Source organism: Anoplopoma fimbria, chromosome 19 (genome assembly GCF_027596085.1).
Source record: "Anoplopoma fimbria isolate UVic2021 breed Golden Eagle Sablefish chromosome 19, Afim_UVic_2022, whole genome shotgun sequence".
Taxonomy (NCBI): Eukaryota; Metazoa; Chordata; class Actinopteri; order Perciformes; family Anoplopomatidae; genus Anoplopoma; species Anoplopoma fimbria.
The window spans coordinates 25457797-25529885 of NC_072467.1; the positions used below are offsets into that span (position 1 = coordinate 25457797).

General features: G+C 39.1%; 1 protein-coding gene across 1 annotated transcript; it reads right to left on the reverse strand.

Moving 5' to 3' along the window:
• Positions 1–13247: 13247 nt before the first annotated feature.
• si:dkey-106n21.1 (solute carrier family 23 member 2) lies at positions 13248–54312 on the reverse strand. Its single transcript, XM_054619871.1, has 12 exons — positions 54035–54312; positions 45579–45731; positions 41492–41649; positions 38891–39074; positions 36646–36827; positions 33296–33413; positions 30572–30728; positions 27912–28165; positions 23839–24003; positions 21619–21727; positions 14157–14252; positions 13248–14078 (listed from the first exon to the last, which is right to left on the reverse strand). Exons 1-12 carry the CDS (start codon positions 54104–54106, stop codon positions 13894–13896), a joined length of 1833 nt encoding a protein of 610 aa, XP_054475846.1. The 5' UTR covers positions 54107–54312; the 3' UTR covers positions 13248–13893.
• Between the last annotated feature and the right edge of the window lie 17777 nt (positions 54313–72089).

Below are 72089 nucleotides of genomic sequence, written 5' to 3' on the forward strand. Positions count from 1 at the left end.
GCTTTTGCAAGAAAAAAAAGTCTCCTTTGTGCATCTTGGTGCAGACATGCTGGGCTGCCAAATTTAATAGATTTAATCTATGGAACGGCTCAGTTTGCATATATGTGAAATTATTCCAAGCTCGGTATGTAAACCCTGTTAAGCTTATGCATGAGCATGAAAGGTCTCCATCCCCCAAACATTTTCTATGCATTGTATTTTTAAATGCATTATTCTGTCATTTGAGTTACATTATTTCAGCCGTAGTGCTTCAAATCTAAAATAAGTAGACATGACAGCTAACACTCATTGTTTATGTCTAAAAGTTACTTTTAGAAACTTTAACATGAAACAGTCTCAATTTCAAACGGATGTTTCTATATGACTTAAATAAGTACACATGGTAATCAACAAGAAGATTGTCTATTGTCTATATAGTTATACTTAATGCTTGTCATCGTAGCCACCGACCTAGCAGAATCAGAGGAAATCATGCAGGTTCTGCAGAAATTCCTTCAGCTCAGACTCAAGCGGGGCCTTGACTTGTCTGCCTTGGACAGACAAAGATCTGGCTTCGCTGCTGCCTTTGACCTGCAGTCGGAGCTTTGTCCTCCTGTCCCCGCTGGAAGTCAACACCGACACCAGGCTTCTGGAGACCCAGGCTGAATTCTATGCCGTTAAACTTTAACTAGCTGCAGAGTGAGTGTCAAACTTTGATTGGTGTGCACGCATTTTAATAGTCAACTCTTTGTTATGGGAAAGTTTACTCCAGGGTGCTGGAAAGGAGGCTCCGTCCGATTGTCGAACCTCGGATTCAGGAGGAGCAATGCGGATTCCGTCCTGGACGTGGAACAGTGGACCAGCTCTTCACCCTTGCAGGTCTGTTGGAGGGTGCATGGGAGTTTGCTCATCCAGTCTACATGTGTTTTGTGGACTTGGAGAAGGCCTTCGACCGTGTCCCTCGGGGAGTCCTGTGGGGGGTACTGCGGGAATATGGGGTACCTGGTTCGTTACTACGAGCCATTCGGTCCATGTATGACCAAAGTGAGAGCTGTGTCCGGATACTCGGCACAAAGTCGAGCTTGTTCCCAGTGCGTGTTGGCCTCCGCCAGGGCTGCCCATTGTCACCAATCCTGTTTGTGATTTTCATGGACAGGATTTCAAGGCGCAGTCGGGGGGAGGAGAGTTTCCGGTTTGGGGACCTCAGAATCACATCCCTGCTTTTTGCAGATGATGTGGTTCTGTTGGCTTCTTCAGAACGTGACCTTCAGCACGCACTGGGGCGGTTCACAGCCGAGTGTGAAGCGGTCGGGATGAGAGTCAGTACCTCCAAGTCTGAGGCCATGGTTCTCTTCCGGAAAACGGTGGATTGCACCCTCTGGGTTGGGAGTGAGTCACTGCCCCAAGCGAGGGAGTTCAAGTATCTCGGGATCTTATTCACGAGTGAGGGTAAAATGGAGCGGGAGATGGACAGGCGGTCCGATGCAGCGTCAGGGCGTTGTACCGGACTGTTTTGGTGAAGAAGGAGCTGAGCCGTAAGGCAAAGCTCTCGATTTACCAGAATACAAGCGGCCGAAATGAGCTTCCTTCGTAGGGTGGCTGGGCTCAGCCTTAGAGATAGGGTGAGGAGCTCAGACATCCGGAGGGAGCTCGGAGTAGAGCCGCTGCTCCTTCGCGTCGAAAGGGCCAAGCTGAGGTGGCTCGGGCATCTGATCAGGATGCCCCCTGGACGCCTCCCTTTAGAGGTTTTCCAGGCACGTCCAACTGGTAAGAGGCCCCGGGGTAGACCCAGAACACGCTGGAGAGACTATATATCTCGTCTGGCCTGGAGCTGGAAAGTGTTGCTGGGGAGAAGGACGTCTGGAGGACCCTCCTTAGCTTGCTGCCCCCGCGACCCGGCCCCGGATAAGCGGAAGGAGATGGATGGATGGATGGAACTCTTTGTTATCTATACAGCCCAATAAACTCGCCTCATGGGGCTTTACTATCTGCAAAGACTAAGATAACCTCTGTTATTAGAGTTCCTCAATTCAAAGAAAAAAATAACCCCCCCTACCCCAAAAAAACCCAATACTCATGGCCTCGCACATGTTTTCATGTTTTCTACTGGGCCTCATAACCATCACGCCATGGTTCTGGGTCAGAAGATTTTGAAGTGCAGTGGCTTGTTTTTACAGCCAACCACATTGTGTGTCCTTGTGACACCGGGCAGCTTATTAACCGCAGATGTACTGTAGTCCAACATAATATTAAAGTTTCAGCTGCAAGCTCAAAAATAGGGGAATTGTGACACTGGCAGGATGAAAGGGGAGAAAAACAACAGGTCCATTAATTAGGGAAGGGAGACCATCTCTATTCAAACCGTTTTACTTACTGCCCTTGGGCAAAGTCCAGCATCGGTCTGGAAAAACACTTTAGGACGAGAAGATTTCATTACAACGGAGGCCACTGTGCACGTTCAAACACTATATACTGTGGCTCTCCTCTAACTCAAGGGCAACAGTGATGCAACATTTTTTATTTTCATGTCTTCCAAAGGCACAATAGGACACAGATGTTTCTCAAACTGGCCACACATGCACACTGACACAGAGCATAGTAGAGAGCATATGGTGAGCGCTGATATCTGACAATGTTCCAATGCATGAACGCCCAGGACACAGATTTGAAGATGTCCTTGACAACAGGGCATGGACTTAATGCAGACAAACAGGAGGAGCAGAAGGATTATAAACAGTGTTTTCAATAAAGAAACGTCCAAAACAAAACCTTCGTGGCAGCTGAGTTGAAAAGAGAGTAAGTGAAATCGAAAGACTGGAAACAGGCAAAATGACAAACGAGAGGTTTTCAGGAATTTGGGTCTATTGGGCAAGATTTAATTGTTCTTTCATGTCAGCTACTGTCAGCCATGTTTTTAAGTTGTCCGGAGACGAAGACAGGCATTCACAAGTTATGGAAATATCTAAGACAGTGACAGCAGAAACAGCTGATCATTCATGTGAGTTAAATGTTCACTATGTCGGAATATATTTGGCAAAGGCGATTCCGTATCATATTTAGCCCATCAACTCTTTTTGGCAAAAAACACCTCAAGCGAACATAGTTGATGAAGTTATACCAACTTTTGCAAATAAAAATATGTGACCTGAAACACAACGTCTCAATATTTCTATGGAAGATGTTTAAATGAGATTCAAGAGGGCAAAGTAATGGATGCAACAAGGATTAAGAGCAAATGGGATGGTTCATTGAAGAAAACCCCTTCGCTGGTAGTTCTGTTTGAGAAAACTCTGTAAATCCGTGCAAAGGCTGCATGAACTACAGCGTGGGGAAAACATTCCCATCCCATCAGGTGTTATGCGTTCCAAAGAACAAACCTGCACAGCCATGTAAAGGAAAGCTAAGGTGTGCAGGATGTGGAGGCCAACATGTGTTTAGTGTGAAAAAGGATGCCAAGGTTAAATGCTGCCACTGCGGAGGAGTGCTTTGTATTTGGAGGCTGTGTAGTACTGGGACAGAAGCACACAGAGCTAAGACTCTTACACAGAAGCACTGAAGAAACTAAGGGGGCTTTAACAAACACATTACAGTGGAATTGGCCAAAGAATTGCATTCCAAAGTGACAGTAATGCACCAAAAACATCTGGCCCGAATCCAGAAAGATTCCTTGAGATGAGAGACGTGAAAGCAGACCAGACGCCCACTTTGCTGGATGCACCTGAAGTTGGCCAAAATGAAGTTCCAGAGGAGGGTTAAGTCTTTTATTTTTCTACAGTGGAAGCAAGAAAGCCGCACAACTAACGGCCAAGAAATGAAAAAGTATGTATATGAAGTAGTTCCAGATGCAGCATACGTGCAAGACATTTTGTTATGACAGAGTTTGGTGTTTTGGATCACAGGGTTTTAGTCTTATTGGACAAGACAGAGCTAATAATCAAAATGATGGAGGGTGTTTTCTTTTCTCAGAGATGGGTCGGCCTACCGGGAGTTCCTCTCTCTGTGTATAAAATGGGTCAATGTTAAGATTTATAGCTCGATGCAGGAAACATTTAGTTGTGGATCTTTTACATCTGTAAAGCTGTTGACATGTTCACAGTAATGTACAGAAAAGGAAATGAGGCGTGGAGATTTTAAAGCACACAGAATGCTTATAGGGAGGCGATCAGTTAGACAGAAATATGAATAAAGGAGGATGAACGATCAATTTACTGCTTTAAGGATGGACATGGAGCGGAAGTAGAAGTGAGTCGGGGGATGATGTCATGCTTTGATCTGACATTGGTGTCAAATACTTCTTACTAATAAGAATGAATCACATCAAAGTGAATGTTGGGAATAACTCAGAGTGGGTTAAAGGTGCGTCATAAGTGAGACAACACAAAGTTTAAGAGTCTCCATTGTTTTACAAATTTAACAGACACCCAATTATTACACATCACAGGTATACAGTATAGGTCGTATTACTAGGTAGTGTAAGTAAACAGATATAGGGCGCTGTTCTGAAAGCCTGCAGATAAGAAGAAGAGCTTAAATATTATATCTGTTAATTATTGCATGTTCTTGCTGTGTAGTTTATGTGTTATTTTTAATTGTTGACTATGGTCATGTATTTGTTTTTTTGGGAGCACTTAACAGAAGTTTTAAAAGATACTATATAAAAAAAAGTTATTATTATTATTATTATTATTATTATTATTAGCAGTGCTACGTTTGTTTGAATGACAGGTGGTTGTTGCTTGCTTTATCTACTGGATTCCTCCAGTTTAAACAAAGTGGGATTTTCTGCTTGCACTGAATTCCAACAATGGGCCAAAGCCATGACAGATTTTTACAGAAACCAGACTTGACATCAAACACGAACTATGTCTATCAAGCTAAGCCATACATGATGGGCTTCATCCAGTTTTAAGAAAATAATAAAAAAAATGTGGTCAAAAGGATGAATCCAAAAAAAAAAGGCCTTTTCAGTTACAGTGGGAATTTAGTTTGGGACTAATGCAATGGAATGATGTAATCCACACTGTCTGACTTGATTTAACTGGAAATGGTAACATGAGCAGCACAAACGCTCATGGTGATGTCATTGTGTATTTAAGGAGAAAAACTGGTGTCATTTTTCTTGAGGTCCAATCATACGAACAACATGGAACATATTGGACCAAAAACAACTTCCCAGAGCTCTACCACTAATCTGTGTGGGACAGTTCTTCTACATTTCACTCTTTGGCGTATCAAGACTTTTTCTTTTGCACCATCACTTCTCTTAAGCTGCAGAAACGCTTTTCCTCTCTCCTCTGAATATATCGGGTTCTCTGGACAACTCGTATTAGCAGGTTTTTCTGGTGAGAATGAGGCTGCTGTCATTTATCGATGCAAAGTTCACATCCTTTATGCAAAATAACTGTTTGTTATAGCGTTTCTTATTTTTTTTAACAAATATAGTAAATGAAAAAAGTGTTCTTAATCTGCTCTTTTGATTTACACAATTGGATTTTACAGGGCAAACATTGCCAGACGAATGAATGTTCAGACGAAGGCAAAATAAATAATTTAATTTAATAATGTAAAATTTGAATAAATATTTTAAAAAAACGCAACTTTTCTCTTTTTGCATGTTATCTAAAGTAATAATAAAGGTCAAATAATGTTAAATTGTTTGGTTTTAGGTTAAAAACTTCGAATTTATTTTGGGTGAAGACCTTCAAAGCCAATATCTCCTGGTATCTTTTATTCACTGTAGAAACAAAGACACATCCTCATATTCATGATATTGTATATGTAATGGTGTGAGAAACATTCTGCTTTTGAGCCGCTCCTTGTACATTTATGTGGGTGACGTTACTACAAAGCGAGGGTCAGTCTTTTCAGAGCAGAAAGATTAAACTGACATCGGATGCCTGAGATACAACATCTGTAATACTTTGCAATAAAGACACCTTTATCTTAGACTCAGTTCTGATCCACAGGATCTTAAAACTGGATTAGAGTTAATGTCTAAATATAAATGTCCACATTCTGTATCACTATCAGTCTGTCCATCCTGACGTGATAAGGATGAATCTGAAGATTTGGTCCGTGAGCCAAGGGATTGGTCATGCCAATTTGGAGGGACCATGTCTCATGGTGGTTTTATTAAAAGGTTTATGTCTCCAGTGTTGTAAAAGGCAGGATAACATGGCATCAAAGGTGGATTTATTAGTGCTATCAAACACTTCTTCAAAAGCGTTTCAAAGAGGGTAACCTACACGGAATATCATGAACATATAGATCTTTATAAAGCTTATACAATCCATCCATCAGTCACATTTTCATGACACTGACAACAAGATAATTAGATCTTTGACCTGTAACTCTGCAATAGGGTACTTTCTGAATTCCACTGCAAATGGCCGTTATAACTCACATCACATTGATTCGATGTGCCACACATAGCACATCAAATCTGGGAGTGATACTCATGAACCATAATCAAGTTGTTGCATCACAGCCTTCATACTAGATCATTGTTCTCCCTCAGAGATTCTTCCTGGCCACTTTTATCTAATCACTACTGGCTCCAGAGGACTGCAACGTTGTGATGCCTCCGATAATGGTTTAATGTTTCACCTGCCTGTTTCCTGCGACTCACATGCTGATGTGTCTGGCAGACTGACGACCAGACATCAGATATGGATCTGGTTCCTGGAATTCATTTTTGCTGTGGATTCCTTGAGAATCAGCGTATGTTTCGTCTCTTTGTGTTTAGTTAACTGCCTGAACTCTTCTGCAGATTTCAAATCGATAACAAATACAGTAACGCTTGAGTTTCGGTCACTTGGTTTCCTTATATTTTTTCAAAAAGTTTGATGAAACTAGTTATTTGTTATTGTTTTCTGGACAGCACCGCTATTAACAGTAGAAATGTAACATTTAATATAACAGAGCGATGAATATGCTATGCAAAAATAGGGTATAAATTAACTTTACCAAATAAAGCATGTTTCAAATCGAACAATTGGTACCAAATGACTGGAGTGGATCCTGCAATAGCCATTAAATATATTTACCCTCATTGATTATCTCTTTATAAAAGTTGTTTAATCGTCAGTGGCAGAGTCCGCCATTCCCATGCTGGAGTCAAATGATGCCCACCAGCACAAGGGATTAAACAACGCATACATGCATTAGAAAATATTCAAATACATGAGCCAGCACAGGGGCTCACTGTACACTATATGTTTTACAGGATGCAGAAATACAAAAAACAAAAGCATCAATTAATCAAACAATATAAAATGGTTAACGCCAATGTCACCCATCACCATCTTGGGAGAGCCACAAGAAGCAGGATTTGTACTTTTTTCTAGAGATCGTCATTTTGTTTGAGAGAAAGTTGTCTGCCATTGCAACAGTAACTTAACTCTGCCTTAATCTAAAATGAAAATGAATTCCCTCCCACATCACTAATCTAAACTCAATGCACCATAATCACAACCCAAATCTTCCCATTTTCAACTGGGTTCAAGTCTGGAGGGACTCTTTGCTCTGTTTAGCTTGGAACCGAACCCTTAACCAGCTCCTCAGAAAAATCAACACCCCACAGCATGATGCTGCCAGCACCATGCTTCACCATTGGGGGGGGTGGCGTTATAGAGGTGATGAGTGGTGCCTGGTTTCCTGCAGGTTCTGCAGAACAATTCGGAGAATCTCACAGTCTGAGAGTCCTTTAGCTGTTTATTTTTCACACCCCAGGCAGGCTTTCATGTGTCTGTCACTGAGGAGAGGCTGTCTGGCCACTTTGCCATAAATCAGTGGAGTTATGCAGTAATGGTCGTAAGGTTGCTCCCGTCTCCAAACAAGATCTCCGCTCTTTGAAGAGTCATGGCCGTCTTAAATTTCTTGCATTTTAGAAATTTGGAGGCCATTGTGCTCTTGTGGAACTTCAATGAATCATATTTTTTTTTTTAGCCTTTGCAAGATTGGTGTCTCAACACAAGCTTTCTCTATGAGCTCTTCAGGAAGCTCCTCCACCTCACAGCTCAGTTTATGCTCTGATAAGCGTCCTTAGCAGAGAGACCTCACATAGACAGGTGTGACCCTTTCAAAATCACGTCCAATCAATTATATGCACCACAGGTGGACTCCAATCAAGGGGAAGAGACATCTCAAACATGATCAAGAGAAATGGGAGGCACCTGAGCTACATGTTAGGCTTCACAGCAAAGGGTCTGAATACTTACATGTCTATGTGATAATTTACTTTTTATCTTTTAATGAAATTGCAAATATCTTAAATGCTGTTTCAGCATTGTCATTCAGGGATGTTGAGAGTAGATTGATGAAGTTCTGAATACTTTTTTATTCATTGCATGTGGAAGCGGTTTGTGGATGCTTGAATCTCCAGTTATAAACTGAGCTTTTGAAATGCAGTCAGGCAGCCTGGTCTCCTAAAAATGTACAACAAAACTACACTGTCAATTTCTTTTCAAGGGAAACATATTTCCTCCCGGATTAAGTTGTTTTTTTCATCACACAGTCAACGGAAGTCTGTGTCGGGAAGAAGACGGCTTAAACCAGATTTTTTGACCAACAAACCATGATGTTTCACTCAAACGTAACAAAGAAGTCTTGTTGCTTTTATGTAACCAAGTAGTTGTGTTTTTTGCTTTAAATTTAACAATAACCATGTGTATAAAACTGCAACCGAAATCTGTGAGAAAATACTGCAGTTTAGTTTGATGGATATGTGATATTGTAGGAGACGGGATTGAGTCTGACTCAACTGTGCACCAAATATGTAACATGTTACATCAACAGCTATCACGGGCACCAGCTGTGGAAAAATATCTATGTAATCCAACAGAAAGTGTAAGGTGGCAGTCTGATCTACATTTTATACAATTCAGCAAAAAAAGTTCTGAGAGTTTACACAACGGTCAGGAGCACATATGTTTTTTGTCAAAATGGCACCACTGAATGCTTTGCCCAATTAATGTGATTACGCACTGGCAAATGTATACATGTCACATGGGCTACACATAATTGGATTACTGTCTGGTGCCACTGTGCTTGCGATGGCCAGTATTGATTCGCTGAGAGATTAATGCTGAATGGTGACATTTCCTTGACAAAGCACTTTTTTGAATCTCAGTATTGGGTCATTTAACCATTCATGTATGTTTATGTTTTGTTTTATTTGACAAATATTACATGAAATTAATTTCTGCAGACCCTTCTGGAGCTATGACCAGGCCAAAATAAAACAGCCTGACCCTACATAGTTGCAAAGTTTCTTTCTAAGCTTGAACCATGGCAGCAAACCAGATTTAAAAACTGAATTACCTTGAATAAAAAATGCTTAAAAAATTAAATATTTAAAAAAAGTTAACTGAAGTCATTTCAGTAATGCACCTTCTTCTACTGGCCCAAAAACTAACATAATACAGACTATACGGATGCAGTTAAAAAAACAAACAAACAAACAAAAAGATAAATAAACATTAAATTACAAATATAGATATATTCAATACATTTGCCAAATACTCCAGATGGTGTAAGGTAATATAAAGAAATAAGAACAAAATTGGTAACTGATTACTAAAATTTAATCTGCCATATTTTATGTTGAAATATCATTAAACACACAGCCCAGCACACTTTCGATGACATCCTTTTTAGCGCAGATTTGAGTTTGTAATATAAATGACATTAAGAAAACTTATGTAAAGCCCCAATAGGGCCCTGTCCATGGTGCTGAGAGTCAGTGTGTCGTCAACAGTGCATTTTTTTGACAATACAATACAAACTCAGTGTTTAAATCTAACATAAATGTAGAATGATATTTTGTCTGCTCACCAAAAAACAACTCTTGACTATACGTTTACTTTGGCGGAAGAGAAGACAATCTGCTCTCAAAGTATTTTAGTGATTTAGTGGCGCAAAGTGCATGGGTGAAAAGCAAAAGCATTTTCTTATCTTAATCTCTCCGACATCCTTTCCATACGGTGGGCTCATGCTAGTCAGATTCCTCAACTGTGCTAACTTTAGATACATTTAGAAGATTACAAATTTGGATAGTCATGCTTTATTAGAAAAAAATACAAACCATTCATTGGTGAAACATTTTGGTTTCAATAACAGCAGACTAATTGCATATGCCAAGACAGATGTGGACTGATCATAAATTATGATTGTTCCTCAGAGAAAATTCAAAATACGAGAACATTTGTGAATGCTTCAAGTTCTCCTAAATTACTCGTATAAGCCAATTAAAAACAAATCCAGTCGTACCAGTGGTTATTCCATGAGGTCCAATCTCACCCCAAAAGTTCCATACCCTTTCTCATAGTGACCAACTTGGACACTTTCCAGGACCAGCATGACCCTATGAAATCTTATAAATGGCGGCTTAGACTTCTGAGCCCCATGGATTAATTCAATATGGTGTACCTTGGAGTAAAGCTGCATAAAGTAGCTTATGCAAGAGTAAACAAACCCACACCATTGTTTGCTCTAACTCCTGATCTATTGGTCTTGGTTGCATGTGGAGATTAACATTTTTTAACTACTCGATTTTCTTGCAACTTCAAATGGTGCAAGAAAATCTGAATATTTGAATTGTCTTCCACCTCAATGACTGTTTTAAAAGTAAACTGTGAACTTTGTAATATGCAAATAAATTTTGTGTATCTGGAGTGCCTGGAGTCCAAGATCAGAAAAGATGTGATTCAACAAGACAATCAGAACCGGCTCCCATTCATATGTCACATGCAGACTCATTAGAATCGATTCTTAATATCTCCATCCACAGATTGCCAACTTTGCAGAGGTGCAACATATTTTTCTCTCAAGCCAATCAGAGCAGATTGGGCTTTTTCTGGGGGAGGGCTTTAATAAACAGGCGCTAAAACGGAGCGTTTCAGACCGAGGGTGTATATAGGTATTTTCAGACGGATTGTGTGAGAAAAATAAAGTGTTTTTTGAACATTAAAGCATGTAAAAATGCTCTAGAGAAACCCCAAATACTAGTATGAACCATTAAAATAGTAAAAAAAAAAGTTTCTTGTTTTTAACAGATTTTTGGGGCTTGGCTGTGCATTAAACAAATGCCAGATTACTAGCAGCCCCTCATCTATGACTCAATGTGCAGCGAGGGTTTCTCTTTAACAAGTAGACTTGTTAATCGGTGTCTCTCGGCCAAATGTGCAGTGGTTGCACACGGATCGATTGCTCGTTAAACCACAACAATGGCGCATTGCATAGAGGAACAGAGGCCTACTTTCCACTAGCTGCATTTAATGTAAGTTAAGATATAAAAAAGAATCATGGCAAAACAAAGCAGTTGGCTTAAGAGGAGATGGAGGAAGAGAGTTCAGCTCAAGTCCAGCCATCATTCTCAACCAAGACCTCCTCCTACGCCAGTTTCTCATCAACAAGTGCCAACTCCTAACGACACGTATGTGGCCCCTCGTCACCTTACCTATAAAATACTATAACATACTGATTAAGACTGATGTTCAACTGTCAGTCGGAGAAAAACTGGCATCAGGGCCTAACACAGACTGAACTGTTTTCCCCTTCCCCTTTGAAAGAGACTATAATGAAATAATTTCGGTGTTCAACACAAAGCACAGTTGTCTCCTCCTGTAATCATCAAAAGTAAGCCAATTTATAATTGTGGACTGTAGTGGCCGAGTTCAGTACGATAGTTTATTGGGTATTGTTTTTGTTGGGTGTACAACTGGAGTTCAGAGTTTCAGAGTGAAAGTAAGTAGCCTATGATTGGTCTCACGTGCTAGGCCCACCTGATTTTCTCTTTGCCCACCCACAATTTGATTTGTGCATACACCACTGCACTGACTATAAGGATGGATATATACTGAATACGTATCATGCAGAAACCTGGGTCAGATCATGTGGGAAAAAGGTTTTAGAAGGGATTGGGAAAATGGCATTCAGACATAATTCAGATCCGTGTATATGATGGAATAGTGACATTAGAATGTGCAAAAGGCCACCAAATTTGGGCTTTTACATTTTTCTTTTCTCAAGTAAGCTTTTGGTTTAAAAGGGGTTATTGTAGCATTAATCATCTTAGAAATGCAGCTAATGATGCGGACAAACAGAAACACTGACCAATCAGAGCAGACTGGGCTTTACGGGCTAAAAGAGACAGGTACTAAAACCAGGGAGCAACTTCTGGTTCTGCAGAGTGAAGCCAATGTAGAAGTGTTTTAACACCTTCATTCTCTCTAATGGCCAGCAGTCTGAGAGAGTCTATGAGAAAATAACTCTACTTCTCTCTTGATTTATTCCCTCAGTAAACATTGTGAACATGAGTTTATGGTCTCAATCTCTAGTTTCAAGTCTTCTTCAATACAGCATGATGTTCATTTAGTAAATTATGCTCCATTTAGTGTCAAAAAGACCATAAAGCAAATATGTTTTGGGCTTGCTGTGATTGACAGGTTGCTGCCACTACCAGGGTTACATACAGCATCTCTAGGTCACTCCTCTGACTCCATGTATGCCACCCAAGATGGCAACGGAGGTATCACCAAACTCAAGACTTAAAAAGCAACAGACGTCAGGATAGATGCAACAAATTGTTTTGTTGCTACCGTTAACGTTTCTCCTGATGCAAGTTCAAAACATGGAGTAATGTACTACTTTTTTGTCATGATTTTCTTCTGTAGCTAAATAAATGATCTCCAAAGACTAATACATGACATTTTGTAGAAATATTCATGGTCCCCAGAGGATTAAGCCCGCTGCCTTTGATGATTTTTACGATTTTTCTTGAAATTTGTGAACTCTCAGATAGTTCACCATGAAATTTGGACAGACATTCACTTTCCCCTCAGGGACTCGTTGACTTTTAGTCTTGTTTGAAAAAGATTTACACCCTGTGGAGTAAGTGCACCAAGCATACTGTGCTTTTGAACTTCATGGCTTTGTGGAGCTGCTTTTATTCTCAAATCTCAAGATCTCTGTAGAGTTTATTACTTGTCAAAAACTAATCCAACATCTCAAGTTGAACATGTTACACATTTATTTAACAACAACCCATCACAGTTTAGGACTTTCTGAAAATTATGGTACAAAAATTAGTAAAATTATATATATATTCTAAAATGCAAAAACATGATGTACTTCTACACAGTGACAAATCACAGAGAATGTATGATCAGTAACCTTAATAATGTTAATGAAAAACAACAGACATTTTATACATATATATATATATATATAAAATGAAAAAGATTTCCAATAATCATCTGTTTCTCTGGGTTACTGTTCTTGCTGAGGTAGTAATGATCCTACTGAAAATGTTACTACACATTGGTAACACCTGAACAGTGGCTACTGACCAGCTTCATGACACATTAATTACACCTAAGTCTGAATTGGAACAGTGCATACATTTATTCATTTATTCAATTGGCTGTAGTTAAAAAAAAAAGATGACTGAAACATGGGTAATGCAATGTCTTTGTGCATGCTGAGGGTCTGAAAAAAAGCTTTGCTCAACGGAGAGATGTGAAAAAAACCATCTCTTGACACTCTAAAGGCCTGTCTTATTAATGTCTATGCAAGTTCTCGTTAGGACTGATGATTCCTCCTTGATGTATCATGCTGCTCTTTGCTTGTTCAGGCACTACAGATGTTTTACTAACCTAGACATCAAGGTTTCTGTTTTGAATTCCAACTGTAAGGAGACATAATACCTCAACTTTGTTGTAGAAACTCAATAGTGTTTAAGTCAATGTTTTAGTCCATACAAGGACGGAGGTGTTGAACTTGGGAGTCCCTAACAAGATATATGGTTTAGATTTAGGTATATATATTTTAACAGAACCTCAACTACTGTCTACTGATTGATTTTTATGGGGCTGATAGGCCAGCATCAATACTACCATGTAAGCTAACACGTCGTTACAAGGATGTCCCCTGTTGGGTAGTCTTATAAGAAGGGAGGAAGGGCAGGTACTGGAAACATCTAAACCGTCTAAAAACACCGTTTAAGTAAGGGATATCATAGCACGACTCGTCACACATGTTTTTGCTTCCTTGTTGAGCCTGGTCTTGCCAGCTCCTGATGCCCCGCTCTTTTTCGGTGCCTGTAGAAGAAAAGACGAGGTTAGCTGATAGTGATGTTGGTGGCTTGTGAGATCATTTTGTTTGTATTTTTGACATACCTGGAATGGTGTTGTCCAGGATAAACCCAAAGAATCCTCCGATGAACATGTGTGTGGTGAAGAGCACCACGATCACTTGGTCCAGCTCTTTTATTCCTTCAAAATAGAGAAGAGGGTAAATAAACATGTGTAAGGTCAGTGGCTTGTGAAATAACATCGATAACTCTTGTAGGTGAGTTCCCTTTGCTCTTTGCTCTGACCTCCTTCACACAGAGAGGCCAGAGGTCAAGTTTAAGTTCTGCCTACTGAAACTGAGAGAAATATAATCTTCCCCAAACAAACAGCACTGGGGCCTGACTAAAGCTATACCTAAAATGCATCTGTTCTCAAACCTGCTTTCTGTGTTGAACAGATCCCACCATTACCATTATTTTAAGAAATAACAATTTAACACATTCATATCTATGCATTTACTTGAAAGTCGTAAACATTAACAACCTGTCACGGGTGAGCGGTCGAGACTTCAACAGTACTATTAGTGAGTTGGCAGAATATATAAGCAAGTGGCCCAATATTTAGTGGCCACCTATATACATGTATTTGGCAAAAAGAAATTGCATTTAATGTTACACCAGCGAAAAAATACAAGTATACGAGTCGCTAGATGCTTCAAAGCTACGACATCTCTGGTGATGCACAGAAAGTCAAGCGTTGTCAGCGAGAACAAAGCAGTGAATCAGATAAATAAAACGTTATTTTCTGATTGTTTCAGGACTCTGTGTGTGTGTGGCTCCACTTGGCCAAACTGACTAATAATCTAATAGTAGCACACTCAGAGAAGAGAGACGAAGTGCGAGGAGAATCAGTGAAGCTCATAAAAATTACTCCATGTGTACCGTCACTTTGTATCATAGAAGGGGCCTTGTATTAGATGTTCATTGGCGTGACAGCCCCATTATTTGACAACCTGGGAAGGGGAACCGGCTGACAACATGAATGCTGTTATCAGCTGGGGGTTACATCCCGATGTGGGGCCCAAAGACCCCCAGAAACAAGAAGAAAAGAGAAAATACAGGCAGGGGGCAGCCGGGTCTCCGTAGAAACAGACAGCGTCACACGCTTTTTAGTGGGTCGTAAATGATGATTTATTGTCAGTTTATACATTGTTTTTTAAGGAAAAGGCTAATGGTAACTGCAGGTCGGTTATGGGACACAAACTCAAAGTTCACACTCTTTTCTTTCACTTCGACAGTGTCTCTGTGTTAGAAACAAATACAGGCCCCTAATTCATACGAACGCAGATGGACGCTCAATCTGGTCTTCCTGGATCGCATTCCATTATCTGAAACAACCCACCAGCAAAAAACAACTTCTAATCACCTTCAACTCTGTACTTCACTGTGAACGGTTTGAATTGCAGTTACATTTAAAAAAAAGAATTAAAAAAATCAATTCTGTAATCACCTCAAACAAAAATTGTATTTCGGTTGCGGCAGATATCTCAGAGTCAAACATCTTGAACCTGGCTGAGTAAAATTAAAACTTTCTGCATGTTAGGATTCCTCCAGGATTATATGAGGGTCGGGTTTCTCTGTTAACTGCTCGAACTGCCACTGCCACTTATCCGACACTTTTGAAGTGAACGTAGAGAAAACAGAGGCCTCTGTAATCACTAAACTGCTGTGACGCTCCAATTTCCTGATTCAGAGCTGGCCTTTCATGTGACAACATGTCGTATACTGAAGGGCACAAAAGGGGGCCTGCACACCGTTCACTCCAACTAAACAATTCATTTATTCTCCTTTTTTTAATGCAACATTTTGATCTGTAAGATCTTCCTCAGGTCATGTGTAAACTATACACATGACTATAACTGACTATAGCTATAACTTCAACCATCCATCCATCCATCCATCCATTTCCTTCCGCTTACCCGGGGCCGGGTCGCGGGGGCAGCAAGCTAAGGAGGGTCCTCCAGACGTCCTTCTCCCCAGCAACACTTTCCAGCTCCTCCTGGGGAACCCCGAGGCGTTCCCAGGTCTACCCCGGGGCCTCTTACCAGTTGGTATAACTTCAACCAAAATGTGAATATTCATGTTTGAATGCATAAGACACTATGGGAAGCTACAGAATGACATAAAAGCCACAAAAGGATAAAGGACCTCCTCTTTCATTATCTTTTCTTTTCTTTTCCTAGGAGCATCAGCTTACCTACATTAATTAATGTAGGTAATTATCTTTAAGGTTCTGGAAATATCAATGTTTTGCATAGTTTTTCCAGTCAAAGTTTGTTTTCATACTATAAAGGCACATTGCACGTACAGACAGACAGTAAATACCACAGAGGATTAAGTCTGTGACCTTTTGCTGAAAGATGATGCGCCTGATCAGGAGACTGCAGAGACCTTTTGAATCACCCAAAATGTCTTCATCTCTCTGGGAAGAAGCAGAGGTTCATCGGTACAGTCGGATGTACTATAGACGCTAATCCCAAGAAGGGAAGAGATTTTAAAGATTTTCATATATCAGTGAGGAATGAAGAGCGAGACAAAACATAGGTCGAACATCAACTTCAAAGCCTATTTATAAAAGACAAGGATTTGGAAAAGCCAAAACACGTGAAGGCATATGTACTAGCACATCCAAGGCCACACTCACACATATATAGACGCCGGTTACTATAGCTGTGAGGGTGTGAGGGCCTCTCATCTGCATTGCCTTAACTTCAATTTAACCTTTACCACTAAAAAAATAATCTCACCAAATGAACCTTCTCCTCAGCCATTACACAAAATAGTAAAAAAAAGCATGAGATGCTGAGTTGCATCAAAAGAATATGAAATTTCTACTGCATGTTTTTTGGGTTGTAAACTCTTAACATGTTATCACAAGTCCCCAGAATTCACAGCGGAAAGAAGCAGACAACTGAGCAGACGTAGCCTAGAGTATCACAACAATCCACCTTTGATATAGTTGATCCTTAAATTGGGCCAATCTTCATTAAAAGCAACAAAAGCCGCCATTTACATTCACTGATGGCATAATATGATGACATACTCATAATTTGCAGGTTGTCAGGCCTCAGAACAGTTTACCCCCCTGGCAGTGTTGGGACTTAATCCTCATGTAAGAATTTAAAAGCAGTCATCTTCACCACAAATGGGGTTAATTCTCAAGTGTTTAAACCATTAAATTAGTACAAGCTTAAACGGCAATCAAAAGAACACCATTTGAAACCTCGGGTGGTGCCAGTACACCACACAGAGATGCTTGAATGCCTGGTTATTGGTGCTCCTCCACTGGGCGCAGCTTGTTGGGAAATTGTTCTCACTATAGAAAGTGATCCCAAACTGTGAGGGTATTTAAAGACACTGATATCCGATCAATACCAGCTCCTTCTGCTTACAAAGCTGAACATAGAAGAATGAAAGAGCTAGGTTTATAATCCTGCGTCTATAATTGTGATTCATAGAGCTGTAAAACAGACGGACACAATCCCTCCATTCACTTTTACGCTGTGAAATTTATATTCATGATGGTTAGATGGTACATCATAATTTAACAAAGTTTTATGAAGGGCATCATAAAATGATAATTACATAATTACAACAATTTGTCTGTGTTCCAGTGAAAGGCGGATAAACGCGCACATTCACATCACATACAGTTTTGTAATTCTTAACCATTTAAAGTCAATGCTGAACCGTTATCAATGCTATTTAAAGACTATTTCACCTGTACAATAATTCACTACATTTTTTAAATCGGGTAAGCAATCTCATTAAAACACGCAATAATTCAGATCCGTGTATATGATGGAATAGTGACATTAGAATGTGCAAAAGGCCACCAAATTTGGGCTTTTACATTTTTCTTTTCTCAAGTAAGCTTTTGGTTTAAAAGGGGTTATTGTAGCATTAATCATCTTAGAAATGCAGCTAATGATGCGGACAAACAGAAACACTGACCAATCAGAGCAGACTGGGCTTTACGGGCTAAAAGAGACAGGTACTAAAACCAGGGAGCAACTTCTGGTTCTGCAGAGTGAAGCCAATGTAGAAGTGTTTTAACACCTTCATTCTCTCTAATGGCCAGCAGTCTGAGAGAGTCTATGAGAAAATAACTCTACTTCTCTCTTGATTTATTCCCTCAGTAAACATTGTGAACATGCGTTTATGGTCTCAATCTCTAGTTTCAAGTCTTCTTCAATACAGCATGATGTTCATTTAGTAAATTATGCTCCATTTAGTGTCAAAAAGACCATAAAGCAAATATGTTTTGGGCTTGCTGTGATTGACAGGTTGCTGCCACTACCAGGGTTACATACAGCATCTCTAGGTCACTCCTCTGACTCCATGTATGCCACCCAAGATGGCAACGGAGGTATCACCAAACTCAAGACTTAAAAAGCAACAGACGTCAGGATAGATGCAACAAATTGTTTTGTTGCTACCGTTAACGTTTCTCCTGATGCAAGTTCAAAACATGGAGTAATGTACTACTTTTTAGTTTTGTCATGATTTTCTTCCGTAGCTAAATAAATGATCTCCAAAGACTAATACATGTAATGACATTTTGTAGAGATATTCATGGTCCCCAGAGGATTAAGCCCGCTGCCTTTGATGATTTTTACGATTTGTCTTGAAATTTGTGAACTCTCAGATAGTTCACCATGAAATTTGGACAGACATTCACTTTCCCCTCAGGGACTCGTTGACTTTTAGTCTTGTTTGAAAAAGATAGGTTTACACCCTGTGGAGTAAACACTGTAAACATGAGTTTATGGTCTCAATCTCTAGTTTCAAGTCTTCTTCAATACAGTTAATTTAGTAAATTATGGTCCATTTAGTCAAATAGACCATAAAGCAAATATGAGGGTCGGGTTTCTCGAACTGCCACTGCCACTTATCCGACACTTTTGAAGTGAACGTAGAGAAAACAGAGGCCTCTGTAATCACTAAACTGCTGTGACGCTCCAATTTCCTGATTCAGAGCTGGCCTTTCATGTGAAACATGTCGTATACTGAAGGGCACAAAAGGGGGGCCTGCACACCGTTCACTCCAACTAAACAGTTCATTTATTCTCCTTTTTTTAATGCAACATTTTGATCTGTAAGATCTTCCTCAGGTCATGTGTAAACTGCCTAATCAAGTTGTGTGAAATTGTAATAATTTAATCAAGAATTTGCAAAGAGTAAGTTTTGACAAACAGCAGCAGCGGTGTGTGTTTGCAGAGAGCCTCCTCTTGTGTGGCACTATCAGCTGAGTGTTGAGGCTGGGGGGGGGAAATAACTTGGTGTGCTTTATCTGAGCCGGGCTGATTACAGGCACTGACATAGGGGTTAGCCAAGAGGATTGGAAGGTAAGCAGCCTAGACCAGAGAGACCCAGACAATCCCCGATGCCCTGTGTTCAACTCTGGATTAGCACTTTCCTGTGAGACACACGCGTCACATGACTCATGGGATCAAGGTTCTTATGTCTACGGAGAAGAGCAGTTTAATCTTGAGGATTGCTCTTTTGGTGGCTCTTCATAGGAGGTCGCCACGGACAGAGACGCACCGCCGCCGCGATGTCATCAAAAAGCAGAGACTCATCAGCTGATGGGCTGTGATTGATCTCTGATCAGACTTGTGTTAGTAAAAGCTTTCACATGGTCTCATTTCATTTGTTGGATTAGTTTAATTGGGTTCTGCCTGTTGCGTAATGTACCCCTGAAGGCTTGCCATCGGTGTGGACTGGATGATGAATGTTAGTTAGAGTCTGATGGTGGCACCTTGCATGGTAGCCTGTCATCAGTGTGTGAATGGGTGAATGATATGTAATATACTACTGATTGTAAGTCGCTTTGGATAAAAGCGTCTGCTAAATGACTGTAATGTAATCTACTGTAATGTAGTGTAATGTGTGTACGTACATGGGTGCGTATGTGTGTATTGTGATGTAATGTGAAGCGGAGAATTACGATCTACCCAACAAACCAGAAGTGACACTGATAAAGTGACAACATCCACTTGTGTGTGTTCACTGGAACATACAACCAACCTGGATTAAACCTTGATTTAATAATCTAATAATAATAATAATAATAATAAATTGAATGAGTTCACAAATAATAATTGTAACTTTTGACAATTGATGTGACTTAGTAGATGGGTGAACCACACTACAGTTGAATAGCAGAAGTGTGGCAGGTGGCAGCAAAAAACAAAAATGTTTCATATATTTTTTCATGAAAATTAAAATTTTCTGCATAAATTAAAAAAAGAAAATCCATAATTGACCTGATTAAAAATTCCTGAAAGTTAAGGATCAAAACTTAAACATTACATGACACCTAGTCTATAAAATGAATTATATATAGTTATATTTTTAATGTGTCCGTGGAGTTGTTTTTCAAGAATGAACTTCCCTTTTTTCTGTAATCACCCACAACCTGCACACCCATAGTGCTTTAACTGTGGTTTCTCCAGGTAGCTAATGCCATGAAAAGTCAAAACAAGCCTGTTTGATCCCACACTCACAGTCAAAGGTCTCTCAAAGGGACAGACAACATCCACATTATTAAAACTTTACATGACTATGACACCCACAGACTCTACCCCAAGCAACAACAAGCGCAAAGTTGTGTGAATGTGTAAAGAATAGAAGTGTAAAAGGTGGTAAAACCTAAACTGCCTATTTGGGGTCAAACAAACAAATTAAGAGTTGAAAATCAGGTAAGACAATTCAAAAAAGCTCTCCTTTCCACTATCAACGATATAAAGACTAAAGGTAACCAAGCCATCTGTTCATTTGGGATTTGGGAACACCTTGGCTTTAGAAGCTTAGGCTGGCAGGACCTCTGCCACCTTTTCAGGGATAATCTGCAGGTCCTGACTCACTGTCAGAGGACCACGGCGCTCCTCTGATGAGGATTTATAGTGTCAATGGAAGTGTCTTTCTGACATTTTGTTTGGCAATTAAATCCTCAAGCAAGACAGTGAGACCCGAGATGCATTTCTTAGCATAAGGGCCAAAAGTATCACAAAATAAATCCAACCAAAAAATTGAAAAAAAAGCATGTGTGAGTTTGTGAAAAGATGAGGTTCATTCACATAAAATTATTCACTTTAAATATGTACAGTTGAAGAAAAAAGTGTATGCACAAATTGCACAAAAAAGTGTAATATCTGTCATAAATTTAAAAATTGAGTCCTATTCATAACAGATTTTATGAAAACATGTCAAACTAATTAAACCTGCATGCATTTTTTTCCCACTTGGGTGCACAAACCTGACATATTCTTTACCACATTATACAGTTTTAAGATAAATTGGCACAAATTACAATAGTTGGGCCCATTATGAATGTTATTTAGACATTCACGACTGATCCATTCCAGTCTGGATCGTTTGGTTTTTATTCTACCTTTGTGTAAGTGTGTTTAGATTCTTTTTAATAATCTCAAGTACTGTTCCCATTTTAAGGGGCTGAGTCATAAGTGTGTGGATGAGTGAGTGTGTGTCTATCTCAAATTTACCTGTGTCAATGATGCCAGGATTGGAGTGAAACCAGGTGGGTAAAACAAGACCGCTGAAGGTGGAGAAGCCGAGGATGAGCAGGTTACGGGACGAGTTCAGGTCCACATACTGTAGAGAAAGAGAAAGAGAAAGAGACAGAGACAGAGACAGAGAGAGAGAGAGAGAGACTTGACTTTGTTGTTCTGCCTCAGCTGGCTGACATCTCTGTTTTGGAACTTCACTAAAATGTGATTAGAAATAATCTGGAACCTCAAATAACATTTCTGTTTTGTTCTAGATAAATGAGTTTGACCCCTGACTGATTTATTAAAGAACAAAGAAGAAGCCTTTATCCAGGCCCATTACACTGTGATACTGTGTATCTGAGGGGACATGACACAGCACAGAGTTAGCTTCTGTTTCTACTAGATTAAAGCTCTGATGTATTTTCACAAGGAGGATTTCTATCCTCAGCCTTTTCTGTATAACTGAAATATGATATTGGGGTTTTCTGTCCATATTCTAAGCTAAATCCGAGCACTTTATCATTTTTAAATATATAATATACTGTAGCTCAAACAAGGTTTTGACTATGTCTTTAACTCTCTTTTTTTATTGCAAATAATTTGCATGTAAATATGTCTTTTCAAGATTTTTCACACACTTTCACACAAAAAAGCATCTTAATTTTGTAACGGATAGAGGTTGATGTTTTCTAAACCTTCACACCACGAATAAAGGCATCAATCAATCAAGTTGTGCAGAACGGGTTGAGAATTTATGAAACACTGAGGCTCCGTGGTCCGATCAGAGACAGTTATTACTCTTTTCAACCTTGAAAAAGGCAGCGTGTACCAGATCCACTCCTTCCCTTCTCACCTCTCATAAATAAAAAAAACCTTTAGAAATAATATTTGCTGGTGAGTTTTTTGTACATTTTGGTGTAATTTACTGATCATGTTTCATCTTTTTACAAAGACTGATGAAAAAAATAAAACAATATGGGAAAATTCACCATCTGAGTGGGATTTGGTAACATCGTAATCACTGAATAATTAGTATAGAGAGCCAAAGTACATGTGAAATATTACTTTATTTTGAGTTTAATTTATTTGCGAATACTCCTTGAAACTCCCCGCTGCTCGGAATCTAAAGAACCCCTCATCAAAATACTTTTAGTGCTTTTTGACCGAGTAGTTTGTCACAGATCTGCCAACAGTTACATTCTAAAGCCCAAAAAATAGTGTGAAAATGTAATATTTCACTAAATGTTTTTGTGAGATGTCCACTCCAAATGACTTCTCAGTGCGTTTGTGCTGGAAAAGCATCGGAGGGCTAAAGCTGAGCAGGTTATTTTATGAAGAAGAGATGCATCTGTCAATATTCTCACTGCTTGCTGTTGAAGGTCAATATGTTCCTTATTACTTCTTCTCATGATAAAAATAAGGAACCCTGTCAATGTTTTTGGCCAGAAAAATGACTTCACCTTAATGATATAGCAAATACTGACACCATAACGGCATTTCCTGGACAAATATCCAAAGTGAAACAATATCTTTTGATGTTCATAATGTAAATAATATCTTTGTGGGTTGTTTTAACGGGCAGCAGTGTTAAAGCCCTGCCCATGCATTCCTGCACAGAGATGTCTCGGGCCAGGAAAGAGGATCACAGCTGAGGAACAGCCTGTGCTGTTTCCTAACTCAACTGCCGGTCTAAGTGGATCACCACCCTGAGAGGACACCCATGGTTGCATTATGGATTCAACCTACAGAGGGCCAGTATGCTTGCGGAGAAAGCTCTGTTTCATTCCTTTAAGAAACAACTGTGTGCTCACCATTTAATCTCAACTTTAAATAGTCACTTAGTTATTTTCTTTTCTTATTTTCTTTTCAATTAACTTTAATGGGGGTTTTTCTGTTTTTTCCTGCCAGAATCCTTCAACATTTTAAATATTTAAGAGGTTCCAGCTCGGGATGCCACCTTTTATTACTTATTTTTTTAGCAATTAAAGCTACCCAAATAACGGTGATCTTTATTAGTTTATGCACATATAAATTGTCTGTTTTTTTGTCACAGGGTCAGTGCCATAGCAGTACCCCTGGAACCAATTCGACTCTAGTTCAAGTGACCCCTAACAGGGTGGATGTTTTGACTTTCAGTGTCTTGATTTTCATGGAAGGTGATATGGATAAGTGTCCGCCAAAAGAAATATAACATGTTAAGTTAAGTAAGTTTACCTGGAGGTTGGATATTCCCACTGCTGCAATCATTCCAAACATAACAAGGAACATTCCTCCAATGACCGGGTCTGGGATGGTGATAAAAACCGCCCCAAATTTCCCAAAGATCCCCAGGACGATCATCAAAACGCCGGTCGTCTGGAGGACCAGTCTGCTGCCAACCTAGCATAAAATGAGCACAGGGACCTCAGTTATCCTTTGAATACAAGAAGGGTTAATCCATCATTGTCATCATGCCAGCTTTGTTTTTTTACCATGACGCTGTGTGGGAAAATAAAAGAGGACACTATCAATCTTATCGGCAATGGTTTTGGGTTGGACGGAGACGAAGAATGCTCAGGTCAAGTCTGAAGAGGCCATAAAACATTAAGCTGGAGGACAAAGACAGGACTGGGTACATCAAACTGACACACTGTGGTCAGTGTTATATGCCTTTTTACATAACGTAACATAAAAATGCAACTCAATACTTAAAACATGAATCTTTATGGATGCTCTCTTCTGTGTGATGCTGATGGTTGCAGTTCTATCCAAACTTAAGCTCACTTTTCAATGTTATTAGGGCCGGAACACAAACGGGATTTTTTTTTTTTTACTTCGCAATCTTAATTTTTCAGGGTCTTGGGATACTCACAATCTCAGAAAAGTTTGCACAATGCAGTGATTGGTTTAGGGCAGGCCAACGTGCTCCATAGCAACCTCCAAACGCACACTAGGGTTGAGATAGAGTTCCTTTGATTCTCATGAAATTCGGTGGGATAATAGCTATAATCATTCATAACGTCTTAAAGAATAATTGGAATTATTTTCCCCAAAAAAATCTGGCTTTAAATTACGTTTAAAATATTTATTAGTTAGATTGTCTCAGACATTTATCAGAAAGCAAATCCACACACACGTGGAGTGGAGCACGTGGCACACCGAAGCCAGATTTTTTTTACTGTAATAGTTACTGGTTCGTAGATGGGTGGAATGATCCGTGACTTTTTTTGCATCCTAAAGTCCTCAAAACATGTGTTCGTAACGTGAAAATGAATGCACAAAATCCAAAATGGCTGACTTCCCGTTGGGGAAAATAATTCCAATTCTTTTTTAAGATGTTCTGAATGATGAGAGCGATGAGCCCACCAAATTTCGTGAGAATTAACCTTCAATGCATTATTCTGGCGTTTAGGTTGGAAATGGTGGTTAAACCGTTGTGGTCCCCTGAATGGGTTGGCAGGCAGACATGTCGTCTGATTAATTGGCTATTGGCTTTTTCCTGCTTCAAACTATCGTTATCAAATCAGCCGCCAAAAATCCACTATCGGTCAACCTCAAGACTCAATGGATCAGTCATATATTTTGTGAGCAGACTCTAAAGACCTTCACCATCCAAAATTGTGAAGCTTTTTTGTTTTCTTGGGATGCCGTGCCGTGGGGATCGGGCAATTTGCATGTTTCACCGTGACACAGGAAGCTGTTGTAACTACAATAGACATTTTCCAATGGCGCCCCATATTTCACATTTACATGACATTTACATGGTTTGGTCTACACATGCACACATACACAGAGAAACATGGCGTGTAATTGTCTTGGGCCACATAGTGGAAAAAAATGGCAATAAACCATCTTCAGTGTTTTGCTCTCTGCGTAGTGTCCAATGGTCAAGATGTCCACCGGCATCCAGCCAGTACCCTTAATGTGTAGGAAGGTGTGAGGGCTCGTTCATCGCTGCTTGCAGTTTAAATAGATTCTTCTGTATGGAGATTTTTTTTACATTTTTCCAGAATGTGAAGATCACAGTTTATTATTTAAGAATATATAGTGGGGGTTTTGCAAAAAATGATGATGAGGTCACACAGTACACATCTCAAGGTAACTCATTACAATCACAAACCGAATCTAATTTATCGGCTTTCACGACAGCAACTGAGAAAAATGGAAGTTCAACTTAAGACACATGCCAAAAAAAGCAAAATTACCTTTAAAGATTCCTGTAAGAAACATAAGTGTCTCCTCCTCCAGTTGCATGACCATATTTTAAAGTCAGTCTGGTGAGCAGCTCAGACCGTGAGAATCACGAAAAAACTGCAGCGCACATGAATAAATCATCCCAAACTAGTAGGTTTCCATATAAAACCATAACCAAAAGGTCAAGTTAAATCCCATCCCACCCTTGACCAAGCTCACTAGGAGGTGCTACAGGTCCCTGAACACTGAGCTTTAAAGATGATTTCATCTCACAATTCTATGTTTATTTGTTGCAATAATTTGTTTTAGACAATCCTGGCCAAAACGCAAGCACAATATACAAAACATCATTCACTGTGAGAAGAGGAAACAACAAAAAATAGACAATTGAACAAACCACTTCCACTAAAATAATAATACTGTTTATTGTAGGATATGCTGCTAAGTTGCTGATGCTGTTAAATGAGGTATACTCACATACTGTCCCTTAAACTAATTCCATCAATCCCAGTCATATGATCATTAAACTGAAGGCAATGCACATACATTTATTATGAGTGAGTTTCTTTTCAGATCTCTGGAGTAAAGTAGAAATACCACAGTGTAGAAATGCTCTTACTTGTAAAAGTCCTGCATTATAAATCGTACTGAAGTAAAAGTACAAAAGTATTCCTTATGCAGAATGGCCCATTTCAGACTAATTTAAATTATATCACTAATTATTATGTTAAGCATCACTAATGTTGCAGCTGGTAAAGGTGGAGCTAATATATATATACCATTTTTTTATCTAGCTTAATCAATAATAATAAAACATGAATCACTTTTAAATCACTAAAAGCAGATTCCAAAGCATTAGGTTTGGATGTATGTAAGCATGAGGCTGATAGCTGGCTTACACTGTGTGTGTTAGAGGAATTACTAACACTGTGTAACCTTGAATTCTTGTAAAAATGCCCCCAATGTGAGTAGAACATTTAAAAAAAAGTCTCTAAAATCTGAAGTAAATGGGGGCTGCGTTTAACAGTTATCAGTAAAACTATATCAATACATTTGTTTACAAACTCTCACACAACTCCTTTAGTATTATTCAAGTCTCATTCATCCAGTTGTATGCTCACTTCTTCCCAAACACATGCATCTCCGCTAAAATCATACTATTTATAGAATCTCTTCATAAATAGTCTCACACATCCAAAGTGTTTTAAATAGTAAGGTTTTGGCGAAGATGCACGTGTTTGGGAAATACTGAGCATACGGCTTCAGGGTAACGCGGTGTGAGTTATTGAAATACAAATGGTAATCTTGTGGGTGAAGTATTTTTGTGTGTTTAATTGACTAGCTTTGGAATTACTCGGCTATAGATTGAGGTTAGCTTCTTTTCTTATCTTTTTATTAAAGGGTACACTGGACCATGCTTCACGAAAGAAGGGGAGAAAATACCATCACATGATTCCTTGCAGCAGCAACATTCAAAAAACATCCTTCTTTGGAGGAATGTGATTCTGTTTTTGAAGAGGATTCATTTCTTATGTACTTGTTCTATTTGTTATAAATTCATCCAATGCACGAAAGTTTAGTAGTCCATTTCCAAAACCAGTGAAATTCCTTAATTTTCAAAACCCATTTCAATACCATGGTAAAAAAAACTAAAACGTGTGGGTAGCGAGTTTATTGTGTCCTTTCGTATTTCAGCCAACATTAGTCTTGAGGCCTCTCTGTACATTTTCAGAATTTTGCATTGACTTGGTACCCAAGTATCAGTTCTCATGACATTCGTAGTTTAAAATACTTAAAATAGTTTTTTTTTTAAAAAGCAAAGATTCCACAGCCTTTTCAATCAAGGTTAAGGAAAAGTGGTTAGAAAAAGACATTGGAAAATCCTTTTTTTTTAAACCATTTGACAGCAGCCAAAGTAAGCTACTCACTGGTAAAGACATGTAGAATATTTTTGTTGGTGGAAACAAAAACAGAGCTTAAAGCAGAGTGAATATTACATACCAAAGGTAGGAAGAAACATGATTCTAGTTAAATGCAAATTAAGTTTATTTAAATGTTAAATAGCAAGAGTCAACCAATCCTAACACACATAGGGAGAACATCACGAAGCTTACCTTGGTAATGCCCAGTGCTGCAATGTTCTGGCTGTAGGAGGTGGTGCCGTTTCCAGTTCCCCACAGCCCAGCCAGGATGCAGCCGATGCCCTCCACTGCGATGCCTCGGTTTATGGCGTGAGTCGGCGGAGGAGGGGCGCTGGACAAGCGAGCGCAAGCGTAGTAGTCGCCGATCGATTCCATGGTGGACGCCAAGACGCCCGCCATCATACCCAACACGGAAGACACGCTGACTGTGGGCAGACCCCATTGACCTATGTGTGCAGAGTAGACACACCTTCAATTCCACACATATACAGACACAGCTTTACACTTAAAGACTGGATTCCTGCCAGAATCCTTCAACATTTTAAATATTTAAGAGGTTCCAGCTCGGGATGACACATTAACGGTGTTCCATACTTAGTTCTGACTGAGGCAACGGATCGCAGACTGCTACCAGATGACCGTAAGAGGCCAAGAGGTTAAGTACAGTATGTGAAAAGACAAACCATTCCTCCTAAATCATTGAGGGCTTTACAGAAAAGCAGCGGTAGAGAACATCTGCCAGACCAAGGGTTTACATGACGCCATTCTTACATAAACAGCTGGATGGATCCAAATATCATGCTAAGGTTTTTATTCCCGAACATTTTGTAATTGAAGTCATCCCTGCAGTCCCAGCCGGAAAACGTTTCTGGATTATAGAATCCCCCAGGAGAATAGTGTTAAACAGGCCAAGGTGGGATTGTGGGTCATGGAAGTTTCAATCAACAGGGATTAACAATGTTTCTAGCTGGATCCCATTTCAAATTTAAACATTTTATGTATAATTAATTCAAGACACGACATCACTTCAGAATTTATTGAGCATGAGTTACTGATCGAGGCACTGTGTTTCCACTGAAGACGGGAGGTAACATTTAACAGGGTTCTAACAAGGTTCTCCATCTGGACTTGATTCAGAGATGCTGATGTCTTTACATATTCGTTTTTTGGGTCTCTTTGCTAGAGTGGAGACCTGATGAAATGCACCTTGAAAAGATGGATTGAAATGTAACGATGGTTCACTATTATACAACAGTTTTAACAGACGTATTTTAACACCTGCATGCTCTGTGCGGTCTGTTGAACTATTGCCCCCCAGCAAAACAGGAATTTAAAAAACAAAACACATTATTCAGGTGTTAACTGTAATTACAGTCTTGAATGCTCCGTGTGTGTGTGTACTGGAGAGTCCATAAAAAAACAAAACTGCTGGCATTTCTTTTCCATATCCCCCGGGCACTTTGCTGTAAATATCCTGTAAATTGCCGTGGTCCTATGTTATCATTTTCTGTATTGTCCTGATCATATATCTGATGTGCTTGCAGGCTTTAAGAGTAACAGAATACATGGTTAGGTAATTAGGATACAAAAAAAGGTAACTATATTCAGTTATGGAAAAATAGCGCAATCAGATAACAGAATACTGATTATAATTTTAGAACATTTGACCATCATTTGTACCGGAACACATTTTTAAAGAAACCTTCCTTCCCCTGTGTGTTTGTGATGTGTTGAAGGACGTGTATTGTGTAATACTGACATGCTGATGCTTTTCTTCAGTGCTTTTTTTTCGATGCATTTCATTGCACGAACAGTATTCCCTGAGGAATGTAATGTTATTCTAACCTAACCTAAAGTTTATCTGCCAATTGCGAAACCCATATGTTCTTTAAAAGGCAGGCAGTGTAGTTGTCAAAGGATGTAACATTGAACGTTACATTTAAAGCTCATATGCTATGTCAACATCTTCGGTTGATGTTCACATCATCACATTTTTCTGATTGATGGATGAAATACAAAACCTTTTAAAAAAGGCATGCAGAAACATGCAACCACACAAAAGACACACATGAATAAAAATACATAGGTGCTCACTCATAAACTTTATGTGACGCATAGTTAGAATGGGTTTGGGTTCATATTAAGATAAGAGTGAGAACAGCAGGTTTTGGGGTTTCATTGTTGCTGCAAATATGCTTACTCCACATCCGTCTATGCACAATGAATAATGCAATGTCCTGCCAAACAAACTGTACAGACATTTAATAGTTTTATAACCGGGAACATGTTGAGCCTATTTTCATATAAAAGGTTTTGTATGTATATTTAATCATTGTAGTTTGTTTTCTCGATGAAACGTGGATTACAGGGTCCGAGTGAACGTTCCGTCTGCAAACAGCAGATGCCATGTGCTAATAATCAAAAGGTCATAAGACTGAAAAAAATCAGTCCAAGAGTTGTAGAATTTTATTATAGCAGCGCGTGTTCCTTGAACCGAAGAAACACATGCTCCACATGGAAATCCAGCACACGTTGTTGCCAGTTCAGCTTTCAGTCACAGCCCGTTCTCTGTTAGTCATTTAACAGATCTATCATCATCGTCTCATTTTGGACACTAAATTGTGAGGCGATCAACTTTAAGTAATTAAAGCAAAAAACACTGAGCGTCCTCTGTTTGTGTTTGGATGTTTGACAAAGATAAAAGTCAAGGAGAGGCTGACATAACTGACAGATTATTTGTTAGAGGCACAACCACTGCAGGAGTTTTGGGGCAGGACTGATGTACCCAAAAGTTAATGTGTACTGCATCCTGTATACAAATATAAATTAAAGAACAATATCTGTGCACTCACCTGGGTAAGGCACATGGAACCAAGGGGAGTTGGTCACGGCGTCCAGGCTGATGTCGGTCCTGGCTGAGTAGCCGTACTCGTCGGACTTTGCGGGGAAGACGTCAAAGACGGTCAGTAAGAAGCAGACCAGCCAGGCGCCACACATCCCGAACAAAGCCTAGAATTTGTCATCAGATACAGAGCGTCTCAGTACATCAAAGCTCAACTTCCCACAACATAAAACATTCTATCAAAATATTAATCTCATACACATGCCTATCCTCACGTTTTTCTCACAAGCCTGTGACAGTCCGTCTTAGAAAAACAATAAATCAGCCCAACCCGAACTGCAACCACAGGTGCTGGGTAAGAACTCGGCTATTGCATCATTCCAACAGCACAAAAGATGATGATGTTTCAATCACCATGTTTTGGATTATGAGCAAAATCTAATTCTAATTTGGCATTTGAGCCTTCATTCCATGCGCCTTTGGCCCTGTCGTGGAATTCACATTGCATTTGTGCAGGGATTACGTGGGAGGAAAGAGTTGTGCACAAAGAATGCTTTTATCATATGCGAAGAGTGTCAAACGGTAGCTCGAGGGCAGAGAAACTTCTACTTGATTTCTGCCATCTTTACACGTAAACCTATAGGATCAAAGAGGACGATTTATCAATTGAGATACATATAAGCCTCATATTAGAACTACACATTATAAATCCAAGTGCCAGAGTACGTCAGGCATTAAACGACCACTTAATGATGAATAGGGCTTGGCAGAAACACTGTGTATAGTGCTGGGTGTTGGCTAACCTCGTACAGTAGATGGGCTCTTTCTATGCTTCTATTTAATCCCTGACTTCGATCCTTCACACTAGAAAGCAGCGCATTTTATTCTTTGTGTGGCTCCAGTTGATGATGGAAAATAAATCCCGATGACTTTGTTTAATGCAAGAGAGACCTTCAGTTTTGTTAGTTTTTTCAGGCTTGTGAGTCATTCTGCCAAAATGTGTAGAGCTAAAGCATTCCAGCCCTGAAGCCAAACTAACTCAGAGTTCTCTGGGGGAGCTTCTGCATTCAGTTTAATGTTTAGTTTAATCTTTTAAACATTTATTAATCAAGTCTGCATGTTAGATGCATGTATATTATCTTTCAGCACCCTCCTTTTTAATCAATTCACACCCAGGAGCCTCAAAGCACGGCCGACAAACCTTCAGGCTGCTGTCAACACTTTGTTATTTTGGCTGTTTCAGAAAAGAAATACGTCCTGTTTAATGATGGGAAAGGATTCATCTGTATTAATCCTCTGTTTATACATATATATATATATATATATATATATATATATATATATATATGTGGATATCTTGTAACAGTTGCACAGAAGCAGCTTATGTATCAGCTGAGTTTGATTGACAGCGACCAGTCCGTTGAGCAGGTATGGAGCAGCATGAATGTGCAGCAGGGCGGATGTAACAATTTGTGCTCGACTAAAACCCACACTTAGTGGATTCAGCTTAAAAAAACATTCTCCACATCACAGGAGATCTCTACCTGACAGCTAATAACTGTAGGCAGAAGATAGGCATATTTGAATGGCTCCTGAAAGACTGGGGTTGTGTTCACTCAAGACCAGAAAAGAAGTTCCACCCGCTAAAGAAAGAAGACTTTGAAAGAAAGAATCTAAAGGCATCACACATTGAGCTGCTATTGGCGGGCAGAGTGAAGGGCTGAGTGCAGGACTTCAGTGGATGATGTGTTTACATCATCATCATCATCATCATCAAAGTTTATGGGCAACGTTTCCCTGATGTCACATTTTGAATGTTAAAATGACGGCCATTTAATATGCCCAGAGAATCGTTTTTGTTGATGCTTCTTATTCCTTATAATGCAAATTAAAAAAATGCAACACACAGAATGCACTGCTGTTTTTGTTTTAATCTGTTTGTCATGATTTTCTTGTGTTGCAAATGGGCGACAGCAGCATTTCGTTGTGCACGTGTTGCATAGTCACAATAGATTATCCTCGAATCCTTAAATTTCAAAGCATAACATTTGAATCTAATTATCTCGGTCACATTGACTGCTATTTGTGTGTTAATAAAAACATTTTTTTTTTAAAATGATTACGATAATATAAAATATAATTATAATAACGTATATTGTAATGTACCTCTAAAAAAAAGTATTTCTTGTTGTCTCCACAGACTGACTACTCCACAATAGGCTGTTTGAGGCCTCCTTAACACGCTGTTACTTACTGTGAAAGGACAAATATGCTCCTCGGACAGACCTACACTCTTGAAAATAAATGAAGTCCATGCTGATCTGTGGGTCAAGTAGACTCGAGAGTAAGTTTATGTACACATCATTTATATTTCTTACTGCCATGTAAGCTGAAAGCAGCAGTATCTGCAGAGAACCTCCAGGAATGGAGAGAAGACTACTTAGATTGTAAAAAAAAAACAGATGTGCAAGTAAGTGGGATTTGCTTTATTTGAGGTAAAAATCAAGTTGCAGTTGTTTCAAATATGTAATTATAATCTAACACACTTTCTGACTATCTGACCGGATGATTCTTCGCAGTATACCGCTGTTAAAATGTATTGTTTTGAATCAAGGCACGGATGTTGTAAACAAGTTTTATGGGGACTTACAATGTGAAATGAAAACTTTATGGTTTTTTTCCATGACAGAAGAGAAGCAGAACGCATGAGACCCAAAGAATGTTGGCAACTCACAGAGAAGAGCTTGAAGAGCGGATACTGGAAAACCTTCCACTTCTTATCCTTGTACGCGATCATGGGAACGTCGACTTTGCTGAGATACTGAGAGAACAGCAGGATCAGACACACCGTGCTGTGGAGAGAAGACGGGGAAATATTGCTTGTAAAAGGCCCGGCCATCGCTCTCTGCTGTTAGTGTAAATCTATTTTAAATATGCTATATTTTAACACATCACGGTTAAGGGGGGGTCAGAGCATGTGAAAACACTTTACACAGCAGGTACATGTATGCCAAAGTGATACCTTTCATCTCCTATAAGTATGCAGCGTGGTGAAAGCGGCCATTTGAACATAGTAGCATAGTTAACTCAGTTCCGTGCCTTTGAATGGCATCTCATGCTGCGCGAGAAGCACTTCACGCTGTGCATGAAAACACTTCACACTGTGCCTGAAATTATGTTCTGGATCACCGCCGGTGTCATGGCGCATGTTATTTCAATGGGAAAGTCTGCTGCCTGTAGGAATGTCTACCAGAAAAAGTTACTGCGGGTAAAAAAAAAAGAATAATTTCCTTTATGTGTCCATCAGCTCCACTATGTTCCAAAAATATTGCAAGTGAAACACTGATCCAGATAAGCTTATGATCAGTGTCAGCAAAATTGTGTTTGGACTAAGGAAAACAAAAAAGGGATTCTGAGAAATGGTAATGGATCGTGTGTGAAAGAACAGTAAGACAGGATACCCGAGAGGGGAAAGATGCGGGAGACAGTGGTGTGATATCGGAGAGAGGGGTTCATCATTTGTGAGAATGTGGAGCTCCTCGTCCTCTGAGGGCTCCTGCAGAGTTTTCAACATCAAACCCCTCCCTTGCTGTAGTTATACTGCGATATTCATAAATCGTACTATTAGGGCTGCATAAATATGGTACATTTTTGAACAAGATCATGATTACTCATTGATGTTTTATCATTTATATTAATGGAGCTTTTGTAGGAGGACTTTTTACCAAAAAATGTAATCAACAGAGCACTGCTTTCACTTTCACGATGTCATACACTCCTGCTAATTAACAAACATTTGCATTAAATAAGTACATTTTTAAATATACAACAGCAAGCAGACGGTCAAAGCGAGGAATATATAGTATATTACTCTTCTACTTAACAGTGCTCTTTAAAGGATGACATCATTTTTCTTTGTTGCTGGTTATATTGATCATGTTTTAGAAATGGACTAAGGGCGCTTGACACCTGCAGTTGGGGTCATTTGGTGCGGACCAAGGGAAAAACATTACACATTGATGCATTTAGTTCTGTTCATAGTGACTTTTTACAAACAAACTAAAAACGGCAGTCGAAGATTGGACAAGTTTGGCGTTTGTCATCACGCCTCATTCAGTGGTTGAAATTCAGGTTACCGACAGAAATGTACGCAGAGCCTTAAAGCGTCTAATGTTTGTATTCATGTTCGTTGATTGATTACTGTTTGTGAGCATTATCAGTATCATTACACTGCAAATCGGCTGCATGATACGAGGAGTGACTAACAGGTAGAGACAGGAAAGTACAAAAGCCCCTTTGCTACCAGACTGTGGCTTATTATGGTGGGATTGCGGTCACTCACTTTTTTAAAGCACTTAACGACATTACAAAGTAATCTGGCACAAGCACTTCTCAGCGGACCGAGACCCACCTCAGCAGACGGTCTAGATTCCGTTGTAGGTCCGCACTAGGGATTTTGATTAACAGCTTTCACTTCAGCTCAAATTCAACCGACAAAACGCTCAAAGGTTTGGTTAAAACGGGTTGTGTGTGGGGAATGTTGAGGATGTCTTTATCTCTGCACCTGTAAGCTGCTGGTTATCCTGCAAAGGGACTGCTGGGTTGATGGGAGGGGGTTAAGGCGCCAGGGCTAAGACGGATTTATGACTGATTACAATCCATATATGTCCCCAGGAGGTGGATGTGCTGAACCTTTTAAAAGCCGCAAGGATCGCTCTATGTAATGACTTTAGTCTGAATTATGTGGATATGGCGGCGGTAAATGAAGACAGATATCATGGGGCTGGATGGGTCAGGAGCAAAGGTAAGTCCTAGGAGGGTTCATATGGAACGGTGGGCTGCATAAGCAGTAGCTGTGGAGATTAGAGTGGTTTAAAATGGCCATGACCGCTTTGATAGAGAAACAAAGTGGGTGGAAAACAAGCAATTTGATATTGAATGAATACAGACGTTTTCGCTTTACAGAAATTAGATTAGCCATCTGTTTCTGGTAACGTTGTTAAGTTTCCCATGCATTCCTATATCTTATCTTACTAAATAAAGTAAATGGCAAAGATATGTGGCCAATGTAAGCCTCACACACAGATGACAAACTAAAAAATCTGAATAAATGAGTTAGAGAACTGACCAACATCACGAGTGTTGAGTGTTTCTGAACAGTTGTTGTGAATCATATGACTATGGCCCTTACAATCCCAAGATCTTAACTCAATTGAGCCTGTGTGTGGGGGATTTTGGACTTGGACATGGGACATCATAAAAACACACCAATGGAAGGAATGTCTTTTGTCTGAATGGGGTTCATCCAGTCAGTGAAGTTCAGAGACGAATTTGAGCTCTGGTGGCTTGTGGTGGAACGACAAGTTGATAAAATACTTTTTGCTGGTTTTCCTTTTACTTTGTCCGCTATCTGTATACGCATAGAGTACACTGAAGTACGCAAAACATATACAACTGGGCCTGTCACAATAATTACATTATCTACTGATAGAATGATATGTAGACATCACATGGATCATTTTCACATTATCGACGTATTGTACTCAATCATTTTTATGTTATTGACCTATCATATGATAAATGGACATTGCCTTGATCATTTTAATGTTATCAACATATCGTAAAATATATCAACGTGACCAGAGAGTCCATGTATATCATGTTTTGGTTGTGTGGTTTTTATTCAATTATGGTTTTTTTTCATTTAGGATATATTAATATTTTTTCACATTCCAATTCCAATGTCTAAATATTCTTAAGATTTCTTTGAACTGTTGCATAATTGAAAGCATTAACCAGCCGAAAAAAATGTAAACAGTTCATTATTAACTAGAATCAACATTCAATACATGAATATAGCAGGAAACAACTATTTATATATTTTTTCGCATTGAATTTCCAATGTCTGAATATTCTTAAGAGGCCTTAAAACACATTAAAACGCAATTATTTCCGGGACCATGTTTCAACCAACACTAAAAAGTTATCGATAAGGCTTATATGCTTCATAAATATGTCCTCCACAACAAAAATATGTTCATATCTTTTGTGCATTACAGAGGTATAAAACAAACGTCCACTCACAGAGCAGCTATTCCCCAGTGACCTCCAGACTTCTTCCCAGCTTCGATGAACAGCGACAGGCCGATGAGGTTGATGGTTGGAGCGATGGCCAGCGGGCCGATGTATTTCAGCACCAGACCCACCAACCCTGAAAAACCCAGAACGATCTGGAGCAGAGAGGACACCAGGATGGCTCCCTGGATCTGTGGACAAGAAGAGAGGGACACAAGTGAGATATACATGCAGGGTTTTTGGTACTCAACAGTGCAACATATGGTATACAAATGGTGTTCCTGGAGGCATATTTAAACTTCTATTAACTTTAAAGTAACTTTAATGCTTTTTACTACTGTGAATGAAAAAAACATTAACAATTTGCCATTTTGAATATTATAGCTAGCAGAAACATTTAGTTTTGTAGTCACAGGCATGTTTTGTGTTCTGTTTTGTGGGCATTTGGGTAGATAATAACCGCAATAATTAAAAAATAACTGAATGATCTTGCTATTTATCTGAATACTGTAAACATTTTTTATTTAATTTCCTTTTGATTTGGTATTTGATTTGACGGAACAAAGAGAAAAAATGAAGATCAGTTATTTTCCTCCAGAGGTCTAGTTTTTGTAATCACTATGCGGACAGAAGTAAAGGCTGAAAATATTAAAATAATAGTTTATGTGAACATTGTTTAATTTCTATGAATAAATGTAGGTTTCTTAATGCAGTAGTTGTGTTTCACTAATCAGCCTCGTGGTATTCTATTGGCTTCCAACCCGTTCCATGATATCTTTAGTTACACATACATTGACTTTCCCTCAGGGGAAAGACGTCTTGTGCTAATCTCTGCTGACAAGGATGAGATACATGCCAGAAGAACATTTTTGACAAGTTAAGCTGAACATGAAGATAAATAGAGCTCCATTATAGCAATGTATCTAATATGGTGCAAATTGAGTTTATACAGTATCATTATAATGAGATTAATGATTTATGACTGAAGAGTGTTTGGAATATTTATTGTTATTACTTTTTGATATAAAACCGTAAGTTTGTGAAAGATTAAAAAAATGAAGGTTTGCGGGTTTGATTTGAATGTTTTTGAAATACTGGGCTGTTACAAACTTTTTCTTAGAAACTGGGCTTTTTCAACACAATTGTTTGACCATATGTATATTTTACCCACATTTCTGGGTTTTTACACAAAATATAAGCATTATAACACTATTTTAGGTATTGTACTTTACCCCAAATGTCTAGTTTTGTAAGTCATGTTTTTTTTAACACTACCAGGAGTTTGGATAAGGGTTCAACTGTGTTCAATGTGGCCTTTGTGAGTCTTGTTTAACCAAATGTTTGTGTTTTAAACCAAACTCTCAAGTTTGTTTGTTTTTTTAAAATCTTTTTATCTATTTATTTCCCCTTTGGGTTTTTAACCACACATTTGTGAATAGTTACACACTTCATGGGTCCTGTTTTATCCCTTTTTTTTGGTTTTTTCCTTGCATCCAAAGTTAGACATTTTAACACAATTCTTCCAGTGCAACTGTTAACCGACAGGATTAGTGCCGTGCAAGCCAGGGTGCTGTGTTTGAAGTGCCTAACAAGCCTACATCTATAACAGATACACAAATAAATGATATAATTTATGGCCAGCTGCAGTGTTTGTGCAAAAAAAGGTAACCGAGCCCTCAGTTCTCATGTACAGGAGAGTTAGCGGCCACAATTTTGCGTGCATTGTCTTGGACACATGCACAACTTTACCAGTTAGTCACCACCGCATCAATTATTTTAGCTGCTAGGTTGTCAATTGTGTGGCTGCCTGGCATACTATGTCAGGGTTTCCACAAGTTTATTTAAGCCCATGTTGTGTTAGCAAGCTCTGCTTTTAAAAAACTCTTTAAACTTTGCATAGCTAATAGCATTAACCAGTCAAAATAATTGTTGGTTAACGTTTAAACAGTTAATTATTAACATCCCTACTATACCACATTCAGTACATTAATATAGCAGCAAACAACTTTTTGAGAGCCGTGTGGAGGCAAACCCTCAATAATAGATATACTCTGAATTATGTATAGAAGTCCTTTAACCTCAGTACTAACTAAGTTTGGCATGTTAATCTATTTAAATGGGACTATGACACATGGCCCTCAGCGTTCCCTTTAAATCCATTACCGCTGCTTAGGTTAAAGATTGGTCACCCTACCTGTCTGGGCACAGAAGGTACTGAAAATCATTTTCTAGCTCAAGTGATTATTGGACATACCTCACGCATTCGTGACATCCAGACCTCATCAGAACTTTCATTTTGCAGTGGGCTGGTACTGTTCTGCAGCTGCATGGACAGCACCACAGATGCCTTTGGGGCTGGACACTGCCACTTGGGGAGAGCGAGAATGGCCAGTGTGGGAGTGATGAAACTGAATGTCCCACCCTGGAGGATTGGTAACCTGGAGGTGAGATAGGGTCAAAGATCAGAGGTCACTGGATCGTATAATGTCAGGTCTCTTTCGACACAGATGACCCTGGAACTGTTCAAAGCAAGCTTGTAAGGAGACCTGAGAATTTTAATGAGTGTGATGCTTTCTTCACAGACCTGGAGGCTGGTCGGTCAAGAGAGGAAGCATGTGTTTTTCGGGTGGACTAAAATAGTTCCTACGACAAATCTTAATGGTAAAAAAAAAATTAAAAACTCAATTTAAATGAATGCACCTGCAGGACATTTTCTATTGTCATGTTGTTCTCTTTAAACATCCTGAGTTCTGAGTTTGTCTGATCATGTTTTTCATGTTGAACTCTCTCCGCATTTGAAAGATAATAAACCCATATTTTCATTTCAAGACCTACTTCCTATCAAACTACTAAACTGAACCCAGCTGCACACCGCTGCGGAGGACATGCACCAGACAGGTCCGGCCAGTCCAGCCGTTGAGAAGTGAACATTGTGACACAGTGGGGGGGCAAAATAGACCCTGGCAGGCCACCACAGTCTTGGTAATTAATGGGAAGCCCTGGGGTGGCTGTATATTTTCAACTTAACCTTTGTTGAGTTGTTTAAACCTGGAATGGGAATAGGCTTGGGCAATGTGATGGGATTATGGTTTAAGAAGATATTGGTTAGCGATGATCATGGTCCTCAAGTGTTCATGATAAAAGAACAATATTCAATTATGCAACACCTGTTATGAATTTTGCACTTTATTCCTCTTATATCTCTTTTTCTTTATCATTTTCTCTTGCTTTATCCATGCTTTACTGCATTGTTATAGGAAAGTCAAAACAGTAACAACATTCTAGCCTACGTAAATGGTAAATGGACTGTACTTGTATAGCGCTTTTCTAGTCTTCCGACCACTCAAAGCGCTTTTACATTACTAGTCATACTGTACATTTTTATTCCTGTTCTATCTTTATTTTGTTGTATAGTATGTGTATTTATTGTCTGTGTCTGTGTAGTTGAGCTGCTGCAACACTTGAATTTCCCCCATGGGGATCAATAAAGGAATAAAGGAATATAATAGTCATTCACCCTTTCATACCCATTCATACACTGATGACAGGAGCTACCATGCAAGGTGCCACCTGCCCATCGGGATCTCTCTAATCATTCACACCCATTCATACACCGATGGCACAGCCTTCGGGAGCAACTCAGGGTTAAGTGTCTCGCCCAAGGACACATCGACATGGACTGCCGGAGCCAGGGATCGAACCGCCGATCTCCTCTGATTGGAGGACGACCCCGCTCTTCACTGAGCCACAGCCGCCTACGTCTGATCTTGTAACGTAATTAATGGTCCCGTTAGATTGCTGGTTCTTTTTCCAATAATTTTGACCTTTTATATTGAGGACTGAGATAAATACAAAGAGGGAACAGCGCTGCTTCGCTCACGTTGTTTGGTTTGAGAGACAGAGAGGTGTAGAGAAGGTGGAGGCCGGTGATATCCGTATGTCCTTTTGTAAAATAGCTACGGATACTTTGCATTAATATCTATGTGCCTCTCTTTCCTCAACTATTTTTTACTAAAGCAATATTGTCAGTAGGGGAATTTCAATATTGACTTACCCTAATGGAAGCACATGTTTCCACAGTGGCTTTGCATGAAGTAATGTTGACTTTACGTGTAAGGATTTTTTTTTAGCAGCGTATATATTTCTACACACTTTTGTCTATGTCTTTGTTTTTTGATCCTTTTATTCCCTTGTTTCAAAAAGGCCTTCAAAGCACAGTTTTTAAAGATAAATAAAACTTACTTATCATGCATTGTTTGCTGGGAGTCCACTTTTGGCCCTTTAAGCTTCTGCCAAACGGTGTAGGTGGCAAACTCCAACAAAAGCATAAGCAATTCGCTCAGGCTTACTAATACAGCAGTGGGGGCCCTGTACTATACTGCACTGTACTGTCCTCTACAGTATATGTGGGAGGCAGCTGCACTGTAAGACACAGAGATTGATGCATCGGTTTCAGAAGGATTTTCCTATAAAGTGCCAAACAGCTTCCAGGTTTTCAGTTCTCTATTATGAAAAGGAAAGCCATGAAGTAAGCCATGTAAACTCAGGAGATCAAAGGGCATTACGGAAAACTATTTATGAACTAACCCTGAAGGATAAATCCCATTTCCTATGTGATTGTTACGTAGAGCACGCCGGTGGACTGACTCACCGCTTAACACCACATGAACCCCCACCGGAGTCGCTACATTAGCCGAGTTGAGCTTCAGGCTGTTGTAAATACAGCTCAGCGCTGCTTTGGCTTCGCATTGAGGTTGTGAAACCATTATAGGTCCATTGCAAAGAGAGCGTGTATGTAGGGCAAGTCAACAGCTCTGACAGGCCTGGTACCTCCCAGATCACTGGGGGGACTTACCTGGTACCGACAGTTGTCTGTAGTAATGTACATAATCCCGACACAAAGAATATGGTGGAGATGAGCTGGCTTTTGGCAACGTTGTTGTCCTTTATGCAGAGGGGCTCGGCCAGGATCAGCGGGACTGCGATGATGCCCCCAAACGCGAGGATGTAATGCTGTGGAGGGACGAAAAATGGATCAATTTGGGGAGTCTTTGAACGTCTTAAAACACAGCGTTAATCCTGGCTTTTGGTTTCCTGTGAATTCAGCTGGTCTTCATTTTGATATGTAAATAGGAAGTATTTGTTTCTCAAAACCAAGACATGTATCTTAATTGCTTTTTGTTGCAAAGAAGGTGTTCCAAAACCATACATTGCAAGAAATTATCGAAAAAAAAAAAGATGCTAATCACCCTTTATTATAGCTGCTACTAATCTAAAAGAGTTAATGCAAGTTGCAAACCTGAAGTGTGTTTTATGAAACGTTGAATAATACACATAAGCTGTTGAAGACTTCATGTTTGGCAGATAAAGTGAACTGCAGATAAACGAGCAAGCAGCTGAAAGCTTTGCCCTCAATTCAAATTATTATGATTTATTGATGTCAAAATGCAAACCTTTGGACAAGTGTTTTGTTTCAGTGTTTCATTAATATTTGCTTCATATATTATATTTTGACAGTAAATACATTTGCAAGCTCAAATCTGATTCCGCTCCAACAAATCCGTGCCTGTCTGCGCTCAAATGTTGGCTTGCATACTGCGCAACGCGTTTCAGAATATATCTTCAGCTTTCTCAAATGTTTTGTCATCGACATACTTCAATAGTCCAGCACTCTCTGCCCATGTGTGGGTTGCAAGAGGGAGGGGGTTGCTGGTTGTTGGTGATGGGTATTTCCATTGATTCAAAAGAATTTGAATAAAAGGAAGAAAAAGAAATTCAAGGCAGATGTTGATAGGCCTCAGAAGATTTATGGGGGTATTTGCAGACATACAACTCCCATAAATCAGATGGAGATGCCTGTGGTCAGTTCCATGACAGGGAACTTGGAGGGGGATTCCCTCAGGAAGAAGGCTCCTCGAAAGGCCGAAGTTCATGCCCAGTGAATGGCAGAAGCTACAAGGCAACACTCATGAATTTATCCTTTCCCCAATTATACCATAAAAATGGCAGCTGTAGATCTAGGAAATGGATCACTAAAAACACCAAATTTGTATTAGTAATTTCTGTGATTATTCAAAATGGTCCCTGACAAATACACTATTTACTTCTGTTTGAGTAACGGTTGCTAAAAACTACAGCGCCAAGATATTTCAGAAAATCAATTTGGCATAAAAAAAAAAACTATATACTGTTGTAAGTAAGTATTACATCTTCAGTAGGAACTAATTTGTTTGGGGGTTTAGTGCCAGATACAGAAGGAAAGTCAGAAGGTATTTTATGATGTTTTGATCTCTTTGAGACATTTTTTGTCAATAACTTGCCCAACACCAGCCATATGTGTAGGTCAAGTCATGTTCATCAACGTCCCACATGTCAGGGGCAGGAAGCTTGGTGACAACTCCCGAGCTTTTTTTGTCTCTGGGGTGAACCAAATAAAATGGACACGTGTTCAACTCTAACTTTTTGTGTCCTTAAAGTGCCCAATTAAAGATGCCTCCTCTGGTGTTGACAAATGTCAACCTTTGACAGCAGACCCTAAACTTGACCCGGCCGTAATCTATCTGGGTTCCAGTTGGATGTTTTGGTCATTTTTCCTAGGTTCAACAACGATAAAAATACCTGAGACAAGACAGGATACCAACAACAAAAACAAGGCTTCAATCTAAAAAGATCAGTATGAGACATAAAAACATTTCAGTCTTATCACTAAACTAGCAGGGCAGTCCCAGTGATATACTTCTAGATACAATGGCATCATGTCTCTGAATCCAAATAGGGCTGCAAATAAGTTAATAAGTTATTTTATTTGCTTTATTGCTTAATCGAATTAATCAATTAATTGATAACAGTAATGACAAAGCTGGTTTCTTTTTGTTGTATACTGCTGTTTACAGATTGTCCCCATTTCAATATCCAAAGTCCAAAATGCTGTTATAAAAAAACACGTGTCCTGTTTTTCTTCAACCAACAGTCCAAACCCCAAATAAAATTCACCGTCTTATAATTTAGGCATTTCTGCTTGAAAAATAGTTTTAGCACCAATTCTCAAAATACTACATGAATTATAATAAATATAACATAATCACTCACAGTTCCACAAACTTCGGTGCCACATTTTCTTGTTAGTGGTGATACTGATATCTTGGGTTCAAGTTATAACAGCGAGGTGACAAAAGCAGATGTAAGGGGCTATAAACATAGAGAAGCTGGAAAATCCCTGAGGGAAAGGATGTGGTTGCAGCTTTAAAACGTTTTTCTTTTTTTCCCCCTTTTGTCTTTTAGATCTTTCCCTTACTCTTGAACTTGTGCTGGGGTCAACTAGTAATGTATTTCTACACAAAGCCATATATCATACCACACAGCAAGTTCCAAAACAAATATTGCCCTAAAATACTGTGTACTGCAATAATTAATAACAAGCAAAACATGTCTTAATCACTGCAGACTTCTTCCTCGAGGGTACGAGGCTATCATTTTTTATCTTGTGTTCTAAAATTTGAGCTGACGCAGTGTTCCCTTAAAAAACAAATGTACATGAATTAAAACAAAACAAAAGGAGAAAACAAGAAACTAAGCAGACAATTATCGCAGCGGTCTCTCCACAGACATATGTCTTGTTTCATACTCCCTGCTGAAAGGAATAGACATCACTCTTACTGTGGCTTATTATATTTTGATCTCTGGAGTTGTGACCTGGTGCCTGAACTATGTGTTTTTCTTTTCCGCAATACATTGATTCATATAAATTCACCAGACTGCAGGAAATTAAGTTTTTGATGATCAAAATTCCCTGGGGGAGGACCCACACTCTTAATATTGCTAATGACAAACTCTTATATTTTGCAAGGCTTCCTTGTCAAACCTGTCACTGCATGATTCCAATGTCATGGCTGCACAAACTCATAACCTTCTGGTCTTCTGATTTCCTTAAGTATTTTATCATGTCCTTTTTCCCTGTACAATGCCCTGTGCATTAGAAGTATTCTGTTATTCTGTATTTTTTCTGTGGAGAAGCCCTTCTCTCACCCCAGATGTCTGCCTATAATAGATCAAAGAAAGTGAAATAAGTTTTGACTTTCAACATGAGATTTAGAAGTTTAATTTATCGTCATATGCTGACAACTGCTGGATCAGTTGATGTTAGGTTTAATGTCAAAATCAAATCCCTGTGGATTACTGACTTAATGTTAGTGACGGCTGCTTACGAAGGGGGGGGTTGAATCACAGAAAATATGAAAATACAATTTTACACTGAGAGCCACAGGATCTTCTGAATTGCTTCTTGGGCACAAAGCAAGAAAAGGGTCCTGTTCTTCCAGGGCGATCTAAACTACGTATTTCATGATATTTCTTTTTTTTTTTTTAAAGCACAAGGTGAAAAACATCTTTTTTTTGTCCAAAAAAAAGGACCAACCTCTAATCGTTGGGAAAGAGCCCCCGTTGATGTTTTTACAGCAATTAGGAAGGTATCACACCAACATCAAATCGTTGTTTAACACCTGGAACCATTTACTGTAAGGTAGCAGGATTATTTATTACATTAAAGTATTTCAAATATTTTTGCTATTTGCTTGCCCAAAGACATTTTTCTCCACAAATGATAAGGACCAGAGATGTGATCATATGTTTCTCGGAAAAGATCATTCAGTATGCAAAAGCCTAAAAAATGATGACTAAAAGATTAAGAGGGGTAATAATATTCACTGCCCTAATATTTCTGTACAATCGACATTGTTATTTAAATCATTAGAAACAATTTGCTGTAGTCCCAAATCAAGATCCTAAGTTTCACCCCAATGCATTATATTTAAAGCTCCAATAATCAATACTATTTCTATCGGCGCTTTATGTTTATGTTCATGCTCAGTTCATGGAGGATGATACGAGGACTTCTTCAAAGAATACTATCACACTGGACCGAACAAGCCACGAGATTCATTTACCTGGAAGCCGAGCAGAATGCAGAGGTACCACGGCGGCCTGTCATTGAGGGAGTAAACCAAATCTGCACTTTTGTCCACAGTCTCCTCCAGGGCCTCTATGTGAGGCTCTCCAATATCAACAGTCAGCTGTGGCTGTTTATCACTGTCTCTGTCCTTGGAGAGAAAGCAAAGCAAAGGTTAACAAGTAATCAATTCAGCAACACTCATCTATCAAATAAAAGGCAATATTTTTTTATCATACTCCCATTCCCAACACAAGCATACCTTGAACCAATCACTCACTGATGCCGTTTCATAACATTTTTCACATGTTATCATGAGCTTTGGGTTTGGTTCTGCTCAGCTGACAGACATAAATACTGATCGTACGCAATTAAGGTGATGTGAGTGATGACCTGTGGTCTGGGACGCGGAATGCAGGTGGGGTGAACAACACACTTTCTCCCAAATCCCATCAAGATGGGGATGATTAAAGGTGCTGAATTACTCGAATGTCTTGTTTTTAACGAGAAACTGATGCGTTTCTTGAAAGATAGTGGAAGGAAATGTCATATGTGTTAAATGACATTGTGTTAAATGAAGATGTGAGGCTTTGACAAAGAGGCAACAAGTGTGGTCCAACCTGCTGAGAGTCGTTCACTTTATTTCTAAGCTTTTTTTTTTTAGCTAAATATGAAAATGTTGAAAAAATATATATAATAAACATGAATCAAACAAACTGAAAATATGAATTACAGTTGACTATTTTGTTACATAGAAACATATTGGGAATTTTGTAAAGGATTACACCTATTTCTTTGTTACAAAGACGAGGACTGAGCACACACCGGCTATGTGCGTGTGTTTGTACATATATAGATTTTTTAAATATACAATATATATATACAATATACAAACTATATATACAAATATACAAGCTTATATGTTGTGCATTTATGAGGGCATGGTGAAAAAGAAAAAAAAAACAGCTGTGTGCTCACTTGTCAACTCAATTTATGTCAACACACAAAGCAGAAGAAATACTTTTTTTTCCCCCGCAGTGACAGCCGGCCTTCAGTAAATAAAAAAATATTTAATGACGGAAAATATTTGGTTAACGCAACCTTCTGAACTTTGTATGCATGGGTGTTTCCTGTCCGTATCAGCTGCCATCCATGCACGTGTCTGTTAAGGGCTCTAGATCTGCTGTAGAGTTCAAAAGGAATGGCAGTGGCTGTATTCTACAAAATCCAAACATTTTATTCTACAGATTAATAAAATGCCAGCTTAACTTTACGAAACAGTGGCAAGAAAGTCAACCTTTGTCGAAGGGATGAGATGATCAGTTGTACTCAGGTTTAGGGGAACTTTACTGGGGTCTGCACCTCTGTTCCCATTATTTACGACACCAACAGCGATAAGCAGAAAGGTATTTAACATCAAAGTGGCGACTAAATAACATATTATGTGGCATGTAACGCTCACCATTTATGTTGTCCAAGGCAACGTCATCGTCAATCTTTGCTAAATTTACCTCAATAAACTCAGGTATGTGACACTTTAGGTTCAGGCTTTCCTCCCATTATCCAAAGACATGTAGTGGAGTTAGGAGGTTAGTATGTTGGGAAATAAGTTGTAGTGGTTAGGGTTAGGGGCATGGCCTCTGCTTGATGTGACAGAAACAGTACTGTCTGTAAAAGCCATGACACTATTCAATTCATGTAGACTTGTACAATGGCTTTTGAAAATTCTAGTTCGTCATTTGCAGAGTGATGATTAACACATCTACTTCTCTCTTGATTTATTCCCTCAGTGAACATTGTAAACATGAGTTTATGGTCTCAATCTCTAGTTTTCAAGTCTTCTTCAATACAGCATGATGTTCATTTAGTAAATGATGCTCCATTTAGAGTCAAATAGGCCATAAAGAACAGTCAATAAAATATTTTTCCAAATGTGTGCATCACTTTCACCATGAGAGCTCCTTAAGCATACAGTAATAAGTTAGCACTTAAAATATGAGGCTCATGGGTCTGGCAGTATGCAAGATTAGCCTTGGATGGATGGATAGTGCAATGAATTAGTTATAATTAATTAAATTAAGATAAGATAAGATAATCCTTTAGGTGAGACATTAGGTAGTGGCATATGGGTTAACATCGGAAATACAAGGTGTAACAAATTTGGTATCTACTGGAAAAACTGATTTTGAAAAAGGATTCACATAAAAATGATTACGCAGACTTTTTTCAAATCTGTTGTTCCTTTCATTTATAAAGTTTGCAGTGAGCCAAAGCTTGGTTTAATGAGTGAAGACAATAGAACATTTCAGGTTATTTCCTCCAAAGCCATTATGAGGAGAAATAAATGCGTATTTCATTCAGAATGAGGAGCTCTGTCATCAGAGTAGCTACACTAATATCTGTCACATTACTAACATTATAAAAATGCGTTTCGGTTGAAGATGTCGATTATGAAGCCCATATTAGACAAAGCGCTCCTGTGTCATGTAGCCTGAGGTCAGTTAAAAGCGGACAAACAGCATATAAAGTGTCTTTATATACAGCATACATATACAGTATGTTGGAACTGAAAGAAGAAGTTAAAGTTACATCGTAGCTTTAACCTTCACCAACTACTGATTTTGAAAATATCACGGTAACTATGGGGACGTTTGAACTTCTCTCTTTTATTTGGGTCTCATCACGCTCCCCAAACTAAATTTCAATCCTGTATGAAACGACTTAAAGCAGCTGATTGGTTATGTTTCTGTTCCTGTGTACTGTATACCCTTATTTGGCCCCTGAGCCAAGTTTACATGTTACCACCAAATATATTCCAAAACTTCAAAATGTCTTTTAAAACCCAGCACCAGTAATATTACGTCTGTCAGTTCAAAGAGCACTACAGTTTAACACTAAAGCTGCATTAAGATGATAAGAACTTTGCTTTTCACTCACAACAAGGTAAAACGTAAGTCATCAAAATAATTGATTTAGCTACATTTTGTAAACTTTATTCGCATTCTTAAATCTGGTAGCCCCATCTCACGGCTACATTTTGAATGTTGTGCTGTATACATTTTGGGAAACTGAAGAAAATGAGGATTTTTCGTCCATCATTCTCTGCCTCCCCTCTTATGTTAAGTCACTGGTTGCTCTTTGAGAGGTCAACAGCAATGGAGGTCAAGCTTTCAAGTTTCCCATGTCAAAACAACGGCCGGGCAGTTTTACCGTTACCAATATGTGGGAGCTTTAAGACTAAATAATCTTCTTAAACTACTTCTAAAAATGACTTTATCGGTCAAATATGTTGTCCGTCTAAACCCCAGAACCCATGGTCTTACATTGGTGAACATGTCACTATAATATCATTTTGTTTGTATTTTTAGTGTTCATCCTTCTCACTGAATGCCACACATATTACACACTAGAGCCATTCACAAGATAAATTCCAGACTCCAGTGAATCCAAGCATATAATACACCAGGGTCCCGGGACCGGAAACAAAGTCACAAGCTGCAGCTGTTGCTCTGACTCTTGCACTCAATATGCATTTCAAACAAGAGAACACACCTTGTTCTTCGCATCCAACCCGCCGCATCTGTCTCCCACAAGAGTCACATGACAGAGACGGACCATGTAAATGTGGACCCATCTGCACTTCATTTCTGCCCTGTCTTTGATTAACTCGCACGTCACAGAGTTCTCAGCAGGTGGTGTACGCGGCCGTTTGCAACAGTGATTACATGGCGATGTGCTTCCATCTGGTGGTTATCTACCCGCAGTAAAGTCACCACCGGCATGTAAGTGGAAGGACCTGAATAACCAGTAAAAGCCCCCATTAAAACAAACGCTCTGTGCTGAGAAAGCACTGACAGCCCAGCTGCTGATTCTGAGGACAAACAAGATGGATATGTGAAACAGGGTGCATCATTATTAACATGAATAAAACACCACAACATGAGTGGCAATCAGCCTGTAGCCTTCGTTTCTGTATGTTTGATAATTGGCTGTAATATTAATTCCACAAAAAGTTTCAGCTCTTTACTCTAGACATTAATGCGCATTAAACTGTTGAATGTACGTATCCAGCTACAGATATAGTAATCACTTATTTGTTTTTCTCTTCAGCATCCATAAATGTTGCATTAACTCCACCTATTGGAGAGCGCTGGGTCTTCCTTTTACTTGTGAATTCTATGTGAGAGTCAACGACGTGGTAGAACAGTCTCAAAAAGATCTGCATGAACCGGTAGAGAACCACAAATACGATGATTCGCAAATGAATATAAGGATTGTGAACGTTTTCAAGCCATGCAACTGGCGATATTTTTGTAAAAATATGACAATGTATTTTTACAACTCTTTGTGTTCATTTACAATGATTATATGCAAGTTGTCATTAGAGGCACAGATACAGATTTAAGGATACTAATCAGTCTGCCTGACTTACTGTCAGGAACTAGCAGTTTCAAGCATATTTTAGATTGTTTTAGATAGTCTAGGTGGAGGTCTGATTGTTTCAATATACTTGGATGCTCAGTGTAAAAAAGTGTAGGACTTTCTGGGGACCGGGGCTCAAGTCCTGAGTCCCACCTGGGTTTAGGTATAAACAACAAAAGCACTTTGGTTAGAGTTATGTAAAGATTGATTTTTTTTGCTGCATGTTAATAGATTAATCTTTGCTTGAGGTCACACTTAAATTCTTCAATATTAAACCAAGACCAGAATCTTTCCCAAACCTTAACCTTAAGTGCTGAGCCTAATAAACTGAGCGTGGGAGGACCAGTCTGTTTGCTCGCTGAATGGATGAGTCAGTGACTGTAAAGTACACGGAAGGATACTTGAGATCTGGTTCAATGATGCTGTGCGATGCAGCTGAAAGCAGGAAGTGTTTTAGGTTCCGGATTACTGATCGTCTCTGTTGGCAGCCTTGGTGAACTCATTTGCAGATTCAAACTGAGATTAATCTAATGGCGAGAAAGCCTTAACCACTTCAACCCTCTTCATACAGTGGATTTATCCGTGTTTGTTTTATTAATGAAGCGTTATAATCAGGCTGCAACCTCTGGTTCTGCCGAGTGAAGCCAATGCGAAAGTGTCTTAAAACTTGCATTCTCTCTTCTGACCAGCAGGGGGCGAATCCTCTGGTTGCAAAAAGAAGTCTGGTTGTATAGAAGTCTATGAGAAAATGACTCTACTTCTCTCTTGATTTATTCCCTCAGTAAACATTGTAAACATGAGTTTATGGTCTCAATCTCTAGTTTCAAGTCTTCTTCAATACAGCATGATGTTCATTTAGTAAATGATGCTCCATTTAAGATTAAAATAGATCATAAAGCTGAGTATGCTTTAGGGTGGTCTGAATGTGATTGACAGATTGCTGGCGCTACCAGAGGCGTAAATAGCATATCTATATTCATTCTCCGCATCCCAAATATGGTCACTTTCGTTTATTGGCTGCAAGAAAAAAACCAACATGGCCACGGCCATAATCCAAGATGGCGACGGCGCGAATTTGAGGCTTCATAACGGCAGTCCCCAAACCAATGGGGGACGTCACAATTGCTACATCCACTTCTTATATACAGTCAGTGTTAAGAATGCAATGATTATGCAAAGCAACACAGCAATATCATATGTATATTTGAAATAGAGGTTAGAGTAAAAAGGGGAAACTATACTTAGTTACTTCCTATGTTTTCACCTTTTAATCTGGAGGCCAAAATAGTTGACTTATTCCATCACCAGGCCGTTGTCTTGTTATTAAAATCTAAAGTTAGTTATGAAACAGTCTTAATTTAATACTGATGTCTCTATATGACCTACATAAGTAAATGGGACATCAGCGTGAAGATTGGCTATAGGGAAGGGAGACACGGCAGAACTAGAACCAGAACTAGAACCAGAACTAGAACCAGAACGGTCAGACCCTGATGCAATATAATGGGAGGTTTTCTGAAGGGACTGTTCGGAAACACTTAAATTCCTCGTAGTAACTTTAATATTTATAAATGCAGACTAGCTGATTATTGGTTAATGGGGCTGGTTCCTAGTAGCCTATACCTGAAGTTTTATTTCTTGAGTCAGTAGGTGCTCTTTGTCCAGAACAACAACCAAGTTCACACCCGAACATTCATCACTCAACTTGGTAGCATGTTACCTGACAAAGAGTTCAAGTGCACCTTTATAAAATATCAAACATGTCTTTTAGCTACAAAAACAGGGCATCAATCTTCCTAATAAACGTGATGTAAACAACTACATACATTCTATTCATTTTATATTCCAAAATCTTAATTTAAAACTTTGAATTTTTCATTTTGGCAAAACTCTCTATTTTACTAAAGACTTAAGACCTGTCTGAGGAGACAAATCAAGAAATCTAAGCTGTCCTCTCTGTGTCCCTCTCTCTGTGAGACTGGCAGACTAGCAGGTGACTGAATTTGTGTTGGATTGATTTCCACGCTTTCATACAAACATGCATGCAACAAATACACATACAGTTCTTGCCATTTTCAGTCACACCAACTACTTTCCACTGTAAGAAACATTTCATTACCTTGTTTCAAATACTGCTACTTATTTGCCATTCATTTTCATGTTTGGCTACCTGCACATACATTTATCCCTTTCTATTCATTAATTTAGTTTGCAACAATATTGTAGCACTAAAATTAATTCTTCTAGCGTGGTTTTTCAAAAACATGTAAAATGTTTGTCAATTGTGTCAATTATTTGCAGAATCATTAACAATGAGTAAAAGCCTTAATATTATCAGCAATATTAAAAAACAACCATCAGTGAGGAGATCAAGGGTCATAGTTACTGTACCATGACAGTGTTCCTGTAATCAGAGAATACTAAAGTCCACCATGTGAGACGCAGAAAGTTGAAGATCTTGCCTCATATGAAGCCAGCCTTTGTTTTTGGAGTTTAGCCTCCATCCTGTGTTGATACCTGAAACCGTAAATTGGCTTCCACTGGACTCAAAGCAGCACTGACAAACAAAAGCTCAGTTGTACAAACGGCAAGAAGAATGCAAAAAACACATTTGCTTTCCCATTCCATTGCTTTGCACTGGTGAGTCCTAAAGGTAGTCCGGTAAGAAAAGACATTCTTTTTTTAAAGTCTTTAGTTCACTAAAATCCAAGAAAAACACAAATGCAGCATTTGCTGACCTTTTTTCATATAAACATGTATCCTTATCTGCTTCCATTTTATTATGATTTTCTAATATCATTAGTCTAAAGAAGTGACTGTTAGAATTTCTCAGTCTATATGCAAATTATGTTTTTAGCTCTAAACCCTACAGGAAATCTTAAAAATGCACCATAATAAGGTATTAAGTTGTTGAAATAAAAATCATCAATATAATAAGAATATCTGCCAATGGTTTTCTGTCATACAAAACTGTTACAGTAGATGAAACATCTCTTTCAATATACTTTATATCTCTTTCATTTGTGGTACTTTTTCCCCCAAAAAATAGCCTAAAAATATCTAGGTAACTTCAACAAGTAAACTTAGTTTTAGATAAACATACTGATCTGTGACTCAAACTGATTTAAAGAAGGAAACAAAGGCAGGGTCCAAAGTTATTAAGGGGTTATTGTGAAATATATCTACAAGCTCAAAGCCTAAACATGAATTATGGAAACTTAATCTGGACGTCAAAAACGCCAAGCTTGATTGATTTATTAAATGTATAAATCCTAGTTCAACATCTTTGAACTCATTGTATGGTAGAAGTCTGGTTAGGCCTTTGTATGGGACTGTCAAGTAGTATACAATACAAGGATAATAATTGTAAATGAGGCCCCGTTCCTTTGCCTGTATTATTTTGCAGGTGTTGACAGACTGACGTGTTCGCCCATCTGCAGACGAAGCTGCGCTGTTTGTTTGCTGTTCCCATTTTTCCAAATTCTTCAGTAAAGTATTTGGAATTGGGAGAGAAACAGGGGAAACATCAACCCTGGGCTCAGCTGTGTACACTTGCACACCCCATGCAGCCTGACCTTTTCACCGCACTCACACTCAAACAACACGTCCCCGCTTCAATATCATCTATCCAGTTTCTGTTTTGTCGTTGGCATTTTGTCAAAGAGCATTTCTACTTTAAGCTTGGAGCTCTTTGATCCGTCTCAACTACACTCAAGACCAATATCTGCCACATACTTTGAAACCATGCAATCAATTCCACTGAAATATCACTTTCTTTTGTGGAACACTTTCACACGATGGTCATTTCACATTCCACAGTGGCTTACATTTAGCTCTTACTGCTGTAATGTAAGTAAGTAAAACCAAAACTAAAACAATAAAAAAATATTTTTATATCATATACTATATTCATAATTAAAATATTTGCTACTTACTGATCTCTCTCAAACCCTCAACAAGTGTTTGACACTTTGATTTTGTTGGTGTCACAAAGCCAAATTGAGGTGAGACTGAAGATGAAACTATACTTACCCCAAATGCAGGATTCACTGTCCCCTGCTCCTTGAGTCCCAGTTCTATTTTCTCCTCTGTAGTTAGACGCATTCTTATAAAATTAGGCGAGATGGTGTACAGTTGTTTCTTGACCAAAGTTGACTCCACACAGATTAAAAAAGTACACACAGTGGGACTAAAACTCTGACTGACCCGTGGACCGCAGAGGACAACGTGAACGACCGCCTCACGTCGCCAGGGAAACTGAGTATCACAGTTGGAAAGTGAGGGGCTCAGTTATGTTGTAATCTCCTCTCTGGCTCAGAAACATTTCTGGTCTGCTAAGCCAATGTGGTCTTTAGTTACTCTGTATACGGTCATGTGCCTGCTGTTGTGTGACGATGAATCCTGTGAGTGGAGTCAAGCACGTTTGTCACATGAATCTTTAATTTTTCATACTCATTAAGAAGGTCTTCTTCTTATCAAAAGTTTGTTTTTAAGACATTTGGGGAAAAAGGTGTTTGATTTGATTCTTGGCTCTTCCACCATTTGTATTAAGATAAAGTAGTTCACCTGTATTATAATAGACATCACGTTATCATCACGTTATCATCATGTGTGACTTTATGATACTAGACATTTAGGTAGGATGACATTGTCATTAGTATCAGTTTATATCCCGAACAGATCATTGTGTTCCGCTCCAGAGCTTAAGACTGCAGTGATGCTGTATTTAATTCCTTCTCCAGCCTACTCTACATTTGATATTGTGTACCTTTAAAATGCATAACTTAGAACAATACTTGCTTTTACCTAAGATCTTTTGTTATATCTCTACCTCATCCCATTCTTTGTTATTTATTTAAAGCCATTTGTATGCATTAGTATAGTACTGTATATAAATAATAATAATAATAATAATAATATATATTATTATAACATCCTTATTATGAATTATTATTTATATATAAATATATAGGAGTAGTGTCATCATTTGGTATGGCCTTTTGAAATGCATCATTTCTGTTGATAAAATCAAACTGTCTGTTCACTTACACATTTTTGTGTAGTAATTGATTGAAAGCTGTTGATGATTGTCTACAGATTAGTGACAATTTCCATTGGTAAGAATAAACTTCTAGAATTATCATTTTTGGATTAAGCTGCAGCTGAGCATTGACCTGATGAACAATATGTCTTTTTAGAGGTTTTAAAAGGTTAACAAAGTAATTACTACAAAAAGAGTAATAGGATCATTATGTCAAAGGGGTATTTTCATATTTAGGCTGTCAATTTTTTATGATGTCCATGACTTGTCCATGTCTATTAAAAAGTACATACTACATCCTAAATTCTTGTGTCAAAATGCGAAATGGAAATGCCTTGTTGATGCAAAGCACCACAGCAGCAGAAGTCGCCCAACAATTGAAGACTGTATCTCTTGAAGTGTGTGCACTAAGAGACTATTTGAGAACAAAAAACTTGGGTTTTCAATTTGAATTAAGATGCGTATAAATATTACATAGGTTGAATACAGGCTCATTCATGATCATTTAATGTTGCTGTATTAATAAGAGTTGTTAAATGTCTTAATAAGTATGACCTTTTCTTTATATTCCAACTAATTTTTCAAAGTCATCACAACAGTCTATTGTTTTAAGTTGTGATAATTACAAAAGAAAGACTTGTTTTTAATAATAATGGATGTTAAAAGTGGAAGATCCTATATTGGGTTGATATACAAGTACAAGTCCATTTAACATAGCCAGTAGCTGTTTGCTGATGGATTCATATTCAGAATGTTAAATACAAATCCTTTAACCATTTGTAACTTTTAATTCAAATACACGCTTTGAAATTGGTCCACAACCGAAACCTCATCTGACCCGAAATGCACTTAACCTCCCTTGTTATTATTTCCACGCATGCTGAGGAATTGGACAAGCTCTGGGTATGTGAAAAAAAAACACTATGCACTGTATGCACACTATGAATACTATGTTTAACATCACCGTCCCGCATGCCGAATGGGTACACTTTTTTTTACTAAAGGAAGGTGAAATCAATTCACTCCTTAGTCAAGGCATATTTAAACTTGTCATGAGAGTGGTTGTCATTGAGAAAAGGTTCTGCTGAGCGAAGAGCAGCTGAGAGCCGATGCTTTTTCTAGGCTTGGTAGTTGGAAAATGTACATTTGATGTAAGTTCACATGTCACAGATGTGAGGAATTTGAACATACTTTGCAGAGAGGCTTGGACCACGAGGAACATAAGTTAGCAAGTTACAATATCAGCAAACCAACCTTATCATGCAAGGTCTTAAGACGACAAATTCAGAAACTGAGCCTGATATTCAAACTGGATATCAATTTTATAACCTCTCATTGCCTTCCTTTGAACTCAGTCATTACCAAAGACTGGGTTGGGACACATAGGTGGGTCGCAGGTGATTTTATTAGGGTCTCCATTTAAATTTGCAGAATTTCTTCCAATGTTCTTTTATCTAACATTTAAATTTGCAGTACAACTTTGAGCCACATGACGGAGTATGAATGTTTGTACTTTTCTGATAATGGTAGCCTACTTTTAACATTGAATTTAGTATGAAAGGCTACCATACATTCAGCTTGTTTTAGGACTGAGAGGACATTAAAAGAATGAGTTAGCCAGTTAAATCTACCTGTAATGCATTTATTTGGTATTATATATATATTTATTTGGTATTGTTTATATATCTCTTCGATATGACTGGTTTACCTACTTAACATAATATAATGTGGTGCGTAAACGGTAGTAAAAATGATCAGGATGTCACAAACACACAAATTTGCTCTTCACGATTTATAGATCTTTTGTGAATTAGGTTGTGATGGTCATTTTAAAAAGTACACAACCCTAAAAAGGTTGGGAAACACTGCTTTAGCTGTTGATTTTCTCCAAAAACATGTCTAACGTAATAATAAATATATTTCAGGTCAAGCATGTTTACAGCAAATGGCAGTCACAGGTGCATAAAGTAGTTTAGTTGTTAAATATGCATTTTGACTAATTTGAAACAAAAAAAAAATGTGAAGTGGAGTTTATCCCGAGCAATCCCGACAAGTTAGCAAGCTTTATATTAATATATACGCTATATTCCAACAGCAGACTTGAGTACTAATGAATTCTGACAGCATCACGAGCAGTCAAGAGTCACCAGTTAATAAACGCACACTCCCACTGGACTCATGAAACAATCCAACATGTTCTTGTTTGCAGCGCTCATTTTAAAAATGTATAAACTCAAAACTGGTAAGTGTATGTCATAGTATTTGCTGTTCTGTACATGACCACAGATGAACGTAGTTGTGAGAACCTAGTGACTTGCATGCTCGTAATTTCTCATTGGTGCAACGTTAGATGCTAGGTTCGTCCAAATACGTGTGTATATCCGGCCACTTAATATTTGGCCTCTTGCTAATGGATCCTACCAACTCAATAATAACTGACTGGAGATCAGTTACATTTTGTCAAAGTCACTTTGTCAAGGTTTCAAATCCGACCTTTGGTGGTTAATGCTCTTACAAGCCTTGAAAAGCTATTGCGCGCTGTTCTCAAACTCACATATGTCATCATTGTTATAAACTGTAAAAGGGTATATTGAGTATCAATTGCATACTAAACAATGTTAAATCCAAGCTCTTTGGCTAAACTCCTTAACTGTTCCTGTTTTTACGGTTTAATATGGACAAATTCTTTACAAAATAAATAACCTGTCGAAGTCTAGTTCATTTAATAAATTGGGAATTTTTCAAATATTCACAAATTCCTAATTTACTTTACAGTTCCATGCATTGTCTGAAATGATGTGCTAGCTCTGATGAGGACAAAATGGTTATTTTTGAAAGGTATTATTACCCTTTTGCTATGATTTTTATATTGTAGGCCACAGTAAGTATACAAATGTCTACATATGAACTTAGGAAGGTAATATATCACTACACTTCAAGAGATAAATGGCAAAAAATAAATAAATACGTGCAAAACTTTATACCACTCTTGTTCATTCATCATTTCAAGATTATAAGAAAATCTTGACAAAAACCTCCTTTCTAAATGTATGTTTGTCTTACACAGAGCCAAAACAAGCAGCTTTCTGGATTCAAGCGAACCTGAATGAAGAAACTACACAACTGTGTTTGGCTCTGTGCACCACTGAGACTTGTCTATATTGTGTTTAATGGCACCATGTAGAGCTGGAACTGTTGTCAATGGAGATACAACAATATATGATTGTTTGCTTTAGAAATGCTGCCTGGTGTGAGCCTGAATCTCTGAGCCAACTTGGTGAATTTCGAAGCCTTTCGATGTTCTGCCCTGAACAGCTACCCTTTGATTGTCTTATTCATCGCTTTCTTAATATAGCTACCTATATCATCACCACAAAGAGGCCCCTTTGCAACTGTAAATTTTATTTCACAGTAGGTTGTTTCTGCCTTCATGCAAAATTGTCATTCAGGTCCGTTTTAAAAAAAAGACACTGTAAATAACAGCAGTCAGGGACTCTATAAGAATTCTCAGGACATTTGAGCTCCCTTGAAGACTGGTTCCCCCTTACCTTTTAAGTCCAGCTTAGAAACTTTTTTTTTCCACCAAGTTGCTGCTGAGAGCCTGTACAGCAAGCGTCTGAAGGGATTTGACATGGAACTACTTGCGCTGAAACGATTCTTTGTACCTTCGGCCTCTTTCAGTTCTCAACAATGTTGTGGTGAGTCTTCCACGTGATAAAACCAAAGAGGTGTGAATACTTCCATCCTGAAAAAGAAAACCTTGGTTTCCTTTTGTTGCTTTGTTAACTGAAAGCACGGTGCCATATACTGTACATACAGTGTATTCCAAATAAAAAGATCTTTCTGATTCTTTACACATTTAATAAAAGCCTTTAGAGGAGCTGGTACCACAACTATTTGTATTGTGAAGAGTAGCAGCATACTATTTTATCATCCACTTTCAACAATCAGACAGATATGGTAGACGGTGACTAATAAAACATGTGAGTAGATGTCCATCGAAAATAATTGATCATTTCCAGGCCTTGATGAACCGTGGGCCCTTGTGACGGTGTGACGCTCTGAGCAAAAGGAGCAGCTGTTGACCCGTGTGCAAGCAACTGATCAACATGAGTGTTACTGTCCTAAAGACACAACCTATATTGGCATAGTGGGAAGTAACGTGATGTACTGACAGCTTAACTAAGTCATAAGCAGACGGTCAGGGTGAATGATGTATGTACAAAACAGAGGTTGTACCAAGTCATTATCTTGCAAATTCCGAGTGAAGTCCAAAGTCAAGATTGACAAGTTCGAGGTCAAGCCTCAAGTCCTAAACTTTGAGTTTCAGAGTCTTAACCAATCATAACGCAACTCGTCACCAAATGTAATGCCAACTTAACAACAGAGTAACTGCCGTCAACTGGAACGCCGTATCGTAAAGTTAGTTCTTCATGGCATTAACTTTAGTTGATTCAGTAAATGGGGGAAATAATTGTTCTTCGAGTGCCAAGAATTGTGCCGACAATTTATTGTTTGAGATTTTTTTGATGTCAATAAAAGGATCTCTCAAAAAGTAGATACGCCCAATCTCTCCAACACCGCTTGAATCCGCAGTCAAGCCATGTGACTCGATTCAACATCTCTGGTACAACGCATCCAATTTTGACTTTGTTTTTCAGGGGCCGGGGACAATCTTTGCGGAACCTTTACCTAGGCAGGTTTATTCCCTAATATATACCTATTTTCTGTGACAATGTTTTTTTTTACACTTACCAAGAAGCTGCTGTTGCCTGATCTTAAGAATACGTTTTGTTGTCTTAGGCCTGTATATCAGATTTTATATCGACTATTGAAGGGATGATAAACCATTGTTTTTCACACGCCAAATGTAAAACGATTGTAACTTAATTACTATCAAAACTAGGATGATATAAAATAATCTCGAGAATCTGCACCACACAGCATTTCTGTTGGAGCAGCATGTCCACCCGCTGAGCCCCGTTAAAAAGCACGAGTGAAATATGAAATCCTTATTTGGGCTACTGAACAGTTTACCAAGGCATCGTAAGTTGTTCGTCCTAAATATTGGAACAGTTTGCCACAAAAAAATCGATCTTTCCCCTCCATTGATACCTTTAAAACCTACATACCCTAAAAGCTTTTTTCTTTAGTTTATTAATTACCATCCTGAAGACATGCCCAAAGACATGTTTTTACTTAATTTTTTTAATGCAATACTGTTTTGTATGTTTCTTTTCGATATACTCTATCCTTTTATGCCTTTTTTGCTTAATTCTCTTTTATGTTTGTCTGCATTTTTATTTAAACATTCCTGTAGTTTATTTAATCTCTTTATAAAGCACTTCAGCAAACGTTTGTTGTTTTTAAATGTGCTCGATAAAAAATTGGGAATATACTTGAAAGTCTTTTGTCGAGTCTCACCTGTCGTGTCCTGCTTCAAAAGTAGAACATTTAAAAATTAAAAAAGATACTACTTTGCATACACATAGGGGGTAAGAGGCCGGCTACAAATCACAATAAAATGCTTGTTTTAAGTATTTCCTTTCATCTTTCTAGTGGTTCTAATTTAATATAGGCATAAAATGCCACAAAAATTATATTTCTGTGAATTTATGTTCCTATATTTTGTTTAAAGTACACTGAAACTATCGTGTCAATAAAAGGGCTATCAGAGAATTTACTCTTAGCTCATGACTTAGCTCATTCGATGATAAAAAGGGTCAATAAAGGATCAAGAAATGACCAACTATCATGATGTCAATGGGATGTATTGTACTCTCCATTGTTCATATCTTACGCTACTGAGAACAAATCATTTTCAATTTGAAAAATAACTTGATCTTTGATAATAGCGTGACTACACAATCACATGTTGTCGTGAACCTTTTCCACGTGAACTTAGACCAGACTGATCAAACCTTAGCTGCTGATGGGGGGGGGGCTTTCCTGTATGTGACACACTAGCTGACATATTTGATCCAGTCTTATGAAAATGTTCTGCCACAGTAGGTTAGTCATTAGATTTTGTTAAAAGGTAGTTCCCATGGGTCAGTCCTGTGTTGAAATAGGAGCAATACACATCCTCCAAATAGTCACTTATTAAGCATGAGGAAGCGAAATTTGTCCTTAACAGATATACAGTTAATTATTGGCTCAGATCAGTCTCAATATTAATGCAGGGTGAACAGGCTGTGGCTGGGGTTTGGTATTGTTTTTTAATATCCTTTAGGCTCTTTGCAGACACTTCTAACCGATACCAATGATGCTCAGTACATGGGTCCCAATGTAGGTAGCCCTCCTGTCCTCAGCCATGTACATAGGGGTGGGAATCTCTGTGCACCTCACCATTCGATTAGGATTCAGAAATTATGAAATTATGAAACAATTATCGATTCATCTTGATGCATTCAAACACATGTGGTAAAACTAAACATCCAGGAGATAAAGTGCGCTGTTATGGTGACACAAGATGCTGTGTGCTACTTCTTTCCCACCCGCTTTCCTCAGTGATTCCAGGACTTTAGCTTTGGTTTGGTTGTATCAATGTGTCCGAAAAAACGTCGAGATGAATGTTGTTTCTCGGTTTTAGGTGGTGTAAATCCTTGGCAAAAAAAGATGCAATCTACTTTGTGGTGCACTTCGCCATTTCCGAGTACGGCGGAAGAAAAATATTCCATAAATGAGCTTTTAAGCCAGAGAGTACCGGTCATATTGTATCCATATTCAGCCCTCACCAAAACTTCCCTAGTATTTAGCCTAGTTTAGAATGTAAACAAGAAGCACTTGTATTACGTGTGTTGCGTTCAGGGGCAGCGGTTAAGAACAAACAGCCCGGTGTCACAGAACTTTTACAGGTGATCGCAACGTTGAAATGGAGTTAAAAATGTCCTATTAGAGTTTTCTGCATCGAGTCATAATTGTTCAACAGAGAATCGCAATGCATCTAAGAATCGATTATGTCCCCCACCCCTATATGTACATCCCATGCCAGTTTGAAATGGGACTGTTCACTTGCTCCGCCTCAGATCCATTGACTGGTGTTGAGGTCTGTTTTCAGTCTCTCCGGATGCCTCCTCTTTACCTCCTCGATGCCAGCTTGCAGTCTCGGAAAGGCAAAAGCTTTTCAACAGAATGTGTATTTCCCACTATACAAACAGAGAGCTGAGAGTAGGCCCTCTTTAAAGGGCTGTAAACTCTTTTGTCCACAAGATGGCAGCATAACCAAAGCCATGATGTGACTGTTGTCTGCTAAACTGTCTGAACGGCTGAACACACAAAGAAACACAATGCTGATGAGAAATAAACAGTTCAGCATCACATCAGAACAAGTTGGGACCACCTTAAGGGAGCGGAAGCACTATTTCTCACCAACATATATCTAGCTACAGCGTTGGTGCACCCACACAGGTGTTTTCACTCAGGTAGTACTGAACCCTGATAGATTGATATCACCTGTGCGATCCACGCAAGTGCAAGGGTTTTAAAAATGCTGAATGAGACTGAATGCTTATATTTCATATGTATTTTAATAATACCTTTGATTGCTCGGAAAGAGGATATAGCTGTTAAAACCATGGCCAAAGAACAAAGAGCTAAACACTGTTATTGACACCATGTGTGAAGTTTCTACTTGCCAGCTATTTTTATACATATCTTTTATTTCAGACCTCACCTCCTATCTCCTCCTTATGGGATCTGCAAGGAAGATACGTCTGCAACGTCTTTAAAGGAAGGCCTCAAGCAATGTACCCTTCACTAAGCCCCGCCCCTCCACTGCCTCTCCGTCAAGCTGTCAGAACTATTATGGGGTCCACACTGTCACTAACTGCACTCCCTGAAGAAAGATCATCAATTTTTGGGAAATATGACAAAATAAATTCTGAGGATGAAGACAGAAGGGTCTACAATATGGGTTTGACAGGATCTATCCAGGATGTCAAACTGATTCAGCAGCAAAAAACAAGTCAATGATAACAATAGAAGCTAAAGCTACAGATTACAGTTTAAAAGTGAACCAATTGTTATTATAAATGCAAAAGCAGCATCTGTATACATTCAGTATACCTTCAGTAGCTAGCGTAGTATAGAAACGCTAATGCTAGGTAATGATGTGATAATGTTCTCTGCTAATGTTCACTGCTCCAAAGGTTTTAACGTAGAAATGTAACGTTTTAGAAACGTATACCTGCTTCCAATCTCTTCGGGTAACGAGTATCACTATCACACAACGTTTAACCAAGACCTGCTCCAAATCCATGACTGCGTGAGAGTCTATGGAGCAGAGCCAGCAAAGCCAATGCAATGCTAGTACTGGCCAGTGCCCGTTGGAGTGAGCGAAAGATGAACTGGCCATTTTACAGTGTTACAACTTTGATCGCTCATGGCACAATGAAATAGTTTATAATTCCCTGCATAGCTCCTCCAAACTTCAACATCAAATGAATACTAATTAGTCAATCCATACTAAGCTCTGCAAAATCATTTACCTACTCCTCCAGCAGTTTTTCAAAAGACTGAATATCGCAGTGTAAGCAAATTTGCTGTTTGTGTTGGTCTGGTGTAATCTCTTTCACCGAGCACACGCAGCCCATTCATGCAAAGGTCAAGGCCTACAAAAGGTGCATTCACAGGACAAACAAGGTCAATTCTAATCTGTAGCCATAACTGCCTGAGGTCATTACATCTCATTGCAGTGCTCTGCAGATTATTTGAGGTAATCCCGCACTGAGACCCCTGGATCTGGACCATGGAGATCCCGAATTAAACCATTCATAAAAGTGGGCAATCAGTCCCCAATCTGTGATGACTGCAGCAAATTACCAGAGAGCTCCAGAGACACAGAGGTGTCAGACAATAATTTGGGAATAAAATAAAAAGGGAGTTGTTTTTAACTCCTATTTTAACCTTTAATCACAAACAGCTTTTAACAACATTCTTACCAAACAAAACATCTTGGTAGCTTTTAAAGACACATGCTTGGGCTGTTAATACTCTGTATTTTGAAAATAGGGCTGGGCGATATGCTGATATATATTGCCAAACAAGATAATGTTTATATTTTTTCCATCCGTTTCTATGGCCATTTCGGAAAAACTAGCATCCAAACTGCGTTTTCAGATTATAATTGCACTCAATGTACCGTTTATTTGTGGCAGCTAATGTGGGAACATTATCTTGATTGTACGACAAAGTACGTTAATGATAAATGAAATAATCTGAATCAGTGCACACCCATAGATAAATGTATAGGTAAAAATACATATTGTTGTGCTCAACAGATGAGCACATGGTTGCTAATTGATAATAACTGAATCCAAATACAAATGTATATGACGTGGTACTTCAGCTAACAATTGCTTATTACTAGTATGTTAATTAATGTCCCTTGGGGTCTGCTACTCCACTACAGACACAAAAAGACCAAAGGGCAAGATCAGTTGCGTTTGTTTAAGCAGTAGAAGTGGAGTAGCTAACTGTGTGAATGGAACTGTGTTTGTATGTCAGCACAGGTTAAAGTGTGTGTGTGTGCTGTTGAGTGTTTGTGTGTGTTTGTGAGAGGAAGCAAGCATACTGTGTAGGCAAAAAGGAGGGCATGTTTGTTTGAGCATGTATATCTGTGTGTGTGTGTGTGTGTGTGTGTGTGTGTGTGTGTGTGTGTGTGTGTGTGTGTGTGTGTGTGTGTGTGTGTGTGTGTGTGTGTGTGTGTGTGCTCCTTTTGTCACTGAGTTCCCTCTGGTAAACTGTTAAGCTGCGTCTATGTCTGGGGCTTTTATTGTGAAAGGTAAGAATGGAAGGAGTGGATCTGATCTTCGTTGGACTACGGGGCCTCTGTGTTGTTGTTCACTATTGTGTACATTTAGAATACACAACCTCATTCCAGAAATGTTGCCGCTTTTGTCAATGTGTAATATTTAAGCTGTGTGTGAAAGTATTCATGACAAAAACAACAGTTCACAAAATGTGAATTGACCAAAATAACCCCCCCCCAGTGTGTCAAAGCCTTAACACACAAACTCAACACTGACGCAAACACACGGACCACGAGGAACAATCCATTTAACCCCGACACTGACACACACACATACACTTCCTGACTCCCGGTCTGACCTACACAGTTGTATACAGCGTGTGTGTGTGTGTGTGTGTGTGTGTGTGTGTGTGTGTGTGTGTGTGTGTGTGTGTGTGTGTGTGTGTGTGTGTGTGTGTGTGTGTGTGTGACTGAGCACTGGTCAACACAAATGGCCTCGGGCCTCGACTGTCCCAGATAACACTGATGTTTTAGGCATTTAGCACACATTAGCTAGCTTAAGAGATAATGAATGGAGCTGTTTAGAGAAAATTTATTTTTTTCAATGTATTATTTAATATTATTTTGTATTATTTTACATGAACACAACTAATGATCTTAGTCCCTAACCTACATAAAAACAGTGTATGGACCCATGCTACGTCAACAAAGAATTTGAAGTTTTGCCTGAGGGTGGCACCAGAAAAAATCAGGTGCACAATGGAAATCAGGTCATTGTTTGTAACATTGTTTTTAATCTCAAAAGGATAAACCCGACATATTTTCTTTGTTACTCTGCTGCTGAGGCTTTGCGATCGCAACACAAAAACTGTTGCCCTCTCGGTCTTCTTCAATACTGTGTCATTTTCTCAACCTCTTGTCAGTTTTCTCACAACAAAGTAGGTCATCACACATCACACCCTGTTCCCTCCATCGCGGCACATGTAGAGCTCTCTTCCCTCTCTTGTCCTGCTTTCTCAGTTTGTGTCCCCCTCTTCAGTTCACTGCAGCAAAGCACGGCATTTCTCCAAAGCTTCAGACAGTTTCATTGGCTTCTACGAAACTACGCGTGCTGCTGATTGACAGATTACCATCTTATGTATCTTAAATTCATTCTACACAGCACTGGAATTCTTTGTTTGTAATCAATTGTTCCTTATGTACATAATCGTCTCCATTTATCGCCTGCTTGTATCATTTGTAGCTGAAAATGCCCCCTCATTCTTCATTATCTTTGACCCTCCATCCACAGCATTCATAAGAAAGTCCACTGTGTTATTACAGCTAGATGTTGCTATAAACCCGTCTCTCCCTTTCTCTTATTCCCTCTCTCTCTCTCTCCCTCTCTCTGTCAAAGCCAGTTTTTCTGAATGGGTTTAATTCCTCCGATGACGGCATGCTTTCCCCTCCCGCTCAGGCTCTCTAGTCTCCTCTCCCCCCCTTTCATCCAGCTGCTGTTTTCCTGAATGAGCGCTGAAACCATTCCATGACCTCACCGCTGGCTCAGCTGTGCGCCCTCCCCCCTCCTAACTCGAGAGATGGAGCGATGATGATGATACAGATGGCGGTGCTGATGATGATGATGATGATGATGGAGAGGGGGTGGGGGTGTTGGATGGAGCTGCTGTTGCCATGTATATAAAGGCAACCAGAAACATCCGGTCCTCTGCAGGAAAAATCGTGCGTGTTCGCAACGCACACGCGCTGCATCCCTGCGCTTCAGGATTACAGCATTTAATCTGCACGGCAACAGCCTCTTGTGCTGCTGCAACGCTGAGCTGATGGGTGAGAGAAAAAAAGGGGAGAGATAAACAAAAGGAAAGCATGAGAGGAAGAAACAGAGGAAATGCCAGGAGAGAGAGCGCAAGACAGAGATGCTGAAAACAACACAGGGAGACACAGATCACAGAGAGAGAGAGAGAGAGAGAGAGAGAGAGAGAGAGAGAGAGAGAGAGACTTAAAGAGGGAGGATGTGAGGGCAGCGGGGAAAGAGAGACAAGATTAAGAATGGCTGCTTATTCATTCATAATTTCCTCTTCATTCAGATCATCCGTCGGCCCAGTGGACAGCCACGATCGGCCTGTTACGTAAGCGGGAAAGGGGGAGGGGCAACGGGAGGTGAGGTCAGGTGAAGTAGGGCGGATATGGAGCAAAAAGATAGAGAGAAGAAAAAGAGGCAACTAAATTTCCCCGCTGCGGGACTAATAAAGGATTATCTTATCTTAATCCCAACCTGTTACTGCTGGATCGATCGCCTCAGCATCGCTATCAGGATGTGATTTAATGAAGTTAGATGATGGTAATTGATGATGTCACAACGGTAGCAATACAGCAAGGGGGGAGGCGGTGCATACAGCACAGACGCTGTCGTTGGAATGGTGGTGCACTGCGCTTCATGAAAAAAGAAAGAAACCCCCGACTGCATCCATTTTGGCTGAAACAAAGAGCCAAAGGATGTTACCTGTCCAGATACACAGACTTTGAATTTTTCCTCAAACAAAATGCACAAACGCTCCTATGTGGCTTTATAGGCCATGAAGTTCAGCACACCTTGTATTAGGTGAAAGGAAAAACAAGCACGAGGTGCAGAAGATCGCGTGCATTCCCATGAGTCGGCTTTCAGTACGACTGAAACTGTTCACACTGTTCCAGCACATTCATCAACTGTCTTCGCACCTCCCCAAACGCTAGAGACGACTAAGCTGGGACACAATGTGCACGGTTCTGCAGTCTTTTGCTTTCAAAAATCATTAAGGGCAGAATGCTTAAAAGAGATGAAGAAGGAAGGAACCATAGAGTGTATTTAAGAAGTGGACGTCAGTTTTTTTGCATCCAATGAACAAAAGTGAGCATATTTGGAATGCGGAGGAGTGACGTAGAGACGCCAATAACGTCTCTGGTAGCGGCAGCAACTTGTCAATCACAGAAAGCCCGCCCTAAAGCATACCCTGCTTTATGGTCTATTTGACTCTAAATGGAGCATCATTTACTAAATGAACATCATGCTGTATTGAAGAAGACTTGAAACTAGAGATTGAGACCATAAACTCATGTTTACAATGTTTACTGAGGGAATAAATCAAGAGAGAAGTAGAGTCATTTTCTCATAGACTTCTATACAACCAGAGGAGTCGCCCCCTGATGGACAGTAAAGACACACTTGTACATTGGCTTCACTCGACAGAACCGGAGGTTGCCACCTGGTGCTAACACTTCATGATTAACTCATCCGTCTTAAGTGTGGTCAGACTGAATACCACGCCAATGTTAGAGGAAGCCCGATTGAATGGCAGGTCATGGGAAGACATGAACTAGTACACGCACTAACACGAAAAAACTGCGTAGATCCAGTGGCTGTTTGACCTATGAATCATGAATGTATCAAAGAACATAAACATAGGAAAACAACTGAAAATTTGATTCCTTGCAAGTTATCATCATGTTTGAGTAACAGACAATGGTAAATTCAGTAACACAAATAAACACATGTTGATTGTACATTGGCTAAACAAGTTTCCAGTAGCCAAATTTAAGCAAACAAACAAACAAAATTAGAAAATGGCCCTATGACTTTGGCTTCCGTCTTCTGTGATAGGCTAATGGCATTCTTTCAACTTGGATGCAACTTCAAAGCCCTTCTGACTTATGAACTCATCTTGCTTGTCGCTTGTTCCTGCTCAGTCCCGAATGAATTTTTTTCCACCCACATTTAAACGGAAAAAAGCCTGCCAGTGTCTCATTCTATCACCTTTTGTTCCCCCGAAGAGATTTCAAAGAGAAAGGGAGTTTAAGAGTGGTGAAAGGGATGAGAGAATAAAAGAGAGGACCAAGAGAGAGAACCAATAGATGAATCCTCTCATGATGACTAACTTCTTGCATAACCCAGTCAGGGAATCCTTCCTATTGCTTTTCAACGAGCGCCCGCAAAAACGATGTTTTGTAAGCCTCCCACGGTGCCCTCCTCAGAATCCAGCGCTGCAGACACACTAACACCATTTGTTGGCTCGTAGGTAAACAATGGCCGATCTAAAGCCGAACTGGCTCAATGGCGCTGGATTCAGTCAGATGTGGGTGACAGAGTCTTGCAAATCGCGCTGGGCCCTATGACATGTTTCAGCTGGTTCCAAGCCCATGTTCATGTGCACATTAAGGGCCATGGGGGCACTTCAACACTCTGAATCAAAAAGAAAAAACACCAGCGGGATGGAAAAGCATGTTTTCTTTAAACAATCGCCCAAAACTACATCCTTTATCACAGCCAGAAGCATAAAAGAATCATAATTGCTGGTTGAGGCAGACGCGCATGGACGCCTGGCCAAGAAGAGCAGTGGGATTCATCTCTTGGAAAGTACTACTGCACATGCGAATAAAGCCCTTAAGTCAAATCTGATAAAGTGTTGTTTGTGTTTCGACTGGGACTGAGGACTACAAAATCTGGGAGTTGTAGTGTCGGAAAGAAGTTAGCTTATCACACCTCTGTAGGTAGAGACTCAAAGCTACGTTAGCCGCTACTAGCATTACACACCTGCAAGTCTTGACAAGGACGAAGAATACATCCTTGAAATGTCAAACTACTCCTTTCACACGAATACTTTGCATGCCATTTCGAATCACTTTCTTTCATGCTCTTTGATTCAAAGAAGTTTCTATAATGCTTTTCACTCAAGAACAATTTGATGTGCTAGCAAAAAGGAAGCAAAATCGATTTACGTGTGAACAACATAGAGGAAGTGTTTGTGAGCAACAAACTGTGTCTCTGAGTTCAGCGAGTTCAGTCCATGTCCCGCATGGGCAGAAAGTACAGTGTAAAGACTGATTTAGAAATGGGCCATCACACGGGAACACATGACTGCGGGGGAGTGTTATCCATTGGGAATGAGGCCAGTAAATAAGTGAAGATATATATTGGTGTGTTTGTGTGTGCATACACAGTATTAAGTAAGCATTAAGATGTCTTTGTTTTTGAAAGGGAAGGATAGCGAGATTTTTTAAACTATTGCATAAATCTCTAAAAAAAAAATGAACATGTAACGTGTAAAAACATTAAAGAATAACACCAGATTTAATCAGAGATTCCTTAAATGCGCTGTACTTGTCAGGTGCTTCCTGTGGGATGAGCAGATGTGAGGTTTTGTAGGTTGTGTGAACGGCGGGTTATTCCTGGAGGTTTTCTCCTGTGCAGTATTTCCCTTATTTTAAGGCAATGGCCTACTTGTGTTTGTGACTCCCCCCTCCATCGCCCTCCCACATACAGACATCCCCCTTTGACGTCATCCTGCAGTGCCATCCTAACTTCCCTCGTGGATTTTGCTGTTCCATCCAACCAAAAATAAACAGCCTAAGGGAGTGGATGAATCAGAAGCCTCCCCCCCACCAAACTTTCTCCCCCGTTTATGTCTTCCCTCTAAATCACGTGTGCATGTGTGTTTCTTTACCCGTGACTAGTCGTTCATTTAAAAAAAAAAAAAAAAAAAAATCATAGAGCCAGTGTGGATTTCTGTATGTTTTGTTAGGAATTCATTTTCTTAGATGATAACAAAATACTTATATGTATTTCTGCATATGGTTGAGGGTGTTCACAATTTTTAAGACATTTTTTAACAATTCAATAACGTTTCATGTTTTGATTTACCCTGCAAGATTATTCCGCTGCGTATTGTGAAGTGTGTCTGTCTGAATTTCAGTCGTGGGCGATAATTCAATATGATAATCAGCGTCTTTCAATGGAGTCATTTTGTAATGAAATCATATTTCAAGATCTAAATTGATAACAACAAACACGTACTAACTCAAAATCTGTTAAATCAAACTATTGTCTTAATATGATTACTTATTCATTATTATTTGTGTGCATGCACGTAAACATAGTCAGTGTATAGCTGGAAATATTTATCAGTTTCTTCTTTAACTTCACTTGAAATTGTTATTTTTGCACTGAAGTTCTCAAATAATGATAAAATACTCAGTACCTTTCATTTGTCTAGTATTTAATGCTCAAATAAGTATATTGAACTACTAGAAAACAAGCTATATCATGATAAATACATCATATTGATCTAGATATGAAATTACCTATAGTGCAATAGAAGATTTTGGCCATACCACTCAGCCCCAAGTGGTTTCATTCATCTTTACATCAGGTATCGGCTACTGCACAGTGCTCCTGATTTCATTTTTTGTTTTCAACATAGAACTTTGTGAAAGATTTTAGTGAGAATCAGTACATTTTCAGCACATTTAAACAATATTGTGATACTACTAATAACCGTGATCATTTTGGTAACTATAGTTCTGATAAATTGTGTGATATGTTCATACCGTTTCATCTCTGGTTGACCTGTAGGTATACAGCAGCCAGGTGCTGTTTTCCGGCATCAGGAAGTCGAGCCGGCTGCAGAAGGTCTTTGATGTGGTTTGTCTCTGTCCTGGTTGTGTTCTGAAGGGACGAGGGCAGTGCTGCTGGAACAGGACGAAGGCTTTCCTGTAAATCTAAAGGAAGGATTTGCAATTTATTCCTTTAAGATAAGATAAGATAAAATAAGACAATCCTTTATTACCCCCACAGCTGGGAAATTTGCAGGATTACAGCAGCATAGGGTAAAGTGCACACAATAGACTTTATTAGTCCCAAAATGGGGAAATTACAATTCTCTGCATTTGACCCATCCCGGAGGAGCAGTGGGCTGCAACGAGCAACTTTGGGGTTAGGTGTCTCGCTCAAAAACACCTCGGCATGTTGTCTGTAGAGGGGTTCGAACCACCAACCTTGTGGTTGCAGATCAAGCGCTCTACCTCATGTGACACAGCCGTAAAAGAAAGACAAGATAAAAATAAAATGAAATAAAAAACAAGTATTATAAATAAGCAATAAAAAACAGCAAAAATCCACAATAATTGAAACATTATATGTACAGACAGAAAAAAGTTTGCTGCTTTGATCGACTCCCTCACTCAAGTTAATTGAACGTATTGTTGTCGTACAGTCAAACTGAAATCTTTCACTCTGCCTGCCCTTTCAGCATTGCAGGTGAACTCATGCAGCTTAAAAATGGCCTAAATTTGAATGAAAAAGTGATCAAAAAGTTAAATATTTGTATATGGTTATAAACAGATCCTGCACATAACTTTTGTAATAATTCCAGTATTATTTCAACAAGCTTCACATCGGAATATTATCACTGAAATGCTGTTAAAACAAAAGTTCTCAAACTCAAACCAAAATTTATTGCAATCTGTTTTTTGTCCATCCAAACTTA

Excerpts from the sequence above, each read along its gene's own strand:
- si:dkey-106n21.1 (XM_054619871.1), bottom strand. The coding sequence starts at position 54,106 with ATGCGTCTAACTACAGAGGAGAAAATAGAACTGGGACTCAAGGAGCAG. Across the intron at positions 39,075-41,491 it reads CAGACAACTGTCGGTACCAG|GTTACCAATCCTCCAGGGTG; the intron begins GTAAGTCCCCCC and ends TCTCACCTCCAG. Across the intron at positions 14,079-14,156 it reads CCTGGACAACACCATTCCAG|GCACCGAAAAAGAGCGGGGC; the intron begins GTATGTCAAAAA and ends TTTCTTCTACAG.